General features: G+C 31.3%; 1 protein-coding gene across 1 annotated transcript; it reads left to right on the top strand.

The window, feature by feature from the left end:
* The first annotated feature begins 32783 nt into the window (after positions 1-32783).
* LOC139843512 (lysM domain receptor-like kinase 3) lies at positions 32784-41057 on the top strand. Its single transcript, XM_071833611.1, has 11 exons — positions 32784-33408; positions 35948-35980; positions 36205-36360; positions 37789-37991; positions 38372-38461; positions 38583-38679; positions 38753-38904; positions 39191-39282; positions 39437-39575; positions 39666-39764; positions 40682-41057. The coding sequence occupies exons 1-11, from the start codon at positions 32784-32786 to the stop codon at positions 40844-40846; spliced, it is 1851 nt and encodes a 616-aa protein (XP_071689712.1). The 3' UTR covers positions 40847-41057.
* Positions 41058-72089: the final 31032 nt, after the last annotated feature.

The following is a 72089-nucleotide window of genomic DNA, read 5'->3' as shown; positions in this document are numbered from 1 at the left end:
GGATGAACCCAATTACAATAACGAATTGGTTTTTGTATTCCTTAACAAAGTGTAAATATTTGTAATCATTATTTAAATTTAACAACACTTGAAAAATAAATAAACTCAGTTCCAAAATCAACTGCTACCGTCGCTGTTATTTTAAAAAAAAATTATGAACTTCGATTTCAAGAATGAATTAGGCCAAGCTTATAACATGAAACGAGTTCACAAACATCATTAGAAACTTTTTGGATAATTAATTTAATTCAAAACATCAAAACTTTTACGAATTTCCTCAAGAACAACTGGTTGACTTTTTTTAATAAAGTTTGACTTCAAAATTCATGCTTGATATTAAAAATTGGAATCTGAGACCTTGCAGAAAGATTAAATGAAGGATTTCTAACACAATGGCATTAATACATTTTGGATTTATTTTTGAAATCGAAGCTTTTAGAAAAATAGGAAGAAACAGAGATATTGACATATTTATTTATAAATTGTTTGATTTTCTTTTTTTTTTCCTTCTCTTCTTGAACTGCATTAGGTGTAATATAGGACGTAATTTAGATATTGACACAGTATTTGATTCGTTTGTAATTGTTTTGTAGGAAGGTGAATCGACAAGATCATATATCGTATAGAAAGAATAAAATAAAATAACATAAAGTGTTTAGCAGGTTATATAATTGAATGAATCTGGTATATGATCGACTAGACAGGAGCATAATTCAATAAAGCTTGATTGTGAAAGGAAACAGAATACACAGTTGTATAATTATCTATGTATACGTATCTGTATAAGAATATATGTATGTATTTGTATAACAGTATATATATTTATGTATCTGTACTGTATTAAGTATTTATCTATATATCTATAACTGTAATTTGTATATATATGCGTATTTAAGTATATCTGTATTCGTATATAACTATACATCTGCTATATATATATATATATATATATATATATATATATATATATATATATATATAAAGAAACCTAATAATATTTATTATACAAACATTAATATTAAATATTAATTTTTAATAGTAATAATAATAATAATTCTAATAATAATAACTAGTAATAATAATACCGATACTATATGATAATGATATAAATTATTATAAAGGTGATAATAATAATATTTTTAATGATAATAATGATTTGTATTATTTTTGTAATAATACATATAATGACTTTATTGATTATAATATCATAATATTAATCATAATTTCACTACTAGTTATATTAATAATGTTATTAATAATGATAACAATAATATTAGTAATAATAATATTATAACAAATTAACTGTATTCAATTTCATATCTTTATATTATATATAGTAATAGTATTAATATTGATATTAATATTTATATTGATTTTAATAAAAGTAATGATAATATTAATATAGTAATTATAATTTATCTTGTAAGTAAGTTTAATATATTGATATTTTTAACTATGTAATAATTATTAACTATCTAATATATAATAACACATATTGATTATTTAATTTTTATATAATTTATATATTACAATATACATGTAATATTAATCATGTATAGAAATCATATATATTTATATATGAATTTACTTAATAACAACATTATTATCTTGCATATTATTTTACATACTTGATTCTAATGTTTCAATTATATTTTATTGTTTCTAATTATTATATATATACTTTTGTTATATTATATTATATGTACACATTTAATTACATACAATTGTTCGTGAATCGTCGGGCATAGTCTAAAGGTAATTGATTTCATGAATATAGTTTTCAAAAATTTTGAGACTCACACTACAGACTTTGCTTATCGTGTCGAAATCATATAAAGATTAAGTTTAAATTTGGTCGAAAATTTGCGGGTCGTCACAGTACCTACCTGTTAAAGAAATTTCGTCCCGAAATTTGAGTGAGGTGGTCATGGCTAACAATAAAAATGTTTTCATGAAGAATATGAGTTGATAAATAGAGTTTTATCACCATTGAGTAATAGGGATAAGATAATTCGATTGTATAAAGAGTACGAATGAAGCTATCACAAAAGAGTGAAATGAGTAAATGCAAGTTTGACTTAACCGGTGATGTAGTCACGGTTGATTTTCAAAATTCAAGGAATTTAAAGATAATCTTCGATATCTATATAAGATTTGTTTCTTCGGCGAATAAGGAAATTATGATCTCTATAATTAAATATGGTGATCTGCCTCGATTACTCTGTCTGATATTTCCATTATAAATTCACCCTCTTCATTTCCTTATTTCCACAACTCACACTTTTTATTCTTTCTCTCTTAATTCATACTTTTGTTTTTCTCTTTCCGATTTTAAGTCAAGCGAATAATGGTCCAGAAATCGTAGATATGATGTTTCGAATGAACATGACTAGTGTTCTAAGAAAGAAACGGTAATAGCACAATTTGACTTGTCAGATTACCAGAATTCAAGGAAAAAGATAGGACTATCAATAAAATATGTTATTGCTATGTTTATAGATTAGATAGAATGTAAGATTCGTATAACATGCACACGATGACGTTATGGTCTGTGAATCATCACGTTCCATTAGAACTCCGCATGACTTACTATAATATTATTACGTTGATCAAGTGTCATTATATTATACTAACTCATGCATCAGCTCCCAACACTACTTCAAAAACATTCATAATTTATACTTAGGCTTTACAGAAATTTTCAATATAATGTAATACAGATAGCACGAAGAGGTATATAATTTCGGACGAGAATATTTATGAAAATATCTTCAGAAATATCGAAAATATTTATGATGATATTTTGGAATTCTAAGTTCGATGGTTGATGAAGAAAGATTTTCCGCAAGATTTTAACATGAGTACAGAGCAAGATATTCGTTGGAGGTTTCATCGGATCCAGAATTACCTGGATTCTTTAAATATATGGTATGTTCCTTGTATTTGGCCTTGGTCTCCTTTATGGTTTGCTTAATCTGTTTTTCAGTACCAAATTTTCTATCGAGCGTTCTTAACACTCCCTTCTTTATCATCAACTTTTGGCCGTTTAGACCATCTACAATTTTTCTGTTCCCTCTGCATTTAATGTTACGATATCTGAATCATCGTTTATCAATCCAAGGTGGTTCCAGGAGAATTATGTTTTTAGATGATTAAACACTGATGGTAATATAGTGAAATATAAAAGGTTCCCCGGTAACAATAAAAGAGCACATATATATCAAAGTTATAATAAGGTTGTTTCGAACGAAAAGTTGAAGTTGACTTGCTGGAGCTGTGACAAAATTGGCTACTTTGAAGAGGGATTGTAAAGTTATTTTCGGTAATAACAACGCCAAAGGAGCTAGCACAAATACGTGTTAAACGTTTACTCAGATTCTGATTATTTTCAAGTGCATAGCTATATGCATCAATCTTTTCTTCCGTAGATGAAATGCGGTTGGTTCATCCTTTCGATTGAGGTGTTTTCAAGAATCATGAAAGGTTTGAACGTAGATTGTAATCGTCAAGATACAAATGAGGTTTAAGATGAAATCAAGTGGCAAACTTGAAGAATTGTTTAGTTTCATATGTTATAATCAATATTTTAATTCATTTTAATTGTCCAATCTTGGTAGTCCACAGTTAGCAGTCCACAGTCACTAACTCAATAATTCATATATAGTTTATAATATTCGAATTAATTAATACGTATCATGACCCGTGTACATATCTCAGACTCGATCACAACTCAAAATATATATATTATTATAGAATCAACCTCAACCCTGTATAGCTAACTCGATCATTACTGCATATAGAGTGTCTATGGTTATTCCAAATAATATATATAGATGCGTCGATATAATATGTCAAAACCTTGTATACGTGTCCCGATATTTAAAATGCGTAAAATAAATAACAGAAATTAAATGACGATAAATAAAATTGCGAGAATATAAATTGCGATAATTAAATTGCGATAAATAAAATATAATCAGTTAGCTAGGAACAGTTAGCTAGGAACAGTTAGCTTGGATTCTTAACAAAATTTTTCATAGTTAATTTGTTTGTTTCTAACAAATTTTATTTTGTCCAATGTTTTCTCCATTATGCCACTTGTTGGATTCTGATAGGTTAAAATCCAAATATAAAATTAAATAAAAATGGTTATTCTGCGGTGAACGGATATGTATATTTGTGGATGTAAGTAGGATAGTAGATGACTGTTGAATCAGATTCGAAAAATGTACAGTGTAACTTATTAATGTAAAATCTAAATATTTCTCGGGTATTACCTACTCGTTAAAATATTTTCACCATTAATAGTTTGTATAAAAGAATTTTTAATTACAACCTTTATGAAAACATATATACATATATATTTTCTTCAGATGTAATCATGGATTTAATGAGTCAATATGATATTAAACTCATTTGATTTACCGCTAGAACAAGAATATATAATCTCTAAAATATTAGAGATTACATAATCATCATGAAGAACGAAGATAACCGATGTAGAACAAAATGTAGAACGAAGATTATGCTCGAGGTATAGATTGTGATGTTGAGGCATGTGATGTTGAAACTTGGGTTTTTGGTGGTACTGTTAGTACCGGTGGTGTTGCTAAAGCTGGTACATTTTGCACCACGTTTTTCCAAATTTATTACTCAAGCGCGAAGCTCGTTGACTTCTTCCATTATTCCAGGACGATTGTCGGTCGGGACGAGCGGATGAATAAGGTTTAGAATTTTAGATAGAATATAATCGTGGTGAGATATTCGGGAATGAAGGTGAAAATGGTGTTTCAGACTGGTTCGCTGATAAGTGCTTCAGGTTCATCGTCAAGAGGTAAATTCGGTTGGTGAAAAGGATCGCCTTCTTCGTGTTTACATTGATTAAGTCGACTACGGACTCATCAGATGAATTGGGGATGGATGATTGATTGATTCATTATGGTGACACTGCTTTCAGAGCTTAGGTGAAACTCCATATCAGAATAGCTGTCGAAATCCGAGGAATTCGAACTGGTTGAGGGATTCATCCCGTATGATCAGATGAATGATTTTCGATAAGAAATAGATTATAGGATGTAGATTAGTACCCTGCAATACATAATTTACATATGCATATATCATACTAAAATCCTATAAGTTACGGAGGAATCTACGGAAGCTGTCAGGCAATGGTAATAATAACAGATACGCTAACATATGAATTTATCTATACACTGTCTATGCAATAGAGGCAGTAAGACATGTCTAGACTTTAAGGATGATAAGAAAATAATTTTAGACACTAAATGATAAGCAAAACTTTTGACATGCAGACACGGTCGAAGTCCAGACCCACTAATACATCTAAACAACTATCAGTTAGATACACTAATGCAAGACCTGGTTCGCTAAGACCACCGATCTAATACCAACTTTCTTGACCCGTCCTAATCCATAAGGACGAATACATTATATTTGGTTACATCGCGATGTACTTGACCTCTATATGATACATTTTACAAACATTGCATTCGTTTTTAAAAGACAAACTTTCCTCACATCGAAAGTTGACAGGCATGCATACCATTTCACAATATATCCAAACTATCAGTGACATAAAAATAATCTTGTTGAACTTAACGACTCGAATGCAACGTCTTTTGAAATATGTCATGAATGACTCCAAGTAATATCTCTAACATGAGCGAATGCACAACGGAAGATTTCTTTTCGTACCTGAGAATAAACATGCTTTAAAGTGTCAACCAAAAGGTTGGTGAGTTCATTAGTTTATCATAATTGATCATTTTCATCATTTTAATAGACCACAAGATTTTCATTTCCATTTCTCATAAATATACGTCCCATGCATAGAGACAAAAATCATTCATATGGATTGAACACCTGGTAACCGACCTTAACAAGATGCATATAGAATATCCCCATCATTCCGGGACACCCATCGGACATGATAAACTCGAAGTACTAAAGCATTCCAAATTCCAGAATGGGGCTTGTTGGGCCCGATAGATCTATCTTTAGGATTCGCGTCAATTAGGGACCATTTCCCTAATTCTTAGGTTACCAGACTTAAAGGGGTGATATTCAATTTTAATAATCCAACCATATAATGTAGTTTTCGATTACTTGTGTCTATTTCGTAAAACATTTATAAAAGCAGCGCATGTATTCTCAGCCCCAAAAATATATATTGCAAAAGCATTTAAAATGGGAGCAAATGAAACTCACTCTACTGTATTTTGTAGTAAAAATACATATGACGATATTGAACAATGCAGGGTTGGCCTCGGATTCATGAACCTATATCATTCATATATATATTAATACCTATACTTGTAATCGAACAATATGTATATTATTAGTAATATAAGTTTTAATATCAATAACTTATATGTTTCATTATATTCATTTTATTTATTTTAATAAATAAGATATTAATATAGTTTACTTTTGTGTTATTAAATATATTGTTATATGAATATCATTTGCTAGTTAAATTAATGAAAATATCAATATTAATGTTAAATGATAATTCTAATAAAAAAAATGTTACTTTTAGTAATTATGGTTACTACAATTATACTGATAACAATAATAATAATAACTATAGTAATATAATTAAAGATATTGGTTTCATTCGTAATGCTATTACCAAATATAACCTACTTGATAGTTATGACAACACGAAAATTTTCGACTAAATTTAAACCTAATTTTTATATGATTTTGACATGTTAAAGTGAGTCTCAAAAATGTTTGAACTGATTTATTTAAACTTCAATCAATACCAACGATTCACGAACAATTTTTGTAAATAAATATGTAATATAAATATACATATTATATACTACAAAATTAATAACTTGTAATATTAATATATTTAATTACAAGTTAAATTATAATTGTTATACTTATATTACCTTCATCATTATTATAAATATTAATATTAACATTTATATCAGTATTCTTAATACTATTGATTATATAGGATATAGATGTAAAATTTATACATGTAAATTGTTATATTGTTTTTGTTATTATTATTTTTTTATATAAATTGTTATATTATACAACAACAATAGAAATTATTATCATTAATATTATAGTTATCATTATTATTATTATAAAAACAATACAATTCATTAAAATCATTATTACTATAATTAATAGTAAAATTTTGACTTTAGTCATTATTATGATTATTAATCATAATTATTATTACCATTATCATCAAAAGTAATACCATTTATTATTATTATCATAAATAATAATTTATCATTGTCATTATAATTATTTATTATTATTCTATCCATTATTATTAATATTTTTATTATTAATAATATTAATGGTATTATTATTATTATTAATATCAATTACAAATAAAAGTCAAAAATCATGAATTAGCAGCTTTTAATTTTTATATTTAAAATCATATCTGTTTTTTTTATATCATGATCCAGCATCTGCTTTATTTTTTATTATATCTCTGCTTTCTATTTTTTTTATTTTTGTTCAGATCGTGATTTTATTTTTTTATTATCTACTGGTTTTTATTTTCGATCCAATCAATCACCATTGTTATAAAACTAGTAATTTCCATCTGTTATACTCACAATTCTTAAATCTCCACTATCAATTGCCTCTCCTGATTTTAAATTAAACAGATATATATATTTTTTTTTCGAAAACCTCTGTTCTTGAGCTTTTTAGCCAACCCTCGAATTCGATCACCATTTGAAAATATAAAAATACAGTCTTGTTAAGAATCTTATACCTAATCTACCTGCAAAGTTTCACAATCCAATTCCTTTTATTGAATGAGAATTTCGAAGTCAAAGTATCAGTTTGTAAAAGTCAAACTTTTGTTCATAGCAAAATTCGAGCTTGTTTTGATGTCTCAGGTCAAGTTGATGATTCCTAAAGTTTCTAGGAATGAATTACAAACTTTTTCATGTAGGATTTATCACTTAAAACGTTTTTAAAATCAAAATCAATGATTGAGTTTTATTTCAAAAACAGCGAGCTCATTTTTTAATTTTTTTTTCCTTCACTGATTAATTCAATAAGTCGATAACGAGTTATTTCTGTTCCAATACGAATTCTAAAACCAAATTTTAAATGGTTGTATTAGTGAATTAAAGTTCTGTTCGATCTAAATAATGAAGAAGAAGAACATAGAATGAATAACGGGTTAAATAGAAATGGGTTCTAAATATTTCAGAAAATTTGAATTAGTCGAATGGTTAAGTTTGGTGTCGAACTAGCGTGAGGTCGCGGGTTCAAGTCCCGTCTTGGGCAATCTTTTTGGAAAAGCTTTAAGGTAGCATTCTTATTAATTCTATTATTATTATCATTATCATTATCATTATCATTATCATTATCATTATTATTATTATTATTATTATTATTGTTGTTATTGTTATTACTAAAATTAAAAACATAATTATTATTATCACTAATATAATTAGTATTATTATTATTATCATTATTACTAGTATTATACTATTAGTATTATCATCACTAACTTTATAAGTATTAGAATTAGTGTTAAATTATTGTTTTTGTTATTTTTTTCTCTTATTATTATTATTATTATTATTATTATTATTATTATTATTATTATTATTATTATTATTATTATTATTATTATTATTATTATTATTATTATTATTATTATTATTATTATTATTATTATTATTATTATTATTATTATTATTATTATTATTATTATTATTATTATTATTATTATTATGAAAACAATATAAATTATCATTATCATTTTTGTTATTAGTATTATCATTATTAATAAAGTTATTATTATTATTATTAGTAAATCATTATGATCAAAACTTTCTTTTTTATTGAAAACATCATTTTAGTAAAATTATCATTTTTCTATCATTAAAACTATGTCATTATTATTATTAACATTTAATTACTGATATCATTATCATTATTATAATTACAAAATAATACAACTCTTTATTCATTATCATTATTAATATCATTTTATCAAATAAATACTTATATATAGAATATATACAAAAGTATATATATAGAAATATATAACAATTAAAATAATATATAAACTTATCCAATTAAGAGTATACATGTTAATATATATACTTGATATAGGTTCATGAATCCGAGGACAACTCTGCACTTGTTCAGTGCCATCATACTCGTAAAATACGAAATACAGTATTGTGAGTTTTCATAGCTCCCTTTTTATATATATTTTTGGGCTGAGAATACATGCGCAACTTTTATAACTGTTTTACGTTTAGACACAAGTACTCAAACTTTTATGCTATATACGTGCTTTGGCATGCTAAATCCCCACCGTAATATCTTTAATTACTGAGGTATAAGATGCAAGCTTAGTTATTGTAAGTAGCGCTACTGAGAGTGACGTCTCTAGTCAGTTGACCGTTGGACTTTGACTACATACTAATGATTAAACGACACGAATAACAAGTGTCACGGGGTAACTTTTGTTTAGTCGCGATATTACAAACTCAGCATTACTTTTAGATTGGTATTTCTATATCAATCAACACTTTATATGGATATTTCTATATCAACTTTATTAAATCTTGTGGTCTAACACTATTATTGAAATCATTATTTATGATAAACCTATGAACTCACCAATCTTTTGGTTGACACTATTTAGCATGTTTATTCTCAGGTCTTACATAATGCTTCCGCTGTGTATTTGCTAATTGCAAGCAACATTTCAACGAGTCATTCATGGATAATTTGAAGGACTTAAATTTGCTAATTTGATGATGATTGCTTGATATGCTTGGAGTCTTCATTAAATATCATATAAATTAAAAACATTTATTGCGTTGTTTATTAAATACAATGTAATCTATTTATCTTCTGCTGCAAAACTCAATATAACGTCTCATATAGAGTCGTTCTCGTTTATATAACTGTGATTTGATGTAATTAGTCACAAATACCCCAGGCCCTATTTGGGGGTGTGACAGATTGGTATCAGAGCAGAGTTGTTGTAGAGAACCAGGATTGCATTTTATGTGTGCCTTATACAATTAGGTACCTTAGCAATGTAGGACTACAACTTTCCTTGACTATAGTGCCTTTAATTGTTGCCTTTAATTGTTAAATGCTACATTATACGTTAGTAACTTTACTTATCTTAGAATGTCGAGCCAATCTAAGAACTCTACTAATTCCCCTCAGTATTATCCAATTACGCCACCACATCTAAATGTGACACTATGATTTCTGAAATTCTTGACATTCTTAAAGTCATCTATCATGGTTTATGTATTACATATGTATTACATGAAATATTATCCATGAATTTTGAAACTCCTATATTTGTTACTATTCATACTCAAACGTATATAACTCCCTGTTATATCACGTACCTATATGCCTTATGCCTTTATGCATCGGTTTGCGAACCAGAAAATGTCATTGAGTTATTGAGAATCTCAAAGACATTATAATCACTACTCATATTCATTACTTTTAAATCTTTGATTCCTCGTTATTTTTTATCATTGAACTATTTTTTTACGGATAGCGTCTACGAAACTCTAGAATGGAAGGGTTTGGATTACCAATTTAAAGGATCCTATAGCTCAAGCCCCTAGACCTGAATAGGCCATTGCGAATTGAAAATCTTTAATCAAAAGATTATCAGATTACATACTTATCATCTAGACACGTCATACTGCCATTATTAGAGTATAGACACATCATATCTTATTATATCTTATCGTATCTATCCCAATAATATTTGTCTAACACTTTTTCTAAATTTTCTCCGTAAATTACGGAAATCTTTTTGCTACATATACTATTCAAGGAGATGAATATATCATCCAGTATTCAACACTAATCTCATATCAAACCCTAATTCAAATCACATAATATAGATTTCTCAACTGATTCCTCGAGCTCCAATGGCAGCGTAACCGGAACAAACGAACCAATCAGCCATCATCTATTTTGGATGAATTGGGGATGGGTTCGTAGTAAACTTAATCAATGGAGACAAGAAGACGGTAATCCCTTCCACCAACCGAATTCACCTCTTGGTGAAGAACCTGAAGCACTTACCGGCAAACCCGTTCGGAACACTATTTTCACCCTCATTTCCAGGATATCCAGTCACGAATATATAATATCTAAAATTCTAGATCTTATTCATCCACTTATCCGAACCGCCAATCATCCCGGAATAATAGAAGAAGTCAACGAGCTTCGCGCTCGAGTAGTGGCTCTGGAGAATATGGTGCGAAACCTACGAACACCAGCAGCAGCAGCATAACCAGCACCACTAATATCATCAGCATCACCACCAACAGCATCAGTTTCACCAAAAACAACATCCGCATCCCACGCCTCAACATCGCACTCGGTATCTCGGATATCAACATCATACGCCCCTAGATACTAAGGAATATTAGTAATAATGAGTTAAGATGTATTGACTCATTCTTCCTGAAGAATTATATATGTATACTTTATATATATATGGTTTGGAACAATAATAAATCTTTTCATACTAAGCTATTAAGTGTGAATCTTAACTGGTATGTACTACTTGGTTAATTCATATCACTAATATGCCATGATGTACATCCTTCGTTAATAACTTAACAATCGTAAATCACTGCTTCAACACAATAAACTCTATTTCATAATAAACCAAGTGTATTACTCAAATACATAATTGATTGTATACTTTCAATTTCGATGTACTCGAAACTCTTTAGAAAACATTATTCGTGCCTTGTGAAGTTCACAAGAATTCCACAAGAACCAACATCATATACCGAGGTATATCAATGACAATGAACGATGAAGTATTGATTCATAACTTCATTAGCGAAATGTTTCGCGATAATTAAGAAATCTCTAAGGTTTTGGAGATTATTTATTCTCGTTTTAACTGCAAATCAAATGAGTTTAATATTATATTAACTCATTAAATCTATATTATATCTGAAGAATACATATATGAACGTATATCTTCTCTTTTGTACAAATTGTTAATTGTGAAAATATTTTAACGGGTAGGTAATATCCGAGAAATATTTATATCTCACATTATTATGTTACATTATACATTCTCCAGTTCTGATTCAATAATCAATAACTATACTACTTACATCCACCTATGTATCCGTTCACTAAAGAACAACCATTTTCATACAAATTCAATTACATATTCTGATTTTGACATATCGAAAATTAAGTAAAGCTTTAGCAAATGTTATCTTTCTAAAGACTACTATATTCATGAATTATATTCATTCGTATTCTATGATGAATTATCACACCAAACCACCAAAATTACCATTCCTTACTTTTGAAAATCACAACATTTCTTCGTCAACCGTTAGATCCATTGATGGATGCATCTTACTCTTAAACACTTCAAATTCAAAATTCTTAAAAACATCCTTTGAATCTTGACGATCACAATCAGCGTTTAATCATCTAAAAATGAAATTTCTTGAAACCATCTCGGATTGATAACCGATGATTCAAATATGGCTGCATTAAATGCAGAGGAAACAGAAAAATTGTAGATGGTCTTAAGGGCAAACAGTTTGATAATAAAGAATGGTACGTTGGAAAAGCTCAAAAGAAAATTTGGAACTGAAAAACGGATTGAGCTAACCATGGAGGAGACCAAGGACAAACACAAGGGCCAAATCCTATATTCAAAGAATTCAGGAAATTCTGGATCTGGTGAAATCTTTAGAGAATATCTTGCTCTGAAGTCATGTTAAAAGTTTGCAGAAAATATTTCTTCATCAACTTTCGAACTTAGAAATTCCAAAATATCATCATAAATATCCTCTATATTTCTAAAGATACCTTCATAACTATTCTTGTCCGAAATTATTTATCAATTCGCACTATCTGTGTTACATAATAAAGGAAACTGTTTTAGTTTCTATATTTCTGTAACATACAAGTGTAAATTTTGAACGATTTGAAGTAGTGTTGGGAATTGAAGCATGAGTTAGTATAATATAATGACATCAGGCCAACGTGATTATATTACAGTAAGTCATGCTAAGTTTTTAATGGAAGATGATGATTCATAGACTTTATAATCATCATTTGCCATGTTACACGACTCTTACATTCTATTTAACCTCTAAACATATCAAGAAAATATTTTTCTTGATGATTCGGTCTTTTTCGGATATTCTGGTAATTTGACAAATCAAATCATGATATTATGTTCCTTTCTACTTAGAATATTATGATCATTCGAAACTTCATACCTACGAATTCTGGACCATTACTTGCTTTACTTAGAGTCGAGAGGAGAATAAAAAGGCAAAGAACTCCGACATATAAGGAAAAATATAAAGCCCGATGATGATACTGAAATTACAAACCGTGTATATCAATATGTATAGTAACATAAAGACACAGGAGAATCAAAAACACTATAACCCCAAGGGCATAGTAGAAGTAAACAGATTCCTCTGGTGGTAAAAGAAAAAGAAGAATGACTGCATATATGGTCAATATAATAACAAGTATCAATACGGGATTGAGCATATTAACAAATCTTTTGGAAATATGAATTGAGGAAGAAAGTATAGAAGTGGTGAAGATAATGAAACGGAAGAAGCTAATTTATAGCAAAATTTCCAAACACATCAATTGAGGCAATTCACCGCATTTAATCAAAGAAATCTCAAAATTCCGTAAATACCGGAGAATCAAATCTTATAGATTACGAAGATTTCCTTTAATCCTTTGAATTCCGGAAATCAATCGTGACCACGTCAAAAGTTAAGGCGAACATTTAATTTTCTCATTCACTCTTTTACGATAGCTTCGTTTATACGTGTCAAACCCCGTCCAAGACCCCTGGATGAAATCATCAATATCTGGTTCCATTACGGTGATCGACTCCAAGTAATGTCCTTAACACGAGTAAATGCACAGCGGAAGACTTAATTCTTACCTGAGAATAACATGCTTTAAAACGTCAACATAAAGTTGGTGAGATATAGGTTTGATGCTAGCAGCGTTATAACAATGGACCACAAGATTTAAAGTTTATACATAATACATTCCTCGTGTATAGAAAAGCAGTTGAGCACTTGGTAACCATACTTAACTAAAAGTCATCGCAGCATATTCTTAAATAAACCCTACACTGTACCAAGTGTAGTAACGAGAATGAAGTACTGTGCAACCGTTAAATGCTGGTCGTCCAGCCCGATTGGGGATGTCAGCCCGATAGATCTATCAACAGGATTCGCGTTTACGCTCCTCACGTAATTAGCAGTTACCAAGTATAAAGTGATATGCCATGGTACAACTCAACCGAGAATTTAGTTTTATCACTTGTGTCCATAACGTAATTCATAAAAATGCATGTATTCTCATCCCAAAATATTTAGAGTTTAAAAGGGACTATATACTCACCTAATGTATTTTGTAGTAAAAATACATATAACATCATTGAACACGTATAAGGTTGGCCTCGGATTCACGAACCTATATCATTTGGATAATTATTAATACACACAACTGTAGTTGATTAAAGTTACATAATTATAACTTTATTAATTAGGTTATTTTTATGTTCTCATATATTTATTCTATATATTTTAAATACTTAAAGATATTAATATTTATTTGGTTATATGTATTAAATATATTGATGAATATATATATATATATATTGCTTATAATGACAGTAGTTATAATAATACTAATATAATTTTAGCAAAAGTAGTTATAGTAATGATAGTACTAATATATATATTAATGATAATAATATTAGTAATTCCATTAATATAAATGATAGTCTTAATAATAATTAGTAATTATTGTAATGAGAATAATGATTTTGATAATAATACCTAATATTTAATAATAATAATAATAATAATAATAATAATAATAATAATAATAATAATAATAATAATAATAATAATAATAATAATAATAATACTTGTATTAATAACAATTATTAATAATAATATTAACATATCAATAGCAACCATGATAAATAGAAATATAAAAGTTTATACCCCTTAAAAGATGCTGTAAAAAGATTTGCACATGACCAGAATCGAACCCCTGACCTCTCGAAACCCACTAACACACTTTACCATTCTGCTGCTTGATTATTTCTGTTTTAATACGCTTTCGTATAAATATAAACCCGTGTTATTAATGTTCATCTTCTTCTTAAAAAAAAATTTCATTCGATTCATATTTCTTCCATAATCTAATACGCATCTCACAGATACATCCTCATCATGCCTCGATCCAGTTTATGATTGGCCCAGCAGCAAGGTAATTGGGTCACGGCTCTTAAATAAAAATAATAGAGTTTAGCTCAACAAGAAAAGGGAAACGGCCCAAGTAGAAGCAGTTTAAAGTTTTCAATTCCACTTATGCAATAGAAAAATTGGGCGGCCAACAAAAAGAAGACAGATTTTTTTTTTTTACGAATGGATCCCACAGCATTTGTCTTTCAAGCTTTTTATAAAACTTTAAATCGATTAATATGACAAGTGGGTCATGATTTGTTAGCTTTCGGTTAAAAAGGAAATCAACAACCCTTTATATAATTGATTACAGCAAAGTAGGCTAAATAAAAAAAACACATGTTGGTTTCTAAGGTTTTCTGGCTTTACTTCGGTTACACAGCAGATAAGAAAAAAAATAATCGATCATTTGAGTTTGGGGTGATTCATGAAGGAAATAAGAAGAGAGAGAGATGGGTGTAGTTGTAAAGGTGTCGATGGTGTTCAACGATGGAGTGATGGGTTATGGTGACTGACGTGGTGGTGTTAGGAAGTGATAGGATGGTGGTTGATGTTTATTATATGATAAAGATGATGATTCGAGTGGTGGGTTGTAGGGGTTTCACGATGGTGGTTTTGTAAAGTGAAGGTGCGGTTCTTGAATGACATTCACGGTGATTAGTGGTGTCTGAGGTGGTGTTTTGATGAACCGAAAATAATACACTAGTGACTTCGGATAACAGCAATAATGTCTTGAATAAATGATGGTCCGGTGAAGGGATTTGTGTTCTTGAGTTGTGAAGATGGCGATGTTGTAATGGGAAGTGGTTCCGGGGTGGTGTGGTTCAAAAAGGTGGTGGCGGGTGGTGGCTCTCCAGTGGTTGTTTCTAATGAGTTGTTTGATGAAATAGAAAACGGTAAACGTGTAGGTGTTGGATGGTGGTGTTCGGTTATGGAGGTTGTGGAAGGGGTTGGGGACAAATGGAGTAGTAGAAGATGAGGATTGTTGATAGTTGTTGGGAGAGAGAAAAAAAAAAGAAAGGGATGGTGATTTCGAATTCTAACAACAAAAACACACAAGGCAGTATATAAACGAGATTACAGATGTTAATCGAACCTTTGGAGCAGTTTACAGATTTGTTGTCTAGCACTAAAGGTCGACAACCATTCACAGGCAAACAGAAACCACAACAAAAATATATTAAGGAAATCAGATAAAGGGAAAATAAATATATATATATATATATATATTTATATATGCGTAAATAAATCCGTACCCTGTATCCTATAATCAGTCTTATTATTTGTATTTATTTGTTTTTAGGAATTATCTGTATTTGTATATATATGTATGTTTGAATATATATCAGTGTAGGTGTTTAATTATATATCTAGCTGTATCTTAAATATATATGTATATATGTAATAGATCATATTATGTATTAATACTATTATTAATTATACAAATAATAATAATAGTAAAATTAACATTAACATTAATGATAATAATAACCATAGTAATACTAATACTAATATAACAAATTATATGTAACAAGTTTCATATTACAATTTTTAATAACACTAATAATACCCATAATAATTTATGTATTAATAATATAACATTTATAATTAAACTTATAATTATATATTATTTATATATATATATATATATATATATATATATATATATATATATATATATACACACACACATATCAATTTACAATTAATGGTTCGTGAATCGTCGAGCATGGTCAAAGGGTAACTAATTACATGAATATAGTTTTCAAACTTTCTAGACTCAACATTAAGGTTTTTGCTTATCGTGTAAGAAACATATAGAGATTAGGGTTTAAATTTGGTCGGAAATTTCCGGGTCGTTACAGTACCCACCCGTTAAAGAAATTTCGTCCCCGAAATTTGGTAGAGGTTGTCATAAATAACAATAGGAATGTTTTCATGACGAATATGAGGTAATAATAGAGTTTTATCATTATTGAAAGATATGGATAAAACGATTCGATCATGTGAAGCGTACGAGTGAAGCTATCACAAAAGAGTGAAATAAATAAATATGAAATCGTTTTAACCGATGACGTGGTTAGGATTGATTTTCGGGATTTAAGGAATTTAAAGAAAATCTTTCGTAATAAGATTTGATTCTTCGGCAATCAGGATCTTCTTTGATTTAATGCGGCAATCTGTTTCGATTTCTCTTGTCGAATATTTCACTATAAATCCATCTCCTTCATTTCTTTACAACTCATACCTCCTATTCTTTTTCCTCGATTCATACTCTTAGAGTATTCGTCCTTGATATCCTTCTAACTTTCATATCTATCGTTCTTCTTTTTCATCTTCCACCAGAAGAATCTATTTACTTCTACTATCCTCTTGTGTTTATAGTGTTTCTAGTTCTCCAGTGTCTCTATATCGCTATCTGTATCGATATACACGGTTTGTAATTTCGGGATTGTTATTGGCCTTTGTATTTTTCATTATTTTTCAGAGCCTCGTGCTTTTGTTTTCTCTTTCCGACTTCGAGTCAAGCGAGTAATGGTCCGAAATTCACACATATGGATTTTGGAATGAACATTGTTAATGTTTTAAGAAAGAAATCGTAATGGCACGATATTGATTCGTTAAATTACCAGAATACCCTGGAAAAGAATGAGTCATCAAGAAAATATTTTCTTGATATGTTTAGAGATTAGATAGAAGGTAAGAGCCGTGTAACATGGCACATGATGATGGTACTGTGAATCATCACATTCCATTAGGAACTCAACATGACTTACTATAATATAATGAAGTTGATCAAGTTTCATTATATTATACTAATTCATGCATCAGTTCCCAACACTGCTTCAGAACATTCCTATTTTAAACTCGAAGGTTTTAGAACTTAGAAACTAACACAGTTTCTTTTATATTGTAACGCAAATATTACAGAGGAATAAATGATTTCAGATAAGGATAGTTGTGAAAATATCTTCAGAAATATTGAGGATATTTATAATGAAAGATATAATAATATCCTGGAATTTCTAATGTCGAAGGGTGATGATGAAGATTGACCCGTAAGGGTTTAGATTCTAAAGTAAGATGTTTGCTACAGAATCGTCATGATGATTTTTTTTTTTTTTTTTATGTACAAGTTTAGTCCTTGTAATTTGTTCAGAGTCTCTTTCATGGTTTGCTCAATCCGGTTTTCAGTACCAAATTTTCTATCGAGCGTTCCTAACACTTCCTCCTTTTATCATCAACTTTTGGTCATTAAGACTATCTACAACATACTGCTTCGTCAGCATTTCAAGAACTACTTCATAGTTCAAGGCCTTTTTCAGAAACTTCACATTCGGGATATAAAATTCTTAGAGATAAACGTCATAAGTATAGCTGGAGAAGTTCTTCCAGATTTTTAAAATACGACTTGCGGATTCCGTTAAAAGGATGCCGAGCTGCTGGTACATGATGTCGTGAAAGGTTCTCCAGTAACGACGGCGAAAGGACAACGTATTTATATCGAGATGATAATAAGACTAGTTTTACTGAGAAGTCAAAGTGGAGCTGTGATAAAAGTGGCTAATTTGGAAAGAAATTGCAAAGTTATTTTGGGTAATAATAACACTAAAGGAATTTACACTGCTACGTGTTGACTCAGTTTCCGAGAGTTTTCAGGTGCATAACCATATGCATGAATCTTTCTTCCGTAGACGAGGTGCGACTGGTTCAACTTCTCGATCGAGGCGTTTTCAAGAATCATGAAAAGTTGTGAATGCGAATTGTAATCGTCAATATACGAATGAGGTTTAAAATGGAATCAAGTGGCAAACTTGAAGAATTGTTTATTTTCATATGTTATAATCAGCATTTTAACTCATTTTAGTTGTCCAAAGTTAGCAATCCCATAGTCCGATTGTCCAATGGTTCAATAGATTCATATATAAATTAGATATATATAATATTCGAATTATTTAATACGTATCGTGACCCGTGTACCGGTCTCGGTGTCGATCACAACTCAAAGTATATATATATTTTGGAATTAACTCCGACCCTGTATAGCCAACTCCCACCTTCACATATAGAGTGTCTACGGTTGTTTCGAAATATATATATAGATGGGTCAATATGATAAGTCGAAACCTTGTATACGTGTCCCGTTATTTAAAGTGCGTAAAATAAATAAATATATATCATGACCCATTATACAACGTGTTGTCTCAGAATTAATCCGACGTATTGTTGTACATGTGTCCCGACAGTATGTACAGTGCAGAAATTAAAATTGCGAGAAAGTAAATTGCGATAAATTAAATGTTAATCAGTTAGCTGGGAACAGTTAGCCGGAACAGTTAGCGTGAAATCCTATCACAATTCCAATTAATTAATTCGTTTGTCTCTAACACTTTTTATTTTTGTCCAATGTTTTCTTCGTTATGCCACTTGTTGGATTCTGATAGGTCAAAATCCAAACATGAAATTTTAATGGAAATGGTTGTTCTGTGGTGAACGGATACGTATATCGGTAGTTGTAAGTAGGATAGTAAATGATCGTTGAATCAGATTCGAAGAATGTACAGTGTAACTTATTAATGTGAATTCTAAATATTCCTCGGGTACTACCCACCCGTTAAAATATTTTCATCATTAACAGTTTGTACAAAAGAATTTTTAATTACAATCTTTATGAAAATATACTTGCATATATATTTTCATCGGATGTAATCATGGATTTAATGAGTCAAAAACTCATCTGATTTATCGTTAATACTAGATTACATAATCTCTAAAGCATTAGAGATTACTTAGTCGTCATATTGAACGAAGGTAGTGAGGTAGTACGGTACGTAAATCGAAGATAATCGATGTAGAACGATATGTAGAACGAAAATAAAGTGGATAGAGCGATACATAGAACGGTGATTATACTCGAGGTGTAATTTGTGACGTTGAGATTTACGACGTGGTGATGGTTTGAGGGTGATAAGGATACCATTGACGTTGATGATGGTGATGCTGTTGATGGTGCTGGTACTGAATATTGCGATGTTGATGTTACTGGAGGTACTGGTTATGCTGCCGGTGCTGCCGCTGGTGTTGGTAACCTTCGCACCAGATTCTCCAAAACCATTACTCGAGCACGTAGTTCGTTAACTTCTTATATTATGTCGGGATGGTTGACGATTGAAACGAGCGGGTGAGTAAGATTCGAAATATGGGATAGTATGTAATTGTGTCGAGATACTCGGAAAAGAAAAGAGAAAATGGTTTCTCGAACAGGTTCGCCGGTAAGTGTTTTAGGTTCATCGCCAAGAGGCAATTTGGTGGATGGAGGAGATCTTTGATGTGAAATAATTTTTGAATAGAGGATGATATTCTAAATTCATAGAATATATATATAATACTAAAGATTATGTAGACCACGGAGCAATTCACGGCATGTGTCAGGCAATTCTACGATAGCGGATACTCTAAGATATGAATTTTGTCTATACACTATCGATGCACTAAATGCAGTAGACGTGTCTAGACTTAAGAATGATAAGCAAGCAGTTCCCTAAGGATGATAAGCAGATGGTTTCTGACTAGATATGATAAGCAAAACTTTTGACATGTAAACACGGTCGAAGTCCAGACTCACTAATGTGTCCTAACAACTACCAGTTAGACACACTAATGGGAGACCTGGTTCGCTAAGACCAACGCTCTGATACCATTCTGTCAAACCCCGTCCAAGACCCCTGGACGAAATCATCAATATCTGGTTCCATTGCGGTGATCGACTCCAAGTAATGTCCTTAACACGAGTAAATGCACAGCGGAAGACTTAATTCATACCTGAGAATAACATGCTTTAAAACGTCAACATAAAGTTGGTGAGATATAGGTTTGATGCTAGCAGCGTTATAACAATGGACCACAAGATTTAAAGTTTATACATAATACATTCCTCGTGTATAGAAAAGCAGTTGAGCACTTGGTAACCATACTTAACTAAAAGTCATCGCAGCATATTCTTAAATAAACCCTACACTGTACCAAGTGTAGTAACGAGAACGAAGTACTGTGCAACCGTTAAATGCTGGTCGTCCAGCCCGATTGGGGATGTCAGCCCGATAGATCTATCAACAGGATTCGCGTTTACGCTCCTCACGTAATTAGCAGTTACCAAGTATAAAGAGATATGCCATGGTACAACTCAACCGAGAATTTAGTTTTATCACTTGTGTCCATAACGTAATTCATAAAAATGCATGTATTCTCATCCCAAAATATTTAGAGTTTAAAAGGGACTATATACTCACCTAATGTATTTTGTAGTAAAAATACATATAACATCATTGAACACGTATAAGGTTGGCCTCGGATTCACGAACCTATATCATTTGGATAATTATTAATACACACAACTGTAGTTGATTAAAGTTACATAATTATAACTTTATTAATTAGGTTATTTTTATGTTCTCATATATTTATTCTATATATTTTAAATACTTAAAGATATTAATATTTATTTGGTTATATGTATTAAATATATTGATGAATATATATATATATATATATATATTGCTTATAATGACAGTAGTTATAATAATACTAATATAATTTTAGCAAAAGTAGTTATAGTAATGATAGTACTAATATTAATATTAATGATAATAATATTAGTAATTCCATTAATATAAATGATAGTCTTAATAATAATTAGTAATTATTGTAATGAGAATAATGATTTTGATAATAATACCTAATATTTAATAATAATAATAATAATAATAATAATAATAATAATAATAATAATAATAATAATAATAATAATACTTGTATTAATAACAATTATTAATAATAATATTAACATATCAATAGCAACCATGATAAATAGAAATATAAAAGTTTATACCCCTTAAGAGATGCTGTAAAAAGATTTGCACATGACCAGACTCGAACCCCCGACCTCTCAAAACCCACTAACACACTTTACCATTCTGCTGCTTGATTATTTCTGTTTTAATACGCTTTCGTATAAATATAAACCCGTGTTATTAATGTTCATCTTCTTCTAAAAAAAAAATTTCATTCGATTCATATTTCTTCCATAATCTAATACACATCTCATAGATACATCCTCATCATGCCTCGATCCAGTTTATGATTGGCCCAGCAGCAAGGTAATTGGGTCACGGCTCTTAAATAAAAATAATAGAGTTTAGCTCAACAAGAAAAGGGAAACGGCCCAAGTAGAAGCAGTTTAAAGTTTTCAATTCCACTTATGCAATAGAAAAATTGGGCGGCCAACAAAAAGAAGACAGATTTTTTTTTTACGAATGGATCCCACAGCATTTGTCTTTCAAGCTTTTTATAAAACTTTAAATCGATTAATATGACAAGTGGGTCATGATTTGTTAGCTTTCGGTTAAAAAGGAAATCAACAACCCTTTATATAATTGATTACAGCAAAGTAGGCTAAATAAAAAAAACACACGTTGGTTTCTAAGGTTTTCTGGCTTTACTTCGGTTACACAGCAGATAAGAAAAAAAATAATCGATCATTTGAGTTTGGGGTGATTCATGAAGGAAATAAGAAGAGAGAGAGATGGGTGTAGTTGTAAAGGTGTCGATGGTGTTCAACGATGGAGTGATGGGTTATGGTGACTGACGTGGTGGTGTTAGGAAGTGATAGGATGGTGGTTGATGTTTATTATATGATAAAGATGATGATTCGAGTGGTGGGTTGTAGGGGTTTCACGATGGTGGTTTTGTAAAGTGAAGGTGCGGTTCTTGAATGACATTCACGGTGATTAGTGGTGTCTGAGGTGGTGTTTTGATGAACCGAAAATAATACACTAGTGACTTCGGATAACAGCAATAATGTCTTGAATAAATGATGGTCCGGTGAAGGGATTTGTGTTCTTGAGTTGTGAAGATGGCGATGTTGTAATGGGAAGTGGTTCCGGGGTGGTGTGGTTCAAAAAGGTGGTGGCGGGTGGTGGCTCTCCAGTGGTTGTTTCTAATGAGTTGTTTGATGAAATAGAAAACGGTAAACGTGTAGGTGTTGGATGGTGGTGTTCGGTTACGGAGGTTGTGGAAGGGGTTGGGGACAAATGGAGTAGTAGAAGATGAGGATTGTTGATCGTTGTTGGGAGAGAGAAAAAAAAAAGGGATGGTGATTTCGAATTCTAACAACAAAAACACACAAGGCAGTATATAAACGAGATTACAGATGTTAATCGAACCTTTGGAGCAGTTTACAGATTTGTTGTCTAGCACTAAAGGTCGACAACCATTCACAGGCAAACAGAAACCACAACAAAAATATATTAAGGAAATCAGATAAAGGGAAAATAAATATATATATATATATATATTTATATATGCGTAAATAAATCCGTACCCTGTATCCTATAATCAGTCTTATTATTTGTATTTATTTGTTTTTAGGAATTATCTGTATTTGTATATATATGTATGTTTGAATATATATCAGTGTAGGTGTTTAATTATATATCTAGCTGTATCTTAAATATATATGTATATATGTAATAGATCATATTATGTATTAATACTATTATTAATTATACAAATAATAATAATAGTAAAATTAACATTAACATTAATGATAATAATAACCATAGTAATACTAATACTAATATAACAAATTATATGTAACAAGTTTCATATTACAATTTTTAATAACACTAATAATACCCATAATAATTTATGTATTAATAATATAACATTTATAATTAAACTTATAATTATATATTATATATATATATATATATATATATATATATATATATATATATATATATATATATATATATATATACACATATCAATTTACAATTAATGGTTCGTGAATCGTCGAGCATGGTCAAAGGGTAACTAATTACATGAATATAGTTTTCAAACTTTCTAGACTCAACATTAAGGTTTTTGCTTATCGTGTCGGAAACATATAGAGATTAGGGTTTAAATTTGGTCGGAAATTTCCGGGTCGTTACAATACGCTTCCTATAATAGAATCGTTTTATCCATATTATTAAATAGTGGTAAATTTTATTTTTCAACTTATATTCATCATTACAATATTCTTGTTGTAAACAACGACGATCACTATCAAATTTCATGATTGTGATATTAACGAACTCCTATCTATTTGTCTGCCCTAATATTGCGACATAAACGCTCAAAGTTTTAAATGAGCTCAATATTATTCATAACACATTTCATGTGTTCAGTTTACTGAAATGCTTGTATAGCACCATCATCCCTTTGAGGATAACCTAGTCAAATGACACTCTTGTTATTCCTTTGAATTACCTCCGCATTAATAATAAAATGCACTTTATAGAAGAACCTATAGAAATCATGGTTCATATGATTTAAACGCTTGAAACAAAATAATATACAATCCGTTGGAATTCACACAAGGCCCCGAGCATACCAGGGAACGTGAAGACCAAATAAAACGAAAATATCCTCACTTGTTTACAAACAACGCCGATTGATGGCAACAACTAAATTTCGGGACGAAATTTCTTTTAACGGGTAGGTACTATGACAGCCCGGAAATTTTCGACTAAATTTAAACTTAATTTTTATATGATTTCGACACGTTAAAGTGAGTCTCAAAAATGTTTGAACTGATTCATTTAAACTTTAATCAATACCGACGATTCACGAATAATTTTTGTAAATAAATATGTAATATAAATATACATATTATATACAACAAAATTAATAACTTGTAATATTAATATATTTAATTACAAGTTAAATTATAATTGTTATACTTATATTACCTTCATCATTATTATAAATATTAATATTAACATTAATATCAGTATTCTTAATACTATTGATTATATAGGATATAGATGTAAAATTTATACATGTAAATTGTTATATTGTTTTTGTTATTATTATTTTTTTATGTAAATTGTTATATTATACAACAACAACAGAAATTATTATCATTAATATTATAGTTATCATTATTATTATTATAAAAACAATACAATTCATTAAAATCATTATTACTATAATTAATAGTAAAATTTTGACTTTAGTCATTATTATGATTATTAATCATAATTATTATTACCATTATCATCAAAAGTAATACCATTTATTATTATTATCATAAATAATAATTTATCATTATCATTATAATTATTTATTATTATTCATTCCATTATTATTAATATTTTTATTATTAATAATATTAATGGTATTATTATTATTATTATTAATTTCAATTATTAATATCAATTACAAATAAAAGTCAAAAATCATGAACTATCAGCTTTTGATTTTTATATTTAAAATCATATCTGTTTTTTTTATCGTGATCCAGCATCTGCTTTATTTTTTTATTATATCTCTGCTTTCAATTTTTTTATTTTTGTTCAGATCGTGATTTTATTTTTTTATTATCTACTGGTTTTTATTTTCGATCCAATCAATCACCATTGTTATAAAACTAGTAATTTCCATCTATTATTCTCACAATTGTTAAATCTCCACTATCAATTACCTCTCCTGATTTTAAATTAAACAGATATATATATATATTTTTTCGAAAACCTCTGTTCTTGAGCTTTTTAGCCAACCCTCGAATTCGATCACCATTTGAAAATATAAAAATACAGTCTTGTTAGGAATCTTATACCTAATCTACATGCAAAGTTTCACAATCCAATTCCTTTTATTGAATGAGAATTTCGAAGTCAAAGTTTCGGTTTGTAAAAGTTAAACTTTTGTTCATAGCAAAATTCGAGCTTTTTTTGATGTCTCAGGTCAAATTGATGATTCCTAAAGTTTCTAGGAATGAATTACAAACTTTTTCATGTAGGAATTATTACTTAAAATGTTTTTAAAATCAAAATCAATGATTGAGTTTTATTTCAAAAACAGCGAGCTCATTTTTTAATTTTATTTTTTTTCCTTCACTGATTAATTCAATAAGTCGATAACGAGTTATTTCTGTTCCAATACGAATTCTAAAACCAAATTTTAAATGGTTGTATTAGTGAATTAAAGTTCTGTTCGATCTAAATAATGAAGAAGAAGAAGAAGAAGAAGAACATAGAATGAATAACGGGTTAAATAGAAATGGGTTCTAAATATTTCAAAAAATTTGAATTAGTCGAATGGTTAAGTTTGGTGTCGGACTAGCGTGAGGTCGCGGGTTCAAGTCCCGTCTTGGGCAATCTTTTTGGAAAAGCTTTAAGGTAGCATTCTTATTAATTCTATTATTATTATCATTATCATTATTATTATTATTATTATTATTATTATTATTATTATTATTATTATTATTATTATTATTATTATTATTATTATTATTATTATTATTATTATTGTTGTTGTTGTTGCTGTTATTGTTATTACTAAAATTAAAAACATAATTATTATTATCACTAATATAATTAGTATTATTATAATTATTATCATTATTACTAGTATTATACTATTAGTATTATCATCACTAACTTTATAAGTATTAGTATTAGTGTTAAATTATTGTTTTTGTTATTTTTTTCCTCTTATTATTATTATTATTATTATTATTATTATTATTATTATTATTATTATTTTGAAAACAATATAAATTATCATTATCATTATCATTTTTGTTATTAGTACTATCATTATTAATAAAGTTATTATTATTATTATTATTATTATTATTATATTATTATTATTATTATTATTATTATTATTATTATTATTATTATTATTATTATTATTATTATTATTATTAGTAAATCATTATGATCAAAACTTTCATTTTTATTGAAAACATCATTTTAGTAAAATTATCATTTTTCAATCATTAAAACTATGTCATTATTATTATTAACATTTAATTACTGATATCATTATCATTATTATTATTACAAAATAATACAACTCTTTATTCATTATCATTATTAATATCATTTTATCAAATAAATACTTATATATAGAATATATACAAAAGTATATATATAGAAATATATAACAATTAAAATAATATATAAACTTATTCAATTACGAGTATACGTGTTAATATATATACTTGATATAGGTTCGTGAATCCGAGGACAACTCTGCACTTGTTCAGTGCCATCATACTCGTAAAATACGAAATACAGTATTGTGAGTTTTCATAGCTCCCTTTTTATATATATTTTTGGGCTGAGAATACATGCGCAACTTTTATAACTGTTTTACGTTTAGACACAAGTACTCAAACTTTATGCTATATACGTGCGTTGGCATGCTAAATCCCCACCGTAATATCGTTAATTGCTGAGGTATAAGATGCAAGCTTAGTTATTGTGAGTAGCGCTACTGAGAGTGACGTCTCTAGTCAGTTGACCGTTGGTCTTTGACTACATAATAATGATTAAACGACACGAATAACAAGTGTCACGGGGTAACTTTTGTTTAGTCGCGATATTACAAACTCAGCATTACTTTTAGATTGGTATTTCTATATCAATCAACACTTTATATGGATATTTCTATATCAACTTTATTAAATCTTGTGGTCTAACACTATTATTGAAATCATTATTTATGATAAACCTATAAACTCACCAATCTTTTAGTTGACACTATTTAGCATGTTTATTCTCAGGTCTTACATAATGCTTTCGCTGTGTATTTGCTAATTGAAAGCAACATTTCAACGAGTCATTCATGTATAATTTGAAGGACTTACATTTGCTAATTTGATGATGATTGCTTGCTATGCTTGGAGTCTTCATTACATATCATATCAATTAAAGACATTTAATGCTTTGTTTATTAAATACAATGTAATCTATTTATCTTCCGCTGCAAAACTCAATATAACGTCTCATATAGAGTCGTTCTCGTTTATACAACTGTGATTTGATGTAATTAGTCACAAATACACCAGACCCTATTTGAGGGTGTGACAATAGTACTAATAATAATACTTATACTAATAATAGTAATAAAAATCTTATTATTAATATTAGTGATAATAATTATTACAATAATAATTCTTATGATAATAATATTATTGATAGTCATAATACTTATTTTAATGATAATAATACATATATATATATATATATATATATATATATATATATATATATATATATATATATATATATATATATATATATATATATATATATATATATATATATATATATATATGTATATATATATATATATGTATATATATATAAGTCATAATAATACTAGCTAACATAATAATAATAATTATAATAATAATGATAATGATAATGATAGTAATAATAATAACAACAATAATAATAATAATAACAATATCAATAACCATAGTAATAACACTAATAACACTAATAATAATACTTGTAATAATAACAATTACTAATAATAAACATAACAATAATAATCATAATAATAATAAAAATGATAATATTAATAATAATAATAATAATAATAATAATAATAATAATAATAATAATAATAATAATAATAATAATAATAATAATAATAATAATAATAATAATAATAATAATAATAATAATAATAAAAGAGAAAAAAGAGACTACCTTAGAAGAAGCTTTTAAAAAAAATGTCGCGAACCAGACTCGAACCCCCGACCTCTCGAATACCCATCACTCGCCTAACCATCTGGGCTGTGCTCGTTTTCTGGTTAAAAACCCCATGACTATTTATTTAACCAGATAATATTTTCTGTTATTTCTTCCTTCTTCTTCCTATATCCAGTCGACCAGGGATGAACCCAATTACAATAACGAATTGGTTTTTGTATTCCTTAACAAAGTGTTAATATTTGTAATCATTATTTAAATTTAACAACACTTGAAAAATAAATAAAATCAGTTCCAAAATCAACTGCTACCGTCGCTGTTATTTTTTTAAAAAAATTATGAAATTCGATTTCCAGAATGAATTATGCCAAGCTTATAACATGAAACGAGTTCACAAACATCATTAGAAACTTTCTGGATAATTAATTTAATTCAAAACATCAAAACTTTTACGAATTTCCTCAAGAACAACTGGTTGAATTTTTTTTTAATAAAGTTTGACTTAAAAATTCATGCTTGATATTAAAAATTGGAATCTGAGACCTTACAGAAAGATTAAATGAAGGATCTCTAACACAATGGCATTAATACATTTTGGATTTATTTTCGAAATCGAAGCTTTTAGAAAAATAGGAAGAAACAGAGATATCGACATATTTATTTATAAATTGTTTGATTTTCTTTTTTTTCCTCTCTTCTTGAACTGCATTAGGTGTAATATAGGACGTAATTTAGATATTGACACAGTATTTGATTCGTTTGCAATTGTTTTGTAGCAAGGTGAATCGACAAGATCATATATCGTACAGAAAGAATAAAATAAAATAACATAAAGTGTTTAGCAGCTTATATAATTGAATGAATCTGGTATATGATCGACTAGACATGAGCATAATTCAATAAAGCTTGATTGTGAAAGAAAACAGAATACACAGTTGTATAATTATCTATGTATACGTATCCGTATAAGAATATATGTATGTATTTATATAACAGTATATATATTTATGTATCTGTACTGTATTAAGTATTTATCTATATATATCTATAACTGTAATTTGTATATATATGCGTATTTAAGTATATATGTATTCGTATATAACTATACATCGGCTATTTATATATATATATATATATATATATATATATATATATATATATATATATATATATATATATATATATATATATATATATATATATATATATATATATATATATATATATATATATATATATATATATATATAAAGAAACCTAATAATATTAATTATACAAACATTAATATTAAATATTAATTTTTAAAAGTAATAATAATAATAATTCTAATAATAATAACTAGTAATAATAATACCGATACTATATGATAATGATAATAATTATTATAAAGGTGATAATAATAATATTTTTAATGATAATAATGATTTGTATTATTTTTGTAATAATACATATAATGACTTTATTGATTATAATATCATAATATTAATCATAATTTCACTACTAGTTATATTAATAATGTTATTAATAATGATAACAATAATATTAGTAATAATAATATTATAACAAATTAACTGTATTCAATTTCATATCTTTATATTATATATAGTAATAGTATTAATATTGATATTAATATGTATATTGATTTTAATAAAAGTAATGATAATATTAATATAGTAATTATAAATTTATCTTGTAAGTAGGTTTAATATATTGATATTTTTAACTATGTAATAATTATTAACTATCTAATATATAATAACACGTATTGATTATTTAATTTTTATATAATTTATATATTACAATATACATGTAATATTAATCATGTATAGAAATCATATTTATATATGAATTTACTTAATAACAACATTATTATCTTGCATATTATTTTACATACTTGATTCTAACGTTTTAATTATATTTTATTGTTTCTAATTATTATATATATACTTTAGTTATATTATATATATACTTTAGTTATATTATATTATATGTACACATTTAATTACATACAATTGTTCGTGAATCGTCGGGCATAGTCTAAAGGTAATTGATTTCATGAATATAGTTTTCAAAATTTTTGAGAGTCACACTACAGACTTTGCTTATCATGTCGAAATCATATAAAGATTAAGTTTGAATTTGGTCGGAAATTTTCGGGTCGTCACATTTAGCACAGCAATAGTAGCCGTACTAAATTAACACAACTACGCTAACCCAAACTTCTATCATGGCAACATACAGATTAATTAAGCTAATATGGTAATATCAGAACGCATTATTAAACATAAATGGTAACAATACATGTTTAATACAAACGATAAGCGTTTCGGATAAAAACCTGAAAAGGCTGAAGAAATATGCCCGAGATCGCAGGGACTCGCCGGGATATCCTCCGAAAAATAAAAGCTAAGTTTGCTACTACTAAAAACTAACTAAAAACCTTGAAAATATAAAGTGAAGTACAAATTGAGTGTGTATTGAAATGAATGGAAGAAGCCCTTTAAATAGACTTGAATTTTGTCTGTAAACGGCTGGCAAGCCGTTTGGCAAGCCGTTTGGGGAGGCCGTTTACCTGGTCAGCCGTTTATAATGTCCGTTTGCCTGGCCCGTTTGGCAGGCCGTTTTCTGGTCAGCTTGTTTCCTGGATCGTAACTTGATTTTCTTGGTCGTAATTTATCTTTCACCGTTTTCGCTCTAGATTCTTCGTTTTAGCTCCGTTTTACTTGATTCTTTTTGCTTCACCTTTGTAATTACTTAATCTACAAAATCAACCGATAAAGCGATTATTTTTCCAACAAAGCTTGAAGCTTTATTGATTTAGGGCTCAATATCGGGGGTAAAAACGTGACTTTTTGGCCGATATCAATTGCGTATTTGGATCAATGGTAAATGAATTAAAATTGGGTTGTTGGGCTACATAGTATGCAACTGATGGGCCCATGGCCTGACCAAATTGAGACGGCCCATGTGAGATGGATTGCGGCCTGTTAAAGACCGGTGGGCTTGGCAAGAGGCCACGCTGGGCCTGGAGCTACTAAGTAGCTGGGCCATAGGCCATAACCGGGCTTGAATGCTTGCCGAAAACTAAATGCACAAGAGGTCGACTGGAGCTATGTTGGGATTAAATTTGATGTTGTTGGGCCGATATGATATGGAGTAACTGGCCTGGTTCAAGCTATTGGTCCAGCTCTAGTTAGCAGGCTTATTCTTTTGAGATATATATATATATATATATATATATATATATATATATATATATATATATATATATATATATATATATATATATATATATATATATATAGATAGTGACAATTAAATACAAATGATTGTAACATGAAGAAGATAAGCTTCCACAATTTGTATTTATCAATTATCTTCGGTATCTTTCAATCATTTTTTTAACTGATATCAATTTAAAATAATATAAGTATAGTAACTTCAGTAGCGATAAAATTGTATAAAACAAACAATATTAGTATAAAAATTGACCCCCAAAAACACCTTCGTATTCCGCCATAACTTTTATAAACTCTTTGCCAAATACCTAGATGATAGATATTTAAAAATTTATCTTCTTCAACTATAGCATTATTGTTATATTATTAATTTAATTTAATTAATTATTAAATTGAAATAGTACCGAGTATTTTAACGATTGTATGTAGTCATTAAAATACTTGATGCTTGAAAATTGTAGGTAATATAGATAATTATAAACAAACAATCAAGACAAAGAAATGATGAGGTTATACAATGATAAACATATTAATTAATTGTGTACTTGGTGATGATTCCTTTATACGGAGTAATTCTTTATGCTATCAAACAAAAGATACATCTAATCAACTTCTTAATATTCTCTCTTAATCTTCCTTCCCACTTAACTTTTGCATTATAGTTAATGTCTTTTATCCTTTTTCTCATGAACAAATCATATACAAGAAGGTACATACTAAGTTTCGGGTTTTTGGTTCTTTTCTTTCATGTCAAAACTGAATCGAAGTGTAGCGATGGTTGTGATCTTGCCTTGGCGTCATACTACGTCGTACAAGGTTCAAATCTCACTTACATAAGCAAGATTTTCGCCCAATCAATCCCCGAAATCCTCAAATATAATCCTCATATTTCAAGAGGTGATAGCATTGAAACCGGAACTAGAGTTAATGTGCCGTTTTCATGTTTATGTTTAAATGGTGATTTTCTAGGCTATACTTTTAAGTACCAAACACAAGTTGGAGACACTTATGCTATAATTGCAAAAGATGTTTTTGCAAACCTTACAACTGAGTATTGGATTCAACGAGTCAATTGGTTTGAACCAACGTTAATACCAGACTTCGTTGATATTAATGTTACGGTGAATTGTACTTGTGGAAACAAACATGTGTCGAAAAATTTTGGGTTGTTTGCAACGTATCCACTTCGACTTGGACAAGATTTGCAGTCCTTAGCTATAGAGTCTGGTGTTTCAACGACGTTTTTGGAACGATTCAACGTAGGAACCAATTTTAGTGCTGGATCCGGAATAGTGTTTGTACCAGCTAAAGGTTAGTAAACTTTTCAAATGAATTAAGATTTAAGTTGCATAGGTAACAACAACAACAACAACAACACCCAATACCACATGAGTAGTGTATGGGAAGGTGAGATGTAGACAATTCTTCCCCTATCCGAGAATAAATACAAGTCATTTCTCCACCCAGAGTGAAAACACTCTCAAAAGTAGATAAAGTCATCCATCTCTCTATTCGACGACGGATAGAGAGATCCCCTCTCTATCCGAGAATAAAGACAAGTTGCATAGGTAAGATCATTGAAATATAACATTACTCTGTATATGATTTATACAAAAGCTTTTTTTATTACCTCACAAACTTTTGAGTCATCCCGTACCGAACAAGTAAAAATCTTATCCATTTACATATTTAGACTTTAAGTCGTCTCGAGAGACTCGAGTCTACTAAAGATAGAAAATGGGAATTACTATACATAGTATGTATCTGGAAAAAGGGACATAAAGATTAAAACTAACCTCAAAGACTAATTCAAACAAGTTGTTAAAAATAGAAACTTTATTGTCAAATCAGACACTCATACGTGATCCGTCAACCAATTGACTCCAAAAAGTAAACAAACTTTCTATTTTGGATTTGAGTATTTTTGACAAAGTCTACCTGGCAAACTGTAAATAACTCTACTAAATCTCATTAAGTTTCTTACTTGTATCTTATTTATTACTTTTAATCATTTAATTTATTAACTAAATCTAGTTAAACTTACTTTATGAACAAAACTAACATTTAAAAACATATTAAACATATTTTAAATCAAACAAAAATTGTTTGCAGACAATATTTTGATCATGGAGAAGTGAGTTGTTCTAAAAAAAATTGTTTTGTGATGAATGGAGTAATTTATAAAAATTGCTAATTTCTGTAAAATAGCTGAATTTCATGTTACCTCATCGAAAATTTTCGTATGGGTGTCCCTATTTTTTGTAGTTTCTACTCCGTAATTTTCGGGGGCGTCTCAGAGGGTGTGCGAGTGGGGCAATCGTACAGAGCCCAAAATTTTGAAAAGGCCCCAAATTTTGGAAAACTGACCGTTTTATAATACGAGATAAAAAAAAATTAGGGCTAGTGATCACTGATTTGTATTAAACGAACACAAAAACGGGAGCATTTGATAAAACGTAATGACGAGGATGTTGAAAAATTTAATTTTTATGAAAGCCCATTTTATATCTCACACAGGGCCTTCAAAAGTAATGAGACTGCCCCACTAATTTTTAGTGTTTACTTCTCTAACTTCTCTTAAACTCCATTTCACTCATTTAGCCTTACTGATAAATATATATATATATTTTTTTCCTGAACTACATCATTATAAAGAAGGGTTAAAGCCACAAATTGGCTATATACTTACTCAAATGTTCTGATGTTACCTATATACCCATTTGCGTCCTACGTACGTCTACAAACTTATAAGAAGTGTACTAATATAAACAATTTTCTTTTTTTAACCGTCAACCCAATGTCAGGTGAGTTGGAGCTTAGTTGACATGCCACGTCATAATATCATAATTTCATTGTACTTGCAAGGCATAAACCTTTAATAACAATGCTTGAAGAGATTAGAGTTTATCTAATGCAAAGGATTTACAACATAAATCAAAAAGCTAAAGAGTTGCAGGTACAATGACATTATGACGTGGCATTCCAACTCAGCTGATATGTAATCAACCATTTGGGTCGACGGTTAAAAAAGAAAATTGTTTATATTAATACACTTTTTATAAGTTTGTAGTATGACAGAATTGGATATATAGGCGATATCAGGATATTTGAGTAATTATATAGCCAATTTGTGGCTTTGACCCTGTAAAACCCTGTAAAGAATGAAAAGTAGGATTAAAATCAAAACTTTAGATCACTTTTTGGTGTTACTTGTGACTGTTAATCAAGTCAAATCAAGTTGTATGAATACATGTGTTGCTTCAGGTTGTTTCTTCATGTAGGTACTATGCAAAGTTACAATCCTAAACTAACGAATCCAGATATAGTTAAAGGTAGTTCAATAATAAATGTTTCTTTTCGTGTGGTTGTGATGACCGTACGTGGTTTTCTTAGTCATCGGTTTGTTTATAATGTTACCTACTCACTAATTGTAGACTCTTAATAATCGGAACTTTTTCAATGGTAGATATGTCGAGGAGTTTCAATAATTATGATGAGTTCAACATACGTTTAGGCAGTCAAATAAATTGTATAGTCAACTGTTCTTGTGTTAATAGTCGTGCCTCGTAGGATTAAGGATTGTTAATAACAATTTGGATAAAATATCATTTAAGCATCTCTGCATAAACAATTTGGATGAAGATTATATGTGACATCTTGTCACATATACTAAAGCCAAATAAATTTCCTTTATGTTAAAATACTTTTAAAGTATCTCTGCATAAACACAAAACAGTTCGGATGCATATATAATGGGTAAACCATGTGGAAGTAAAGGGGAAGTCGTACGGTTTAAGCTGACATTCTGCTCATAATGTCTCTCTAATTTTCATTTTCATTTTCATTACAGATCATAATGGAAATTTTCCTCCTTTAAAGACGAGGTAATTTGTTAACTGTTCATGTGTTATTATTTTACCATTTTTTTCTTTATATGTACTGTATATATATTTCTGACTAAACTTTATGTTTTTGCAGCTCAAAGGGTTGTCCTCTTTTGCCAATCTACGAATCTTTTTTTTTTTTAAATTAACAAGTCAAATTTGAAAAGTCAACTGATTGTTTATGTATATTTGTCTCGATTGGTGGTGGTGGTGGTGGTGGTTTAAACAGGATTATCTGGTGGCGTCACTGCGGGCATATCTGTTGGAGCTGTCGGTGTGGTTTCGTTCATTGGCCTTTGTTTATATTTTGGCTTTTATCGAAGTAAGAGAGTCGCACAAGGATCGTTGCTTGATGAAAATGGAAGTGAGCACAATAATGGTAAAAAATAATCCTTTTTACCGTTTTCTATGTTACACATGAAATTTACCGTATGGCCTGACATAGGAGATATTTGGATGTTCATTTAGAACTGATTTCTTAGTTCCATTAGGATAAAGATTTTGGAGTTATGGATGATTAATATTAATATTTTATATTAAAAATAATGATAATAACTCTTGCAGTGAAGATATTACAGTTTACTCTACATTTGAATACTTAATGAGTATGTCAAGATGTCCTTTTTAATCCAACTTTAAATGAAGTGTCTGTAAGAGAATAGAACCGGTGCCTATTATTCAATATTCATGGCATATTTATAGTACATACACAAACCTTAATAAACTTGTAAACCCTAATGGACTCAAACCCACAAAACTTGGGCCTAACATAATCCTCTAACACTCCCCCGCAGTCCGAACGGCGAAATCGCGAAAGTTCGGACTGGAACAAAACATTAAATATTAAATTAAAGAAATAAAATAAACTCTAATTTTTTTCATTTGTTGCACCAGATAGACTGATTTTGCTGATATCGTTGCGTCTTCCTTGACTGCGTTTCCTTTTCCGTAATGTTTTTTTTTCATCAACGCTCCAAATTTTTTTTTTTTTTTGACACTATTCTCTTTTTTTTTTCGGAGTTTGGAACCTAGTCAAGCTAGGCGGCTCATCCCCACGCCAATTATTATTGCTAGAAAGTTGACATATTAAAAAATAATAGAAAAGAAAACTTCAAAATAAGATACGAAATTTGCGGTTTAATACTGATCACCGTCGAAATATGCGGCTCATCACGGTGGCTTTTTTTGTGTGTCTCTTTAATTGAAAAAATCAACCGGGTCTTTAAACGAGAGAAACAAAAAACGAAAAGTATTATTATTATTTTTTTGAGTGCTGTTTTCTAACGATAACAAATTGGTAGCACAAAGAAAACAATAAAAAAAAGGGATTATTATGGAGCATGCGTAGTGAATCGTGACGGTGGTAAAAAAGATTAATTAGAAGAAAAGGATAGCAAATTTACAACCTATAGATGAGATGATGTGGCTGGAAAAAAAATGATGATAATTGAAAACGGCGGTAGCGATTGTTTTAGGAGGATTGTTTTAGGAGGACCTGGTTCCACCAGGATCATATGACTCTGATACCATGTAAGAGAATAGAACCGGTGCCTATTATTCAATATTCATGGCATATTTATAATACATACACAAACCCTAATAAACTTGTAAACCCTAATGGACTCAAGCCCACAAGACTTGGGCCTAACATAATCCTCTAGCACTGTCAAATAGTTAAAATTTTGCAAATATTCAAACAACTGATTATCTTATATTGTTACAACTTGAACTACCCAATGCTGCAACTAATAATTTTTTGTAAGCATTTTTTTTTAGTTATCCTTAATGTTCTAATATGGGGATGCAGGTTCCGGTAGCAGCTTGGGAAGAACAACATCTTCGGGCCCTCTGATTGGTGGTACACCGGCAGGAGTCACGGGTATAACCTTCGACAAATCGGTCGAGTTCACGTACGATGAACTTGCTAAAGCTACCAACGACTTTAACGTATCTAACAAGATTGGTCAAGGCGGTTTTGGGGTCGTTTACTATGGAGAGCTTAGAGGCGAGGTTCGTCTCTTTTATAATCTCCACACAAAAAAAAAATTAAAAAGAATCTTTAAGATTTTAAAAGCTTAACAGTTCATCTCTTAGGTAGGATATTTACAAAAAGTTAAATATATTCTTGATAAAATTGTGCCGTTGGTCCCTCAACTTTGTCTCAAAAACACATGTAAGTAACCTTTTTCTTTTTTTTACCTCGCTGACCTTTATATATCATTTTGTGACACGGATGACCATGAGACTAACTGGTGTTAATATTTTATGTTAAATCCTACCACATGTGGGGTATTTTCGTCTATGAGACTAACTAGTCACGGATGACCCTGAGACTAACTAGTTATCTGAATGACTACTAATGTTTCTGTTTTGGTATTTGCAAATTGCAGAAAGCTGCAATTAAAAAGATGGAAATGCAAGCATCAAAAGAGTTTCTTGCTGAACTGCAGGTGTTAACACATGTTCATCACCTGAACTTGGTAAGATTTATGCAAATTATCTTCTCATTTTCGTGTCTTTAAGATATTATATAAGAACACGGGTTTTTAATTAATTAGTATCAACTTACACTTTATCAAATAAAGTTCTCGTGATTTGCAGGTACGCTTGATTGGATACTGTGTCGAAGGATCGTTGTTTTTGATCTATGAGTTTATTGAGAATGGCAATTTGAGTCAACATTTGCGCCATTCGTTGGGTAAGGAGACAAAGAAAATGGATAAATTCTTGCTATTATTATGTATTTAACTGCCAACTTAACATGTTTGCAGGGAGAGAGCCAATGCCATGGGCTACAAGGGTACAAATCGCCCTTGATTCGGCTAGAGGACTCGAATACATTCACGAGCACACAGTTCCTGTGTATATCCATCGTGATATTAAGTCCCCTAACATTTTGATCGATGAAAATTTTCGTGCAAAGGTTATAAAAAAGTTGGCTAACATATTACTGTATTATCTAAAGTTCTGAAAGAACCAATAGAAAGGGAAAACTGACCCAGATCATTTCGACCTGCACAAAAGGTTATACATTATGACCCGTTACCCAACCCACCTATTTTCCCACCCCTAGGTTGCAATATTTCACACTTAAGTCCTTAAAATGACTGCAAGATTTTACTCCTAAATCCTTAAGACAACTAGCCTTGGTGCGATAAAATCACCTTATTTGATGATTATGAATACAATTTATACTTATGATTACATAGGTTGCTGATTTTGGACTAGCAAAACTTACTGAAGTTGGGAGTGGTTCTTTACAAACCCGTTTGGTTGGCACATTTGGATATATGCCTCCAGAGTAAGTTCCGATCAAATGTACAAGATAAACTTGCAGTTTTATACTTCTTAAAAAAAAATGAAACTACTAGCAGAGAAAAAAATAAGTATGCATCATGTCATGTGATTCTAAACTGAAGCTACCGTATGGTCTAAAATGAAGTTAATTGGTGCAGATATGCTCAGTATGGTGAGGTTTCCCCAAAGGTTGATGTATATGCTTTTGGGGTTGTTATGTTCGAACTAATATCAGCCAAAGAAGCTATTGTCAGGACAGAAGAACTTGTTAGCGAATCCAAAGGACTCGTTGGGTTGGTTAGTTCTCAAACTCATCTTTAAATACCAAGGTTATACTAATTAACATAATATTTAGTCATAATGTTTGTCTATGTCTCTTTGATGTAGTTTGAGGAGGTCCTAAATTTGTCTGATCCAAGTGAAGGTTTATCCAAACTAGTTGACCCAAGACTTGGAGCAGATTACCCTCTTGACTCCGTTCTAAAGGTGACACTACAAGAAAGCACACCTTTCCGGACACCTAACTCGGGCGACAAATTGTCCGTATAGGGTTCTATGGAAGACATGTCGTCCGGGATATATTGTTAGGAAACAATGCCTGGAAAAGTTTTACTTTTTCGAGCCAAAATTCTTTTCACGAGGGAAAATAAAATAAATAAATAGATCTTTCCGGACGACAAGTCTTACGGAAAAGAAGGCCGGGAAAATATGCACTTTTTCGAGCAAATATTATTTTCACGGAAAAGAAGAAAAAAAATAATACACTTTTTCGGATGACATATGTCGTCCGGAAAAATCTGGTCAAACTTCTTAGAAAAGCAGGCCAAAACAGTTTTTTGTCATGTAGTGAAGCTTTTTCGGACGACATCATGTCGTCAGGAAAAGGGGCCTGCGGAAAACTTGATTTTCTAGTAGTGTGAATAAAATAACTGTAGATGCCATTAAAATGAAAAAAGAAGAAGATAAGAATTACTAAATTTGTTTGTAAAGCTCAAATTGGATATCTTTCAAACTCAAATATATGACATTTTCTTGATACAGAAATCATTAGCATCAGTTTTTAGTCATTGTGGATTTGAAGTTATAAAAACAGTGATGATTGTACATATTGATTTGCAGCTATAACAAGTTATACCAAGTCATTTTTTGGTCATTTATTGACCTGGAAATCTAGAATCATCCTTAGCACAGTTGTACATGTGTGTGTATATGCTGACATGGCAGTAAAAATGGTTTTCTAAAGCTCGTGTGAGTTGCATAAGCGAAAAATTTTCATTTCAAGTCCATGTCAGCTTGCTGATGGATTCTCTAGTGTGACAATATCTAACGAACAAATAGCAAATATATGTTCGATACTTGTTTGCTTTAACTCTTTGGGTGAATCTTGAACGTTAAATTTGTAGGTAGCCTTGCTTGCAAGAGCGTGTACACATGAAAACCCGCAGTTAAGGCCGAGTATGAGGTCTATTGTGGTTGCACTAATGACACTTTCATCGTCGGCTGAGGATTGGGATGTTGGTTCATTATATGAGAATCAAGATTTAGTTCAACTGATGTCCGGAAGGTAGCATAAATGCATAATTTCAGTTTGTTGCTGATGTGGCTATGCCACATAAGCATCCAGATCACACAACGTTGTGCCACATAAGAATCTGTAGGACTCCCAACCAACATAATATGCTTACAGTTATATGAATTTAATTATCAAGTGTTCCTTTGAAGTGTTGTAATTAGTAGTGTAGATGTATACTACTCGAAAAACTTATCTGTTTATGTTTACCCAAGTATAATATTATATATATTTATCTTTCCGTATTTTTACCTTCATTATAAATTATATATTATATATTATAAATAAATTATAAATAAAATATAAATTATAATGGTTTCACCAATGATATGGCTCAGTGGCTCCTATTGCCATAGAAACTGGTGCTTATCATCGGTGCAGGTTGAAGTCTTACTCTAAACAACGATTTACATCTCTTGTCAAAGTAGGATGATACTAGTTCTTGTCACATGCGAGTATTCAGTGGATGTATTTTTAATAGATGTCTAAAATTTACGAGGTGGTTAACCATTCAGGCTCGCCTGAGTGGCCACCGAGTTGTTCAATGAAGCACACCACCCGGGTTCAATTTCTGGATATGTCAAATTGTTCAAAACGGGAGTGTGACTAGAGGGTGCTCATAATGGGCAATTCACCCGGTACCAGGTCTCGCGCTCGGGGGGCTTGATTACCCGAAGTTTTACCTTCTATGGGGAGCCAATGTGCTCGTTATAGGAGAGTTTCCTCGCTTACTGATGTGCTAAACGTGGTATATGAATTGTTATATGAAATAGTATGGAAAAATACCGATTAAAGATTGTTACACACTAACGGGCAGTGTACCCGATCATGTAGTAGTATAAATAATGGTTTGGTTCCGTGTATCGTTCCAAGGACAATTGGATTAGTCAAACTAGAATTAGAAACTATATTATGATTAACTAAGTAAATGAAACTTAAAGGTACAAGATATTATGTTTTTGCGGCTATTTAACGATTTAACCAAATCAGAGAAGATTAAAAGTAAAAACAATATTTTTGGTCTTTTAAGTTTATATAATGAAAACAAGTGCGAAGAAAACAAATAAGATAGTTTGATTAAGATCAAAGATACGAAATGTTCATCTAGATATTTTACCCACGGTATTAGATGTAAGTTATATAGTTAAGACCCGATTGAATGAATATGTGTGTAAGTTACCTAATAGATTTACCAAGAGTTCTCTTAGTAAACACGCAAACTCGATTACAAGATCAAGGGTTCCCTTTTCTCTATAGTTCTCGTGTTTGTAACCAAATAACTATGATATATATGCTAATCACCCAAATCGACTTGTCAAGAGTTCTCTTTAGCAAGTACTCAAACTAGAATTACTAAGTGGAGGGTTCCCTATCACATAGACCTTTTCGTTTGTGAATAGTTGATTAGCTAGATCAAAGACTTGAATACCAATTGTCTTTTGCGTTCGCTCTACACAATTCATCCCTATATCGTCTAATCGTTTATATCTAATTTACCCCCTTGGTCCGGTTTAGTAAACAATCAATCTAAGACAAGTTGATTGTAAATCAATATGATACATCAACAAGAGTTCCCTTTATCAACAACATATCAATTAACTAGATACAAATGATTTAACATCAATAAGCATGGTTCTTTAATTCAAGCTTTAATCTATCACACATAATACATTCAATCTATAAGATTACATCTAATACCTCAGTTATTAATCTAGACAAACATTATAGAGTTTAGCCAACAATCATATTAACAAACAAAATAACAATCAATTGATAAGTAGAATTCATTGTGAAGAACAAGAAATCAACCTAATAGAGAATGAATCTTGAATGGAGAAGGTGTTGAATCTTGATTCTTGGATGTTAAGCCTCTTCCAAGAGCTTGAAATTCTCTAATTTTGCTCCTAAAATCGTCTTGGAACTCCTCTGTTTCGTAACTGTTCGTATCTGATCATATCTCTCTTTTTTAAAGTGGTGAAAGTTGGTCAAAAGCAAAAAGTAGACTGAAACCTACTTCTGGACGGTGTCCAAGATACTGGACGGCGTCCAGTTGTAAAGGACTGGACGGCGTCCAGATTTCTGGACGGCGTCCAGTTGTGAAGGGCTGGACGGCGTCCAGAAATCTGGACGGCGTCCAGTTGTGCTGAATTGTACTGTCTCATTTTTTCCAAATCTCCCTTCATTTGGACGGCGTCCCAATCATTTTGGACGGGGTCCAACATATCTGCAGCCTTGTTTTATCGTTTTAGAGCGCTAATTTGACCATAACTTGTATCGGGATCAACTATGATGAAATCACAACTTATAGAATGGTCATAATTCACCAAAACTCTTTATAAACCACTTTCCGTTACACTTTTCATACCTTTGTGTATTACTTGTAGAAACCGCCTTAACTATCCTTGATTCGAGAGTATTTTACACGATATTGCGAGATATATATATGATGTAATTGAGCAATATCAAAACACCCCACACTTAAACCTTGCTTGTCCTCAAGCAATTCATTCTTACAAAGTAGAAAACTATCAAACACACTTACACAATATAGAGTACACACATCACACAAGTAACGCAAAACACATGAAACACACACGTTTATTTGAAACGCAAACTCACGCTATATGAAACACACGCTTTAAGTATAACACACACATTTATTGTAATCACACTCACGCTATATACACAATGAGAACACACGCACACATTTTTTGGAGTTTTAGAGCCAAGTATTTGAAAAATTTGATCCTACGAAAATCAGGACCTTATGAAAACCGTTTTATATTTTTGAAAATATAATGCTAGTTTTTACACTAGGCACGTTTTCCGATTTTTGTCGGATTTTCTGAATTTTTGGAAAATGAGTGCGGGTTTCCCGCTATTGGTCAAGCCAATCCCTCCCACAGTACCTAACATCGTTAGATGTTGGTAAGAAAATAATGCATTTAGGAGGATACACATTACGTCCAGATATCATCGATAATCATGAGGTAATCATCTAATCCGTTAAGTCAACCATAAAGATTGAGGTTCATCAGGCTTAAAAGCTGATATCTTACCTTTCCGGAGGTTATCCACTGGGAATCTGATCAATCACTGACATTTCGTGTATCATGATGCGCTTCCCATTTGGCCAGCAAATCTCCTTCATTGAGATAAGCTTTGACTACCAGTTTTCCTGTTTGACGTTGAGGCCTGGTAGATTTCCAGTCGATTTTAGCAATGAATTTTCAAGATTTTTCGTCACCCTACAACTGGTATGGACTACAACTTCTGAAACAAATCAGCAAGTGTGTCGTTCGGAAGACTTTACTTCCTTGGGGATGGAATGGATACATCCTATGGGTAATAATAAAGTGGTCGGACGCAACATTGTCTTTGTTAGGAGAAACAATGAGGATCGTCCTGTTTTAGTTTTCGATCTGGCGCAAGGTCCAGTTTCGACCACGCTATGCAATCACCGCTCTCTCACGGTTTACACTCGTTTTGGTACAAGTGACCTACAATTTAGCTTTACTAAAATAGTAGGATTTTCATTCAAGTAATTGAATGATAGTACAACTTCAAAAACTATTAATAATTTAAAACATAACTCAACATTTATTTTCTAGTTTTAGAACACAATGTATGTAAAATGGTTTTTTGACATTTTTTTTTCGTTTCTAAGGCTACCTTAAAATTTTAAAATTTTGATCATAAACGCCTTAATTTTTGTAAAACGAATTCCCGATAAATTTCCATCTCCCACCCCACACTTGAGATCATGCAAGGCCCTCATTGCATGAAATCAGAAAAATGATTAAATTTAGAGGGCAAAGTGATAGGGTGATTGTAGAAACTTTCAAATTTTTTTTAACCTGTAAATCGTGGAACATGTAGACGAATGCCGCTGAACTTACTGCCAGCATAAGAGCATCGTCCATTCCTCGATTATCAACATACATACATCATAATATCAAATGTTGCTGAACTTAATGCCAGTCTTTGAAGTTCAACCACGCTGCACAAATTAACAAACCACACAAATAATAATAAAAATAACGGTGCTTTTACAATCACATCCATTATCAAACCACACAATTAGTTTAAAAAATACAAACCAATATTGTTTTAATACACACGATAACAAATAACTAGATTGTTTGACAATGTAACAAAATGATCATTGGCTTGCAGGCCTTCAGTTATCGTAAGGCCAAAAGTAGTTTTCTGAGCCATCTCTGCTTCGGCGTCCTTGCGGGTATTCCTGCTCAAATCGGTTCCTGGCATCCTGCATCGCATCGTTAGTATTATAAATTAGGTAAGGCGGAGGTGGGTTTTCAGGAACAGTGTAGTATTGGGGTGTCAGACGTGTTGTTCCATAGTACTGATCGGGGTTGGAATAATATAACTCGGTGTTATGGTTATTCCAATCAATACCATAACTGTTCCATCTCTGGTTATGTACTTGAGAAATCTGGCGTTGCTCCATTCCTTGCTGACTCACCCTCATGTTGTTCATATTATTTGTGAAGACCCGTCCTAATCCATCCGGACGAAGTCCATATCGATTATAAACGATTCACAACAGTTGATTACATCGCGAGGTACTTGACCTCTATATGATACATTTTACAAACATTACATTCGTTTTTGAAAAGACAATCTTTCATTACATCGAAAGTTGACAGGCATGCATACCATTTCATAATATATCCAACTATAATTGACTTAATAATAATCTTGATGAACACAACGACTCGAATGCAACGTCTTTTGAAATATGCCATGAATGACTCCAAGTAATATCTATAAAATGAGTAAATGCACAGCGGAAGATTTCTTTCGTACCTGAGAATAAACATGCTTTCAAGTGTCAACCAAAAGGTTGGTGAGTTCATTAGTTTATCATAAATAATCATTTCATAATTTTAATAGACTACAAGATTTCATATTTCTATTTCTCATAAACATACGTCCCATGCATAGAGACAAAATATCATCGTATGGATTGAACACCTGGTAACCGACATTCACAATATGTATATAAGAATATCCCCATCATTTCGGGATCCTCCTTCGGACATGATATAAATTTCGAAGTACTAAAGCATCCGGTACTTTGGATGGGGCTTGTTGGGCCCGATAGATCTATCAACAGGATTCGCGTTTACAATACCACATGTAAATAGTAGTTACCAAGCTATTAGGGAGGATATGCAGGGTGGTACAACTCAACGTAGAATATATTTTTAAATACTTGTGTCTATCTCGTAAACATTTATAAAAGCAGCGCATGTACTCTCAGCCCAAAAATATATATTGCAAAAGCAATTAAAAAGGGAGCAAATGAAACTCACACATATAAATATTGTAAAACATTTAATAAAGCATTTTGCATGTATTCTCAGCCCAAAAACGTAAATAGTAAAAGGGGATCAAATGAAACTCACAATACTGTATTTTGTAGTAAAAATACATATGACGGCATTGAACAATGCAGGGTTGGCCTCGGATTCACGAACCTATATCATTTATATATTTATTAACACCTATAATCGTAATCGAACAAATTGATATATTATATCTTAAGTTATATATCTTATATATTTAATTTGTGTATATATTTAAAATGATTAATACTTATATAGTTATGTTAATATCTATATATAATTAGTATTATATTTAAAAATGCCTAATTTGTTATATGTGTATATTTATATAAAAACGTTAATATGAATAGCATATACTTATATATAATATTACTAAAAGTATATATACAAAATATTTATTTGGTAACATAATATCAATAATAGTAATAAAAGTTGTATTTGCTTATAATGATAATATTAATAATAATGATATTGATAATAATAATAATTATAGTAATAATAAGGATAAGAATAATAATAATGTCACTAAAAATAATACTAATAATAATAATGATTATACTAATAAAGATAAGGGTTTTAATCCTATTGATATAAATTATAACTTAAATGATAATGCTAATAATAATATTTATATTAGTAATAATAATAATAATAATAATAATAATAATAATAATAATGATCACAATAATCATAATAATAATAATAATAATAATAATAATAATAATAATAATAATAATAATAATAATAATAATAATAATAATAATAATAATAATAATAATAATAATAATAAGAATAAGAATAATAATAATTATAATTATAATTATAATAATAAATAATAATAATCATAATAATAATAATAATAATAAAAAAAATGAAAGAAAAAGTATACCCTTTTTGAAAAGCTTTTCTAAAAGGAATAGCCCTAGACCGGGCTCGAACTCAAGACCTCTTGCTTAACCCACAACACACTTAACCAATACTCCATTTCTATTTTTCTGTAAACTTACGAATCTAATATTTATTTAATCCGTAAATTTCGGTTTTCAACTTCTTCATAGTTGAAACTAATCATCAACATGTCTTCATTCACCCACAGCAACTATAATCGGTTTCTTGTCCCAGGAACACGGCCCAACAGTGGTTCATAAGCCCAAATAGAAAGTCTAAAAGAAACGGCCCAATTTGCAATCAAAAGCCCAACCCTATACGTATTGTTGTCGACTGGAAGTTATAAAACAAGAAACGAAACCCAGCTGTAATATCTTCATCTAATTACATCCGTATGCATTACCACTCTAATCATCTTCATTATCGATGTCATCACCATCACGTACGTTATCATAATCATTATTACCATAATCTATATCTAATTATTGTTAGTTAGGTTTGTAATATGTATCAGATTGTTTTCATCTACTTTACAGCATGCGTGGCCTTTATAATATCAAGTGGGGTTATGTGTTCTCGGCCATAAAGGAAAAAAAAAAATCCTCGATCAAACAGCAACCTTGAATTTTATAATCAAATCATAATGAACCGACCCATATGACACCTCAACCCAATTACTAGGCTTGTCCTATTTCTCTAATTATGCCCAATGTCAAATATGAATTCCAAAAAAAAAGACAGCTCAAAAGTTTATCTAGTGGATTTTAATTGCATTGATTTGTCTGCCATACTTCCCACTTGCATAACCCTTTCTTCATGATTGATAAAGCATGCATAATAATATGCAATATCTTATCTTTATAGCATATCATCCTTATCATTGCTATTACTTCACTACAAATATCATCAACACCCTAGTTCATTCACCAATTTTAGAAACCGAATAAAGCAACAGCAGCAGTTAAAAGCAGGTCATCAAAAGGATCGGTTTCCATCGGTGTTCAAACAGAAAGACTGAAGTAAAGCAAATGCATAGCTCTTTTGACAGAAAACGTTTTGAAGAAACAATAAGATGAAGGTTTAAATGGTTGTAGGGTTGCTTCAATTATTTTAAACAGAAATAGAAAATAAACGAACTTACACATGTAGCTGCAGTATGTGACAACAACCGAAAAGGAATAATAGGTTTATGAGGTTGTTTTGCGATGGTACATGACTAGTTTAACAAGAACTTAAATATAAATAGGTGCAGCCGTATATAATTGGTTTGGTGATGGGTTATAAACTGAAACAGTAACAATTTTAGTGGTGGTGGTTGTGGTATTCACGAAACAGGAGGTGGCGGACTTGTGGTATTAGAAGGTGGTGCATGGTTGAGTGGTGTTTTTCAGAGATCGTGAAGATGGTTGTGTGCATCTATCTCTCTCGTTTTCTATATCAAAACTGATGAGAATTTAATTTACAAAATTGAATAATTCCCTCAGTACACAAGTTGATCGATTGGTATTAATGGGAGGGATGTCGACAGGTTATTCTAAACAAGAGGAAGAAGATAAAGAATGAACAGAAAACAAAAGAAAAATGAATAAAGCAGATATTGATTTTAATTGATTGTACAAATTAGATATTTTGTCGTCCAACAAATTTTGTTCTTTTGTATAAGTGATCACTAGACTGGTTATCAGGTTGAGACAGAAAACAAATTGCAAAAGTTGATTAAGATAGGAAAACAACTTCTGTATAAAGATATACGATTCTATATACTTTGTGTTATTAATTAAATTAAATAATTATGTATTAATACTAATAATAAATAATAATGAAAATCATAATAATAAAACTGATAATAATAATATTATTACATTTTATTTGTAAGTAACTTTAAATTTGTTGATATTACATATTGTTAAAGTATGTAATATTTTATAACATCTAATATACATATTAACACTATTTGATTAGTTAGTATTTATATATTTTATTTATATTGTAATATACATATAATATTAATTAGATAATAAAAACCATATATATATATATATATATATATATATATATATATATATATATATATATATATACATCTTTATTTATAAGGAATTGTTCGTGAATCGTCGGAAACAGTCGAAGGTCAAATGGATATATGAAATAGTTCAAAGTTTTTGAGATTCACTTAAATAGGCTATGCTTCTTGTGTCGAAATCAAATATGAAGATTAAGTTTAAATTTGGTCGGAAATCTCCGGGTCGTCACATTATTGACCAAATCATCCCAACCAGATTGAGACGGATACCAAGGACCTTGACCTTGAACATTTGTCTGGGCTTCCATTTCTGCTTCCTCTTCCTCTTGTTGTTCCTGTTGAACATTCGCTCCACTACCACTCACGCCACCTGCCACAAAAAGAAACCAAATGCCTATTTGCGTCGTACATCAAAATCTCAGCGCTAACATAAGAAACCTTTTTCAAAGGCTTCATTGCATGGTCACATTCTATCAGGCGATTAAGATCAATATTAAAGTGACGAGCAATCCGCGTAATGTAGTGGCCCCCTAGAAGCGGTTTATCTCTTTGTGCATCCGTAGCGATACCCAGCAAATAGTTCCCAATCAACCCCGGTATATCGGTGTGACATCCCCTTTTTATTTGATCCATTATCCATAAATCCAGAGACTTAACCTTTTCATGTCCTTCGACTCTCGCATTAAAGGTACATGCGATAAGTCGATGGAGTAGCTTATCGTCAGGGGTTGCTATTTCAGTATACCTGTGTCTGCTTGATTTGAACGGGCTAGATGAATTTGGCCCTCTAATCCTTCTCCAAAAGGAGTGTTCATTAAAACTCTCTCCCCCATGATACTCTGAGCTTACCAAATATTGCCTTAATTGTGCGTTAGTAAGCTCGTGAAAAATACCCAAAACTCTACATAACCCAAAACTACTCAAACTTCTTTCATCACCCCCTAGCCGGAATCTAAAGAAAGCATCCGAGAGTGGATCACAAACATTATTGAATTTGAAAGTTGAGTAAAATTCTTTACATAGCACGGGTAACACTTGATCGTGTAGACTGAAAATTTATTCCCATGCGTAGGTCAATCTGTTACTATATGGTATAGTTAACAAACGAGTGACATGGGCATGCATACCCGCCTCAATCAAAGGAGCCCAGTCCAAATACCATGTAGCATTAATTGGTCGACGGGTAATTCAAGCAAAAGTTTCCCCGTAATCATCATTGTCTCGAAGATGTTCTAACCAAACTATTGGATTATTTTGAGCGTCTTCTTCTTCGCCAGATGATGATGATGAATGTTGTTGAACCAGTGGTGGTGGTGGAACGTGTCTTGATGTTCTGCCCCTTTTCGATTGTCCACCCCTGCTAGATTGTCCCTGCAAAACATAATAACACCAAACCAAAGAACATAGAAACCGTTGTGTTAATGTTAGCTAAAAATATAACCAAGTAGCAAAGGGAATTAGTCATGCTATTCAAAGTTCATAAGCATTGTGATTCATATAAGTAAAGGCATATGTTCAGAATAATTGATCACAGTCAACCAAAGTCAACATAAACTAGCAAATACACTCTCACAAAAATGTGGATCACAAAATTCACAATTAGGCATCAACTTAGGACTCAAGCATGCGGCGTTCATAGGTCATGACATTTAAACTTGCATTCTAATGATATTCATTACAATCATAGCACTAGTTATCACATTTAGTTCAAAATGACCATTATAACGCCACTACATTATAGCATTTCATACCATCCATCCACTTCAATAGGATTTAAACAAATGAAAATCAAGCATACATCCTTCATAAGATCATTACAATTCAAAGCATGCTAAAAATTCAAGAACATTCAATTTATGACCCGGCCAAATTAACATCTATATCATCAACAACAATTAAACACTTCACAAGCTTCATAAACAACACAAACAAACTCAATATCTTGAATTAATTACCCTAATTTCGAATTTAATCATCACAAACCCTAGAATCATGAGCATACCCCTTAAACATGTAATTATTGCAAAATCAAGACATAATGGGTAATTAAACAACTAAGGCATGTTAATCTAAACAAGAATCATGCAAATCAAACACCCCACACTTATCTTTCACTAAATTATGCATATAGACATACAAATCAAGTAATTGAGAAAGAAAAGTATGAAAAGAGATTAGCAATACCCTAGAAAACATGATTCAAGCTTGAATTTGAAGGAAGAATGCACGAATTTGAAGTAAGAAATTAGGGTTTTTGAGAGTTGGTTCGTTTGTAGGATAAGGAATAAGAGAGAAGTGTGTTTTGTGGTTGAAAATTGGGTTAGAATGATATAAAACACGTTTTTTTCTGGGTCAGACATCTGGACGGCGTCCAACATTCTGGACGGCGTCCAATATTGAAGATCTGGACGGCATCCAACATTCTGGATGGCGTCCAGTATTGAAGACCTGGACGGCGTCCAAAAATCTGGACGGCGTCCAGTTACACTAAAACTTACTGACTTCTTTTTTTGAAAATCCTTTGAATTTGGACGGCGTCCAAGGGATTTTGGATGGCGTCCCAATGGTCTGGTGGCTCAAAATCTTCATAAAACTCATAAAAATTCTCATTTTCAACACACAAAAGCTCATATCATCATCATAGATCATTTTGTACATTAAAAACAATCAAACCAATCATAAAACACTCGATTCACACTATTTATACGCGTGAACTTTCTTTAACGAGTCGTTCACCCAACTCGACCCCATTTTGATTTAGGCTTTGTTCTCGAAATTGAGGCTAACCTCGTCTTCAATTTTCAGGGGACCATCGACATAGTGTTTGACCCGGTGGCCATTCACTTTAAAAATATCGCCCTTCCAGTTCACCACTTCAATTGTACCATAAGGGTACACCCTTCTAACAACAAATGGTCCCGACCATCAGGACTTAAGCTTTCCTGGTGATAACTTGAAATGGGCATTGTAAACAAGGACACGATCTCCTTCCATGAATTCCTTTGACTTATTCAATCTCTTGTCTTGCCATTGTTTGGTCTTTTCCTTATAAATTAGAGAGTTGTCATAGGCTTAAAGCCTCAACTCGTCTAATTCATTCAACTGGGTCAAACGTAACCGACCCGCCTCTTGGTAATCCAAATTACATGCCCTTAGCGCCTAATGCGCTTTGTGTTCAATCTCCAAAGGGAGATGGCATGCTTTTCCGTATACCATTCGGAAAGGAGTGGTTCCAATAGGTGTTTTGTAGGCCGTGTGAAAGGCCCATGTAGTGACCCGTCCTAATCCACCTGGACGAAGTCATCAACATTTGGTCCCATTGCGAGGTACTGTCCTAAATATGCAGGAATGACTCCAAGTAATATGAGCAAATGCACAGCGGAAGACTTCTTTCATACCTGAGAATAAACATGCTTAAAAGTGTCAACCAAAAAGGTTGGTGAGTTCATAGGTTTATCATAACAATCATTTCAATATGTTAATAGACCACAAGATTTCATAATCATAAATATTTTAATAAAGATATTCTAAGTGGTTGAGCACTTGGTAACCATACTTAACATTTAATCAACGTTGCATATTCCCTTTATTATGAAATCTCACTACACCGTACCAAGTGTAGTCACCGAAACGAAGTACTGTGCAACCGTTGAATACTGGTCGTCCAGTCCGGTTGGAGTTGTCAGGCCCGATAGATCTATCAACAGGATTCGCGTTTACAATACCCATGTAAATAGTAGTTACCAAGCTACAGGGAAATATGCCAGTGGTACAACTCAACATAGAATATATTTTAAGTACTTGTGTCTATTTCGTAAACATTTATAAAAACAACCCATGTATTCTCAGCCCAAAAATATATATTGCAAAAGCAATTAAAAAGGGAGCAAATGAAACTCACCATACTGTATTTTGTAGTAAAAATACATATAATGTCATTGAACAAGTGTAGGGTTGGTCTCGGATTCACGAACCTAAATAATTTATATATATATATATATATATATATATATATATATATATATTAACACACATATCACATTTAATCGATCAAGTTTAATTATATTATGTAATGTATTAAGATTATTATCTTTATATATATATATACATATATATATATATATATATATATATATATATATATATATATATATATATATATATATAATTATATTAAGATATGTTTTTATACAACTACTACTTTATTTGGTAAAATAATATTTATAATAGAAAGTTGTAATAATTTTATAAAAATAAGGATAAGGATACTAATAATAATAATAAATAATAATAGTGTTAGTAAAAATGATGATAATAATATATAAAAATTTCGATAATGATAATATTAATAATAATAATAATAATAATAATAATAATAATAATAATAATAATAATAATAATAATAATAATAATAATAATAATAATAATAATAATAATAATAATAATAATACAAAAATAATAAAAGTGCTACCTTAATGAATCAAGCTTTAAAAAGATAAACGCCCTAGCTCGGGCTTAAACTCAAGACTTTTCGCTAACCCGAAACACCACTTAACCATTCGTCTGAATCATTTTATCTATTATAAATCGAATAAACTACTATATAATCTATATATTTATCTTGACAGATTTCCTTCTTTTTCTAAAAAAAATGTCACAGCCTGGAATTGAACTCGTGACCTCTAGCTTACCCAACAAGTCTCTATACCACTCTTCCATTCTAGTTATTCTGTTTTAATTCCGTTTTCATCTGTACTTAACTCGTTTTAAGAAGTCCCAACAATATAGTCCAAGTTGCAAATCCATTAACAACTTAAGTGGCCCAATCCAAAAGCAATCCAATATTACTTCAGCAGCCCAAAATAACAACCTAAATAAACTATCTGATTAATTAAACTTGTGAAAGTGATTGATGGAATAATGGATGTGGGGTTCATCTGGGACACAATGCAATCATCAAATCATCATCATCCCATCATCTTCCATTAACATAATCATGACAAGAGAAAAACAGCTCACGGCAATTATAATAACATTACTTTGTGTGAATAATTAAACATGATCACTAGTATCACTTTCAATTATATATATTATCATCGCCAAATAGCAGAAACAGACCGACTGGAGAGCATCACCGTTTGGTTGTGGTTCGAGAGTTATTCAAATAAACAGAATAAAGGTAGCAGATGTTCCGGGGTATTGATCGATGTATAAACCGAAACAGAAGTATGCAGTAGCAGTTGCTGGTTTCAACGATGGGTCTTGGGTGATGTTATTAACTGGAACAGAAGCAGAAGCGATAAAGATGTTTGGTTCGAATGTTTGAACGAGATAGAAAAAGAAAACAAGTGGTCGCTGAAGAGGGTTTGAGGTGATGATGGAAAGTGTCACACCCCCAGTTAGGGCCTGGGTGAAATGTGACTTAATATCAAATCAACCAACATATTATAATATACGAGAACAATACTAAATGATAAAACAAACTTTATTGAGCACGCAGCGGAAAATGAAACGTAGTTACAATGATAGGAATAACAATAATGGAAATGTTCACACGCAGAAGTAATAAATGCGATATCTCTTGATCCTATGTCCAAGTAGCATCACATAAGCAGTAAGTATAAGAGCTTGAATCAAACAGCACCTGAGACAAAACATGCTAAAGTGTCAACCAAAAGGTTGAGTGAAGTTCATAGGTTTAACAAATAAGTTTGACCGTTTGTTTTAGACCACAAGATTTAATTTGTAAGGTTGATCTCCCGCAGGATCAAAAAGTTATGCCAGTGCGTGATATTTAGACTAAACGTTCAAGTTTGCCCCATGACAAGTTGTGTCTGTCCTTGTCGGTTTAATTTCATTATCAAGTAATACAAAGACTTAGTCAAATGTATCGGGGACGTTACTCCCGATAGGCCTACCCCCAATAAATAAGCATGCCGCAGCACTTAAAAATATCACTGTAGGGACTTAGTCGGACATAGCCGGGTATAGCATAGTTTTAGCAGTTGGTACTTGTGTCTAAATTGTAAATAGTAAAAGCAGCATGTGTCTCACCCCAAAAAGTTAAATAAGTTTGCTAGCAATAAAGAGTGGGGCTATGAATTCACCTTAGTAAGTAGAGAGAGAGTTATTCCTCGGAATAAAGAGTTGAACGAGTGAGCAGGAAAGTCAACCTATTGACATTTAAGAGTAGTTAAGTGTTTTGCCCATGTTTAAGTTTAAGTATGTGTTTAAGTATAGTTTGTTTTACTAAGTTTCTATTCCTAGTAAGTTACTATTTTTATAATGTTTCCATTTTTAGAAAGTTTCTTATTTTACTAAGTTTCTATGACTATAGAGTTTCTACTTTTATGAGTGTTTTTCATTTTAGGATACTTGCCGTATTAGATAAGCTTCCAATCACCCCTTTCCCTTCGAATGGCTAATTTAGATCTAGGGGCTTGAGCCATAGGACCCTTTAAATCGGAAGTCCAAACCCTCTGCCTAGAATCTCGTAGAAACCATTCGTCAAGAAAGTTCGAAGATCTATACATCTCTAATACATATCCCAAAATATTTTTGTGCTACAATATAAGTAGTAGGTTATAGGTGCTAGTAATAGTAATAGTGTATACATGTTAAGTACTAGTATAAGTAGTATTAGGGTTTAAGGTTTTAATATGTATATGTATATATAATTCGTATATATACATAAAAATATTTTTTTTACATGTATATATGTATATATAAATCTAGGAGTGTTTATGTATATACTTATGAATAACAAGTTTATAATATGAATATGAATTAACAAAGATTAAAGTTTATGTAAATAGTTTAGGGTTTATGTTATACCTTTGAAGATTCAAGATAATTAACAAAGAAAAGATGAACACGATGAAGATGGAAGATCAAAGCCTTAAAAATCTTGAAGAACTCCTTAAAGATTCTTGAAGAACACGAAGAACAAGCTTGAAGATCCGAATACCACAAGAGAGGGAGAGGGAGAGATTGTTTTTGAGAGAGGATTTTGGTGTGATTTGTGAATGAGAAACTAGGAGTTTATATAGTGCAAGTATTAGAGTGTTAGTCAACATAAGGATGTTCTAATTAATGATTTTATTTTATTTTATAATTTTTAGTCAACAATAGGTGGTACTAGTTTATATATATATTATTTTAATTTTTAGTCAACATAAGGATGTAATTGTTTAAGATTCTTTAGTCTCATTATTATTACTATTATTACTATTATTATTTTTTACATTTACTACATGATAAGTATTATTTTCTTTTTACTAATTCATGACTTGTATATATTTAGTTCTCAATTGTTTTATTATTTATATAAATGTCAATTTTTATTTATTACTTATAGGTTATCAGTTATAATATTACATAAATGCATAAATTTTAATTAGCAGTGAGTGTCGACTAACAGTTTATTATTTTCATCTTTTATTAACTTGTCAATTATTGCACAAAGTTAATTAATATGTTTTCTAACTCTTAATACTTAACAATTGTTGATTAAAGTTTAATCATTAAGTTTTGATTATATTGTTTGGGCATTTAATATTGGAAAAATATAGAATGGAAAAATGAGGGTCGTTATAGTACCTCCCCGTTATTGAAAACTTCGTCCCGAAGTTTTTAGGTAGTTTTCTCGTTTGCATCAGCAGTTGAGAAGAGATGGGGATATTTCCGTTTCATATGGTCTTTGCGTTCCCAGGTATATTCGGGGCCTCTACGCGAATTCCACCGGACTTTAACGATAGGTATATTGCTTTTACGCGTTTGTTTGACCTCTCCTTCCATGATTTCTATAGGTTCTTCAACGAAGTGCATTTGCTCATCAATGCGGACATCATCCAGAGGAATAACGAGTGTGTCATCGGCAAGACACCGTTTAAGATTTGAGACATGAAACACATCATGTACTTGACTAAGTTCGGTTGGCAGTTCTAATCGGTATGCCACGGGACCGACTCTTTCAGTGATTGTGAATGGTCCAACATATCGTGGACTGAGTTTACTTCGCTTACCGAAGCGGACAACACCTTTCCAAGGGGATACTTTCAACATGACTTTATCTCCAACTTGGTATTCGATGTCTTTTCGTTTCTTATTGGCATAGCTTTTCTGTCGGCTACGGGCAGTTTCTAAACGTTGCTTGATTTGAACGATCTTTTCGGTAGTTTCGTGAATAATTTCAGGACCAGTTAAATGTCTGTCCTCAAGTTCATCCCAACACAAAGGGGATCTACACTTCCGTCCATATAAAGTTTCAAAAGGTGCAGCCTTAATGCTGGAGTGATAACTGTTATTATAAGAAAATTCAACCAAAGGTAGATGTCTATCCCATCCTTTGCCGAAATCGATTGCACAAGCACGTAGCATATCCTCCATAGTTTGAATGGTTCGTTCACTTTGACCATCGGTTTGCGGATGATAAGCTGTACTCATGTCGAGTTGAGTTCCAAGAGCAGATTGTAAAGTTTTCCAAAATCTAGAAACAAATCGACTATCGCGATCAGAAATGATCGAGATAGGAACACCATGACGTGAGACGATTTCTTTAATATAAATCTGTGCTAATCTCTCCATCTTGTCGGTTTCCTTGATTGGTATGAAATGTGCAGATTTAGTAAGACGATCAACTACGACCCAAATAGTATCGTTACCGTTCGAAGTCTTAGGTAACTTAGTAACGAAGTCCATAGTGATACCTTCCCACTTCCACTGCGGAATGTCGGGTTGTGTCAATAGACCAGAAGGCTTTTGATGTTCGGCCTTGACTTTCAAACAAGTGAGACACTTACTAACATAAGTAGCAATATCGGCTTTCATGTTAGGCCACCAGTAGAATTCCTTCACATCGTGATACATCTTACTGGAACCGGGATGGATAGAATATCTAGTCTTATGTGCCTCATCCAAGACTAGTTCGCGAAGATTACCAAAACGAGGAACCCAGATTCTATTGCCAAAGTACCGTGTACCATTAGCTTTCACTTGAAGTTGGTTCTCAAAACCAATAGGTCCTTCACCTTCGATAAGTGTCGGTCTAATAGCTTCCAATTGAGCTTCACAGATTCGTGAAATAAGATTCGATTTGATTTTTAGGTTTAAAGCACGAACACGTTTAATATCGTCTTTTCGACTAAGGGCATCGGCAACTACATTCGCCTTGCCAGGATGATATTTCAGCTCACAATAATAATCGTTCAATGTCTCGAGCCATCGACTTTGCCTCATATTCAGCTGTTTTTGATCAAAGATGTGTCGAAGACTTTTATGGTCAGTGTACACCGTAAAGTGATTACCATAGAGATAATGTCTCCATATCTTTAATGCAAATACCACGGCACCTAACTCTAGGTCATGTGTGGTATAGTTTACTTCATGTTTCTTCAACTGTCTAGATGCATAGGCGATAACCTTCTCTCGTTGCATTAAAACACAACCAAAGCCATGCTTTGAGGCATCGCAGTAAACAACAAAGTCGTCGGTACCTTCAGGTAAAGAAAGAATCGGGGCTGTGGTCAACTTCTCCTTCAGAATCTTGAAAGCAGATTCCTGTTCTTCGGACCACTCAAATTTCTTCCCTTTTTGAGTCAGCTTTGTAAGAGGTTTGGCAATGAGAGAAAAATCTTTTATAAACCTTCGATAGTAACCGGCAAGTCCCAAAAATTGACGAATATGCTTTGCAGTCTTTGGTATCTCCCAGTTCTGAATAGCAGTAATCTTAGCTGGATCGACATGTATTCCGTTTCTATCAACAACATGTCCGAGAAATTGTACGGTTTTGAGCCAAAACTCGCACTTAGAAAATTTAGCATAAAGTTGTTCCTTTCGTAAGAGTTCAAGAATCATGCGCAAATGTTGCTCATGCTCTTTCTCATTCTTCGAATAGATCAAGATGTCGTCAATGAATACGATGACAAATTTGTCAAGATACGGTTTACAAACACGATTCATGAGGTCCATGAACACGGCAGGAGCATTAGTTAAACCAAAAGGCATGACACAGAATTCATAGTGCCCATAACGAGTGCGAAAAGCAGTCTTAGGAATATCGGATTCCTTGACCTTGAGTTGGTGATAACCGGATCTTAAATCAATCTTTGAATAAACACTTGACCCTTGAAGTTGGTCAAATAGATCATCAATACGTGGCAACGGATAACGGTTCTTGATAGTAAGCTTGTTAAGTTCGCGGTAATCAATGCACATCCTTAATGTACCATCCTTCTTTTTAACAAACAGAATAGGAGCTCCCCAAGGGGACGAGCTTGGACGAATGAAACCTTTATCCAATAGTTCTTGGAGTTGGTTGGATAATTCCTTCATTTCGGAAGGTGCTAAACGGTATGGTGCTTTAGCAACAGGAGCAGCACCAGGAGTTAAATCAATTTGGAATTCAACTTGTCGAGGAGGTGGAATACCCGGAAGATCTTCGGGAAACACATCGGGAAAGTCTTTAACTACTGGTACATCTTCAATTCGCTTCTCTTTCGATTCAATCAGATTAACGTGGGCTAGAATAGCTGGATAACCTTTCATAAGGTATTTGCGGGTTTTAATACAGGAGATAATATTGAGATTGGAACCACTCTTTTCACCTTGGATAATAAGAGTCTCTCCATTTCCTAATGGAACATGAACGGTTTTATCGTAACACATGATCGCAGCTCTTAATGGACGTAACCAATCCATTCCAACTACGACATCGAAACTTCCTAGCTCGACCGGCAAAAGGTCTATCTTAAATTCTTTGCTGGCTAAGATTAGGTTGCAGTTTTTATAAATTTTATCAACTTTCATGATCTTTCCATTGGCTACTTCTACTAATCGTTTAGTTTCTAAGGGTTGAGGCTTTTCAGTAAATAGGGTACAAAATTCATTAGATACGTAACTTCGGTCGGCACCAGTATCGAATAAAATAGTTGCGTAGCAATTATTGACGAGATACGTACCCGTGATGACCTCATCTTCATCTCGGGCTTCAGCAGCAGTAATAACAAATGCACGACCCTTTGCAGCAGTAGTATTGGCTCCAGTAGCAGGATTATCTCTCTTCTTAGGGCAATTTGGACTAATGTGTCCCTTTTCCCCACAAGTATAACAAGTAGGAGGAGCTTTGGCAGGAACAATAGATTTATTCTTTGGAGGAGTCCTACACGTCTTAGCTACGTGTCCCACTTTCTTACACAACGAACAAGTGGCAGTGCACTGCCCCGGGTGATGCCTTTCACAACGAACACAAAAAGGATAAGTGCCCTTATAATTCGTCCTTGTACTATCCATAAGCTTTTTACTAACATTCTGAGTTGAACCTTGAGACGGCTCAAACTTCCTCTTACCATCATTACCCTTGGTTTCAACTTGCTTATTGGCCGACGCCCTTCTTCTCTTGGCCAACATGAGATTTTGTGCCATGAGAATCACAGCATCCAAAGTAACCTTCTCAGCAGCAATAACATTCCCTTGAACATCCTCGGGAAGACCTTCAATATACCGCTCAATTCTTCTAGCTTCAGTAGGAAACATTTCAGGACATAGAGTAGAAAGCTCCAGATAACGATTGGTATAATTCTCAATGTCAGTACCCTTGACCCTGAGTTCCCAGAACTCAGCTTCAAGCTTCTGAACTTGACTCCTTGGGCAGAATTTGTTGACCATCATACTTTTGAGTTCGTCCCATGGAATTGCATTAGCATTATCAATTCCTACGGACTTGGCATAAGCAGTCCACCAAGTTAAAGCATTACCACCCAACGAGCTAGTGGCATACTTTACTCGATCATCATCACCACAGTTGCAAATACGGAAAATAGATTCCATCTTTTCGAACCAACGAACTAGTTCGACAGCTTCTTCGTTTCCCTTAAAAGCGGGAGGGTGACAGTTTGTAAAGTCCTTGTAGGAACAAGGTTTTGGTTGAGTATTAGCATGATTAGCTTGGGCGTTGCCTTGGGCAGCAGCGAGTAACTGTTGGAATTGCTCAGTAGTTAACACAACGTTGTTAACGGTAGGTGCAGCTGGACGAACCATGATGTCACTACATAAAAGTGAACATATATTTGATAAGTTTAACAAGTTATAAGTTTGAGTAATCACAAGTATGAATAAACTAAAGTATTGATATCGCATGATATTAATAAAACACTTTATATTATTAGAACGAGGCATTAAATAAGCCTTTATTACACGATTCGGAAATAGAAATTGTTTAAGGCACAGCCTTTACATAGATGGAAAATAGGAAAAATAACTAGGAAATATTAAGATTGAAGTAGTCTTCATATTTCGTCTCCAACCTTCTTCATAAACTCCTCAACTTTCTCATTTTTCGACTTTTGTTTCTCATAGAGATACTCGAAGTTGTCATAAAGGTTGGTAACACGACTGTTTACGGCATTAGTGTTGTACTCTCTTATGGCAAGTTGTTCGTCGACTCGACCTTTCTCCATTTTCATTCGGACATCAACATCCTCCTTGAGGTAAGCAAGTGATTGCTTTCCCCAGCGAGTGTTGCGTTCTTCCTCGCACTTTAGCATCAGCAACTCCTTTCTTAGCTCGACGTTTTCTTTCATAAGTTTCTTCATTCGACGATCCGCTCTTTCCATGTGGCGAAGTAGACCTCCAATGTTTCTCTCGGTATCGTTTCGTAATCTCATGATTTCATACTTAGGACCATCATAAAAAGGAGATCGGGCTCTCTTCCTTGATGGACCAACTTCTTCATGCCGTTTTCCCTTATCTTGGGTTCTCGGAGTTGGGTAGTATTGAGGAGACCCATGTGAATCTAAAATAGTATTCGGGCTATAATTCCGCGGTGGTGAAGCAGGATTATAAAGAGGACTTCGAACTGGTCTCGAAGTTGAAGAGTGTCCAACACCTACTTCGGTGGTAGGGTTGTGAGTTGCTTTGTTGGACTTGTTAACGCTTGAGCTTGACATCCTATCATTAGGAAAGAGACCTTGATTAGAATCTTTGAGTCAAGTTTATTAAAGCATAATTGTTAAGATTATACGACAATCCTAAGTGCTTTAAGTCCAAGGCAGGAAAGGTTATAGTTTCCTAGATTGCTAAGGCACCCTAGCTAACAAGTAAGGCACACATAAAAATGCAATCCTGGTTCTCTATAACAGCCTGGTTTGCTCTGATACCAATCTGTCACACCCCCAGTTAGGGCCTGGGTGAAATGTGACTTAATATCAAATCAACCAACATATTATAATATACGAGAACAATACTAAATGATAAAACAAACTTTATTGAGCACGCAGCGGAAAATGAAACGTAGTTACAATGATAGGAATAACAATAATGGAAATGTTCACACGCAGAAGTAATAAATGCGATATCTCTTGATCCTATGTCCAAGTAGCATCACATAAGCAGTAAGTATAAGAGCTTGAATCAAACAGCACCTGAGACAAAACATGCTAAAGTGTCAACCAAAAGGTTGAGTGAAGTTCATAGGTTTAACAAATAAGTTTGACCGTTTGTTTTAGACCACAAGATTTAATTTGTAAGGTTGATCTCCCGCAGGATCAAAAAGTTATGCCAGTGCGTGATATTTAGACTAAACGTTCAAGTTTGCCCCATGACAAGTTGTGTCTGTCCTTGTCGGTTTAATTTCATTATCAAGTAATACAAAGACTTAGTCAAATGTATCGGGGACGTTACTCCCGATAGGCCTACCCCCAATAAATAAGCATGCCGCAGCACTTAAAAATATCACTGTAGGGACTTAGTCGGACATAGCCGGGTATAGCATAGTTTTAGCAGTTGGTACTTGTGTCTAAATTGTAAATAGTAAAAGCAGCATGTGTCTCACCCCAAAAAGTTAAATAAGTTTGCTAGCAATAAAGAGTGGGGCTATGAATTCACCTTAGTAAGTAGAGAGAGAGTTATTCCTCGGAATAAAGAGTTGAACGAGTGAGCAGGAAAGTCAACCTATTGACATTTAAGAGTAGTTAAGTGTTTTGCCCATGTTTAAGTTTAAGTATGTGTTTAAGTATAGTTTGTTTTACTAAGTTTCTATTCCTAGTAAGTTACTATTTTTATAATGTTTCCATTTTTAGAAAGTTTCTTATTTTACTAAGTTTCTATGACTATAGAGTTTCTACTTTTATGAGTGTTTTTCATTTTAGGATACTTGCCGTATTAGATAAGCTTCCAATCACCCCTTTCCCTTCGAATGGCTAATTTAGATCTAGGGGCTTGAGCCATAGGACCCTTTAAATCGGAAGTCCAAACCCTCTGCCTAGAATCTCGTAGAAACCATTCGTCAAGAAAGTTCGAAGATCTATACATCTCTAATACATATCCCAAAATATTTTTGTGCTACAATATAAGTAGTAGGTTATAGGTGCTAGTAATAGTAATAGTGTATACATGTTAAGTACTAGTATAAGTAGTATTAGGGTTTAAGGTTTTAATATGTATATGTATATATAATTCGTATATATACATAAAAATATTTTTTTTACATGTATATATGTATATATAAATCTAGGAGTGTTTATGTATATACTTATGAATAACAAGTTTATAATATGAATATGAATTAACAAAGATTAAAGTTTATGTAAATAGTTTAGGGTTTATGTTATACCTTTGAAGATTCAAGATAATTAACAAAGAAAAGATGAACACGATGAAGATGGAAGATCAAAGCCTTAAAAATCTTGAAGAACTCCTTAAAGATTCTTGAAGAACACGAAGAACAAGCTTGAAGATCCGAATACCACAAGAGAGGGAGAGGGAGAGATTGTTTTTGAGAGAGGATTTTGGTGTGATTTGTGAATGAGAAACTAGGAGTTTATATAGTGCAAGTATTAGAGTGTTAGTCAACATAAGGATGTTCTAATTAATGATTTTATTTTATTTTATAATTTTTAGTCAACAATAGGTGGTACTAGTTTATATATATATTATTTTAATTTTTAGTCAACATAAGGATGTAATTGTTTAAGATTCTTTAGTCTCATTATTATTACTATTATTACTATTATTATTTTTTACATTTACTACATGATAAGTATTATTTTCTTTTTACTAATTCATGACTTGTATATATTTAGTTCTCAATTGTTTTATTATTTATATAAATGTCAATTTTTATTTATTACTTATAGGTTATCAGTTATAATATTACATAAATGCATAAATTTTAATTAGCAGTGAGTGTCGACTAACAGTTTATTATTTTCATCTTTTATTAACTTGTCAATTATTGCACAAAGTTAATTAATATGTTTTCTAACTCTTAATACTTAACAATTGTTGATTAAAGTTTAATCATTAAGTTTTGATTATATTGTTTGGGCATTTAATATTGGAAAAATATAGAATGGAAAAATGAGGGTCGTTATAGAAAGTGGTGTTCAAAAGTAGGTTTTTCTTGATAGAAAACGGGGAAAGGAGTACGATCGAGCAGGAGGAAAAACAGTGGTTATGGTGTTAGTTGTGTCGAGCATGCAAACAATAACAAAATGGTTGATAGAGGTGTCAGATTGATTGTGTAAAGAGGTGAAGTGGGTGTTAGTCGATGGTAGCTTGAAGTGGTTGATGGTTTATGATGTCTAACACAACAGTTAAACGGGAATTTGAAGATGGTGATGGTGGTTTTGCGAATGAGGAAGAATATGGTGATGGTATTGAAGGAATGAATGAGTTAATCCATTTTATTGAGCATATTGATTACTTTATGGCAGATTAATGGGTCTGACTTGTATAACTCAGGAACTCAAGAGCAGACAAACATATAAACTAAAAAATATAAAAGGTGAAATTGATGCTCAACAGAATTTGGAGTTGTTCTAGGGATTAGGTAGTGATTTGTACGAATTTATCAATTAACAACAGGTGGAGAATGACTTGTAACAACTCTGACTTATCAAATCAATATATACAGTTTTACATAATTGATATTAAAAAAAATGAATTAATATTTAATAATTATAATTATATTAATTATAATCAAAAATACTAAAAAAAAGTTTGTATTAATTTATAATAATAAAAATAATAATATTAATGATATTAATTGTAATAACATTTATAAAGATAATCATAAAAATGATAATATTATTAATTATTCTTAAAATAATATTAGTTATAAAGATATTAATGATATTTATAATAATAATAATATAATAACTTATACTTATCGAATTTTATTTATTTTATATCTCATATTAGAATTAGCAATACTAATAACACAACTATAAATATCAATTTTAATAAACTAGTAATAATAATGAAAGTAATAATAATATTGATATATCATTTATATTTTAACTTGTAATTACTATATTATATAATAATCATGAAGTGATAAATATAATATTAGTATAGTATCCATATTTATTAATTTGTATTATTTACTAATAACTATGTAATATGTAATAATCATATATTATATAACCTTTATTGAATGTTTAATATACATTTTATATATTCCAATATATATATATATATATATATATACATATATAATCATTAATCATTCAAAAAAAAATCATATTCATATAAATATATATATGTTCAATTTATTAGCAATTTAATTATTCTATATGTTACTTTATATTTTCATTTCAATTAGTTATATTATATTTTATTAATTTAAATTATTATGTATACTTTATATTTATTTTTACAATATATATACATATATACAATTAATTGTTCATGAATCGTCGGGAATGACCAAAAGGGCAAATGCATTAATGTAACTATTCCAAAGTTTTTGAGACTCAACATTACAGACTTTGCTTATTATGTCAAAAATTACAATATCGTATCGAGAGTTTGGTTTAAAATTAGTCGGAATTTTCCGGGTCGTGACAGTACCTACCCGTTAAAGAAATTTCGTCCCGAAATTTGATCGAGGTTGTCATGGCTAACAATAAGAGTGTTTTCATGACGAATATGAATTGATAGAATAGAATTTTATCATCGTTGCTTAATATAGATAAGATAATTCGATCATGCAAAGAGTACGAATGAAGCTATCACAAAAGAGTGAAATGAGAAATAAAGATTCGTCTTGACTTTTGACGTAGTCACGGTTGATTTCCGAAATTCAAGGAATTTAAGGAAATCTTCTATTCAGAAAGAAAATGAAATAGCACGATTTATTGGCAAACTCTTGGAATTACGGAAGAACATGAATATCAAAGGAAATATTTCCTTGATATGCTTAGAGCTTAAGTAGAATAAAAGAGTCATGTAACATGGCACATGATGAGGGTAAAATCTGTGAACCATCATCACGTTCCATTAGAAATTCAGCATGACTTACTGTAATATAATCACGTTGGCCAAGCGCATTATATTATACTAACTCATGCATCAATTCCCAACACTTCTTCACAATTCATTCATAATTTATACTTAGACTTTACAGAAGTTTTTAATATAACAGAATACAGAAAAACACGAAGAGGTAGATAATTTCGAACAAGAATATTTATGAAAATATCCTCAGAAATATCGAAGATATTTATGATGATATTTTGGAGTTTCTAAGTTCGAAGGGTGATGAAGAAAAATTTTCCGCAAGATTTTAACATGACTTTGGAGCAAGATATTCTCTAAAGATTTCATCGGATCTTGAATTACCTAGATTCTTTGAATACAGGGTTTAATCCTTGTATTTATCCTTGGTCTCCTTCATGATGTGCTCAATTCGTTTTTCAGTACCAAATTTTCTATCGAGCGTTCCTAACACTTCCTTCTTTATCATCAACTTTTGGCCATTAAGACCATTTACAACATGCTGCTTCGTCAGCATTTTCAAAGTTAACGGATCTGGGTCATCGGTTATCAAACCGAGGTGGTTTCAGGAGAATTGTGTTTTTTTTAGATGATTAAACGCTGATGGTAAAATGGTGGAATATAAAAGGTTCCCTGATAACAATAAAGAGCACGCATATATATCAAAGTTATAATAAGGTTGTTTTGAGTGAAAAGTCGAAGTTGTTTTGTTGGAGCTGTGACAAAATTTGCTAATTTGAACAGGGATTGCAAAGCTATTTTCGGTAATAACAACGCCAAAAGAGCTAGCACAAATACGTGTTAAACATTTACTCAGGTTCCCAGAATTTTTCAGGTGCATATCTATATGCATAAATCTTTCCTTCCGTAGATGAATTATGGTTGGTTCATCCTCTTAATCGAGGTGTTTTCAAGAATCATGAAAGGTTCGAACGTAGATTGTAATCGTCAAGATACAATGAGGTTTAGGATGAAATCAAGTGACAAACTTGAAGAATTGTTTGGTTTTATATATTATAATCAATATTTTAATTCATTTTAATTGTCCAATATTATTAGTCCACAGTCGATAGTCCAAAGTTGACATTCCAATAATTCATATATAGTTTAATATATAATATTCGAATTAATTAATACGTATCGTGACCCGTGTAAATGTCTCAGACTCGATCACAACTCAAAGTATATATATTATTTGAGAATCAACCTCAACCCTGTATAGAGAACTCGATCATTACTGCATATAAAGTGTCTATGGTGATTCCAGATAATATATATAGATGCGTCGATATGATATGTCAAAACCTTGTATACGTGTCCCGATATTTAAAGTGCGTAAAATAAATAACAGAAATTAAATGACGATAAATAAAATTGCGAGAATCTAAATTGCGATAATTAAATTGCGATAAAATGTAACCAGTTAGCTAGGAACAGTTAGCATGGATTCTTAACAATATTTCAATTAGTTAATTCGTTTGTTTCTAACAAATTTTATTTTGTCCAATGTTTTCTTCATTATGCCACTCGTTGGATTCTGATAAGTCAAAATCCAAATATGAAATTGAATGAAAATGGTTATTCTGTGGTGAACATATTCATGTATCTGTGGGTGTAAGTAGGATAGTAAATGACCGTTGGATCAGATTCGAAGAATATACAGTGTAACTTATTAATGTGAAATCTAAATATTCCTCGGGTATTACCTACCCGTTAAAATATTTTCATCATTAACAGTTTGTACAAAAGAATTTTTAATTACCATCTTTATGAAAATATATGTACATATATATTTTCTTCAGATGTAATCATGGATTTAATGAGTTAATATGATATTAAACTCATTTGGTTTTCGGTTGGAATTAGAATGATTAATTTTCAAAACTTTAGAGATTACATAATCGCCATGTAGAACGAAGATTAATGATGAAGAACGATTCGTAGAACGATGATTAAGCTCGAGGTACATAATGAGATGTTGAGGCGTGTGTTGTTGAAACTTGGGTTATTGGTGGTACTGGTGCTGTTACTGATGGTATTGTTGGTGCCGGTGATGTTGTTGAAGCTGGTAAATTTTGCACCATATTCTTCAGATTGATTACACGAGCGCGAAGTTCATTGACTTCTTCTATTATTCCGGGATGATTGTCGGTCGGAACGAGCGGATGAATATGGTTCAGAATTGTGGATAGAATATAATCGTGTCGAACTATTCTGGAACTGAGGCTGAAAATAGTGTTATGAACAGGTTCGCCGGTAAGTGCTTCAGGTTCTTCATCAAAAGGTGAATTCGATTAGTGAAAGGGATCGCCTTCTGCGTGTCTCCATTGATTAAGTCAACAACGAACCCATCAGATGAATTGAGGATGACTGATTGGTTTATTCATTCTGGTTATACTGCTTTCGGAGTTCGAGTGAAAATACATATCGGAATAGCTGTCGGAATAACTATCAAAATAGCTATCAGAATCTGAGGGACTCAAACTGGTTGAGGGATTCATCTCGTACGATCAGCTGAAGGATTTTCGATAAGAAACAGATTATAGGATGTAGATTAGTACCCTGCAATACATAAGTTACATATGCATATATAATACTAAAATCCCATAAGTTACGGAGGAATATACGGAGTATGTCAGGCAGAGTTTACAGTAATAGATATGCTAAATTATGAATTAGCGGATACGCTAAGATATGAGTTTTGTCTATACACTATTTATGCAATCAATGCAGTAAGATGTGTCTAGACTAAGAATGATAAGCAGGTACATTAAATGATAAGCAAAACTTTTGACATGCAGACACGGTCGAAGTCCAGACTCACTACTGCATCTAAACATCTATCAGTTAGACACACTAATGCAAGACCTGGTTCGCTAAGACCACCGCTCTGATACCACCTGTAGTGACCCGTCCTAATCTACCTGGACGAAGTCATCAACATTTGGTCCCATTGCGAGGTACTGTCCTAAATATGCAGGAATGACTCCAAGTAATATGAGCAAATGCACAGCGGAAGACTTCTTTCATACCTGAGAATAAACATGCTTAAAAGTGTCAACCAAAAAGGTTGGTGAGTTCATATGTTTATCATAACAATCATTTCAATATGTTAATAGACCACAAGATTTCATAATCATAATTATTTTAATAAAGATATTCTAAGTGGTTGAGCACTTGGTAACCATACTTAACATTTAATCAACGTCGCATATTCCCTTTATTATGAAATCTCACTACACCGTACCAAGTGTAGTCACCGAAACGAAGTACTGTACAACCGTTGAATACTGGTCGTCCAGTCCGGTTGGGGTTGTCAGGCCCGATAGATCTATCAACAGGATTCGCGTTTACAATACCCATGTAAATAGTAGTTACCAAGCTACAGGGAAATATGCCAGTGGTACAACTCAACGTAGAATATATTTTAAGTACTTGTGTCTATTTCGTAAACATTTATAAAAACAACGCATGTATTCTCAACCCAAAAATATATATTGCAAAAGCAATTAAAAAGGGAGCAAATGAAACTCACCATACTGTATTTTGTAGTAAAAATACATATAATGTCATTGAACAAGTGTAGGGTTGGTCTCAGATTCACGAAACTAAATCATTTATATATAAATATATATATATATATATATATATATATATATATATATATATATATATATATATATATATATATATATATTAACACACATATCACATTTAATCGATCAAGTTTAATTATATTATGTAATGTATTAAGATTATTATCTTTATATATATATATATATATATATATAGGATTATATTAAGATATGTTTTTATACAACTACTACTTTATTTGGTAAAATAATATTTATAATAGAAAGTTGTAATACTTTTATAAAAATAAGGATAAGGATACTAATAATAATAATAAGTAATAATAGTGTTAGTAAAAATGATGATAATAATATATAAAAATTTTGATAATGATAATATTAATAATAATAATAATAATAATAATAATAATAATAATAATAATAATAATAATAATAATAATAATAATAATAATACAAAAATAATAAAAGTGCTACCTTAATGAATCAAGCTTTAAAAAGATAAACGCCCCAGCCCGGGCTTAAACTCAAGACTTTTCGCTAACCCGAAACACCACTTAACCATTCATCTGAATCATTTTATCTATTATAAATCGGATAAACTACTATATAATCTATATATTTATCTTGACAGATTTCCTTCTTTTTCTAAAAAAAATGTCACAGCCTGGAATTGAACTCGTGACCTCTAGCTTACCCAACAAGTCTCTATACCACTCTTCCATTCTAGTTATTCTGTTTTAATTCCGTTTTCATCTGTACTTAACTCGTTTTAAGAAGTCCCAACAATATAGTCCAAGTTGCAAATCCATTAACAACTTAAGTGGCCCAATCCAAAAGCAATCCAATATTACTTCAGCAGCCCAAAATAACAACCTAATTAAACTATCTGATTAATTAAACTTGTGAAAGTGATCGATGGAATAATGGATGTGGGGTTCGTCTATGACACAATGCAATCATCAAATCATCATCATCCCATCATCTTCCATTAACATAATCATGACAAGAGAAAAACAGCTCACGGCAATTATAATAACATTACTTTGTGTGAATAATTAAACATGATCACTAGTATCACTTTCAATTATATATATTATCATCGCCAAATAGCAGAAACAGACCGACTGGGTAGCATCACCATTTGGTTGTGGTTCGAGAGTTATTCAAATAAACAGAATAAAGGTAGCAGCTGTTCCGGGGTACTGATCGATGTATAAACCGAAACAGAAGTATACAGTAGCAGTTGCAGGTTTCAACGATGGGCCTTGGGTGATGTTATTAACTGGAACAGAAGCAGAAGCGATAAAGATGTTTGGTTCGAAGGTTTGAACGAGATAGAAAAAGAAAACAAGTGGTCGCTAAAGAGGGTTTGAGGTGATGATGGAAAGTGGTGTTCAAAAGTAGGTTTTTCTTAACAGAAAACGGGGAAAGGAGTACGATCGAGCAGGAGGAAAAACAGTGGTTATGGTGTTAGTTGTGTCGAGCATGCAAACAATAACAAAATGGTTGATAGAGGTGCCAGATTGATTGTGTAAAGAGGTGAAGTGGGTGTTAGTCGATGGTAGCTTGAAGTGGTTGATGGTTTATGATGTCTAACACAACAGTTAAATGGGAATTTGAAGATGGTGATGGTGGTTTTGCGAATGAGGAAGAATATGGTGATGGTATTGAAGGAATGAATGAGTTAATCCATTTTATTGAGCATATTGATTACTTTATGGCAGATTAATGGGTCTGACTTGTATAACTCAGGAACTCAAGAGCAGACAAACATATAAACTAAAAAATATAAAAGGTGAAACTGATGCTCAACAGAATTTGGAGTTGTTCTAGGGATTAGGTAGTGATTTGTACGAATTTATCAATTAACAACAGGTGGAGAATGACTTGTAACAACTCTGACTTATCAAATCAATATATACAGTTTTACATAATTGATATTAAAAAAAATGAATTAATATTTAATAATTATAATTATATTAATTATAATCAAAAATACTAAAAAAAATAGTTTGTATTAATTTATAATAATAACAATAATAATATTAATGATATTAATTGTAATAACATTTATAAAGATAATCATAAAAA

This window comes from Rutidosis leptorrhynchoides, chromosome 4 (genome assembly GCF_046630445.1).
Source record: "Rutidosis leptorrhynchoides isolate AG116_Rl617_1_P2 chromosome 4, CSIRO_AGI_Rlap_v1, whole genome shotgun sequence".
NCBI classification, from domain to species: Eukaryota; Viridiplantae; Streptophyta; class Magnoliopsida; order Asterales; family Asteraceae; genus Rutidosis; species Rutidosis leptorrhynchoides.
This window is presented reverse-complemented; position numbering and strand designations above follow the sequence as displayed.

Coding starts and splice junctions, on each gene's coding strand:
- LOC139843512 (XM_071833611.1), top strand. CDS start 32,784: ATGAACAAATCATATACAAGAAGGTACATACTAAGTTTCGGGTTTTTG. Junction 36,361..37,788: donor TGGAAGTGAGCACAATAATG/GTAAAAAATAAT, acceptor ATGGGGATGCAG/GTTCCGGTAGCAGCTTGGGA. Junction 39,765..40,681: donor CTCTTGACTCCGTTCTAAAG/GTGACACTACAA, acceptor TTAAATTTGTAG/GTAGCCTTGCTTGCAAGAGC.